We start from the raw sequence: 59204 nt of genomic DNA, 5'->3' as shown, positions 1-59204 counted from the left end.
GGCCTTTGCGCCATGACGAAGGACGATCTTGCGGATAGCCTGGCATACAATAGTCTGAAGGTACAAAAATTGTGAATTTTGAAGTTTATGAATTTTGAATTAGTTTTTTGCTCTTATGTTAACTCATTCATTCTTTTGACTAGGGCTTAATACTCAGCAATGCCTTAAGGGCTCAGAAGAATGCCGAAGATGAGAGCTGCACCATTGCTCTTAACAACCTCCGAACAGAGGTTATTAGGCTAAGAAACGAAGCCTTGGAGAAGGACAAAATTCTGCTTACATTAGTGGAAAAAATGAAGGAAGACGAAGCTAACTCTAAAACTCAAGCCGAAGCTCAGAAGCGTGAAATCGAAGATCTTCGTAAACAACTAGCCCGAGCCAAAGAAGAACGCATTCTTGAAGAAACAAAACGAGAATTAAGCGATCAATGGGCAGATCATTTGGAAGTAAATGTTAAAGAGCTTCGTGCTTCGAAGAAGAGGTGCTACGATAAATCCATATAATGTGTTAAGAAAATAAAATCCAGCTTCGCCAGCGTTGGCGCGCTCTCTAGTGAAGAAAATTTCACAAGAGGAAATCCAGAAGGTCCGATTGAATGGATTAGTCGCGAAGCTGATGTCTTCGACGAAATCTTGAATAGTCGCGGGGACATTTGTGCTTTTTCGGGCGCCAGGGAATTGTTACCATTTTAGAGAAGAAAGGGTGCGAGCATGTGAAATCTTTGGCGCAGTCTGAAGCTACTTTATCCTCTGAAGATATCAAAGACCCTTCAGCCGAAGCAAGCCAGGTTGGTGGAAAATTTTTCACTGACATTTGGGACAATGGCGGCCGAAAAATGGCTCAAGAGATCATTCAGAGAAGTGAAAAAGGCATCCATGATGCTAGGGAGGTAGCGAGAGCTGCTGAGAAAAACACAGGGCCCGAAGGGCAAATAGGTATTAATTAGTGATTTTTATTTTGTTGTAATTTTTTATTTTGAACTTTATTCGTAGTTTGTAATAGTAATATAGCCGTGTCCTCTCCTCCCTCAGAACCCGCTGAAGCATCTGCGGACCCTCCCCCGAAGGGAGACGACGAAATTAGACAAATGGCCGAAGCCATCATGGACGAAGTTGTCAATCAGCTGCTAAATGAAGTTGCAGAAGTAGTTCTTAGGGAAGATTAAATGTTATTGTAAAAATACTTGGAACATAACAAGTGTAAAACTTTGTAACTTTGAATGTAATATATAATCTATTTACGGTTCAATTCTTTACGATGCATGAAATTTTTTCATACATACCGCTTTTTGAGCCTTCGGCGAAAAAACACCTTCCCTTCTTTTCATGATTCGTAAAGAAAATCTTTTATGTGTCACAAGAATTGCCATATTTCTTTGATGAAGAATCTCCAAACTTCATGAAAACATTCTTTGAGTCCATAAAAAAGTCTTATGTTGCCTCTCAAATGAAGCTACACTTTTTCTCAATTTGTCTTGTGCCTTGGCACGATTTTCTCTTTTTCAAAACATTCTTCGAAGATCAATGTTGTGTCCCCTTCCTGTTCTCCATGCGAAATGATGGATGATGCTTATGTTATGCAAAATGATGTAATGATGTTATGTTATGCAAAATGACATTTTATGCTGAAAATACACATATCCCTGCCATAGAGCACACAATCTTTTTATCTCAGCGTTGACTTTTCGCTGTAAGCCTCCCTTAGGAGCTTCTTCGCTTTTTACTTTTAGCGGAATCAGCGTTTATTTTTCACTCTAAGCCTCCCTTAGGAGCTTCTTCGCATTTTTACTTTCAGCGGAATCAGCGTTTATTTTTCGCTGTAAACCTCCCTTAGGAGCTTCTTCGCCTTTTACTTTCAGCGGAATCAGCGTTTATTTTTCGCTGTAAGCTCTGCATTCCCTTTGGAACGACTTTCGAGCAGAAAACTTACACTGCGCTCCCTTAGGAACGACTTTTTATTACTTCAAAAAAGTTACGGTTCATTCCTTAGAACAAGTTTTCGATAATCCGAAGGTTCTTCGTGCCTCCATAAATTCCTGTGCTTCGGTAACTCAAGCCTTTGGAGGAGATATATTTCATTATGATATACGGTAAACTGTTACAAGGATTTGAAAAACAATAAAAAACACTTAAACTCCCCATAATTGTTCTTTACTACGAAGAAAATAAAACTGAACGTGAAAGCATAAAAAACTGCTGTGGGAGTAGGATATTTTGTCAGTAAATGTGCTTCGACTCTGGCACAGTGCTATTGACTGTGCAAGCTTCGGATTCTTCTCTGAAGTCCCTCTGGGGGTGAGAGTGCTGGCTCCCTTCTGGCTGCGGAGCTCGTTGTATTGGTGGTGGCGGTGGAAGCTGTTGCCAGGAAGCTTGGGGTTGGCTTGCCGAAGCAACAGAGGCTGCAGGGTGATTGCCTACATATTCTGGAATGTAAGGCGAATGATACGAAGCAGTATGCATAACCTGCTTCGGCTGGCTCTGTTGTGCTGCAGCCTCTGCTAGCTCCTTTTGTTTTTGAATGGTAACATGACACATTCTGGTGGTATGGCCCTTGCCTTCACCGCAGAATAAGCAGTAAATTTTTCTTGGTTGATCTCCAAATCTTCCCCCGAAGCCCCTGGCGCCTCTGCCTCTTGGCGCTGGCGGCCGAAAAGAGCTTTGCTGTTGCCCCGAAGCTTGCTGTTGCCCCGAAGCTTGCGAGGAATACTGTGATCTTTGCTGCTGACTCCCTTTGTCATCATTTTGAGTAGAATTGTGAATTGACCTGACATGCCTCGGATAAAACCTTTCTCCGAAGCCCCTGATCATTTCAGAAAACCTGAGAGCTTCCTCCCTTCTTTGGCGAAAATCATTGTCAGCTCGAATATACTCGTCCATCTTCTGGAGCAGCTTCTCCAAAGTTTGAGGAGGTTTCCTGGCAAAGTACTGAGCTGAAGGTCCTGGCCGAAGCCCCTTAATCATGGCCTCAATGACAATTTCATTGGGCACTGTTGGTGCATGTGCCCTTAGACGTAGAAACCTTCGGACATATGCCTGAAGGTACTCCTCGTGATCCTGGGTGCACTGGAACAAAGCCTGAGTAGTGACTAACTTCGTCTGAAAACCTTGGAAGCTGGTTATCAACATATCCTTCAGCTTTTGCCATGAGGTGATTGTCCCTGGCCTAAGGGAGGAGTACCAGGTTTGTGCAACGCTCCTGACAGCCATGACGAAGGACTTTGCCATGACCGTTGTGTTGCCACCATACGAAGATATAGTTGCCTCATAGCTCATCAAGAATTGCTTCGGGTCTGAATGACCGTCATACATAGGGAGCTGAGGTGGCTTATAAGACTGTGGCCAAGGTGTAGCCTGCAGTTCTGTTGACAGGGGAGAAGTGTCATCAAAAGCAAAATTTCCATGATGAAAATCTTCATACCAGTCATCCTCGTTGTAGAAACCCTCTTGATGAAGCTCTCTGCGCGGGGGCCTTTGATTCTGGTCATCTTAAGCGAGGTGTCGAAGCTCTTCAGAGGCTTCATCTATCTGCTTTTGAAGATCAGCTAGACGAGCCATCTTCTCCTTCTTCCGTTGAACCTGTTGATGGAGCATCTCCATTTTTTTATTTCCTGGTCCAAGTCGTCTTTCGGAGGCGTTGGACTGATGGCCTTCCTCTTCTGGCTTCGGGCCTCCCTAAGAGAGACGACATCCTGATTGGGGTCCAGCGGCTGCAGAGTGACAGCCCCTGTCGTTAAAGCTTTTTTCGGCGGCATGACGAAGGTGACGCTTGCCGAAGGTTTTCAAAACCCAAAAAGTGGAGGTGAGTTCACCGGAGGTGGGCGCCAATGTTGGGGGCTTGTTCTCAAATGCTATGAATTAAGAACAAGACAACATAAAAGTGTTAAATGTCGAACTCCTTCGTCCTTAGAAACAGTATATCCCTTCGGGTATAATGAATCTCGAACGAAGGTTATGAAAGAAAAGACCTTCGTTAGGTTGATAAATGGTTAAACAGAGTAACTATATATAATGAACGAGTAATGATACCAGCATTATCATCGATATATTTCCATTATTTAATTCATAAAAACGAATTACAAATGTACCTTCAGACTGATGTAAAGTAAAGGTACAAACGATGAAGCGAAAAAGCGTATGCCCAGTCAGCGTGAACAGTACGGGAGTACTGTTCACCTATTTATAGGCACGGGACGCAGCCCGTGTAAAATTACATTGATGCCCTTTACATTTATCAATAACTATAGTAATTCTTCAAGGTCCAATTTGGCTTTTCATCTTTAAGTCGGTTCCTCTTTTCTGTTATTGTGCCGAAGCCTTTCTACACATAGCTTCGTGATCGTCTTATCCTTCGTCATGATCGTTTTTCATTCCAGTCAAGCTCCGTCTTAACCATGCTCTTGTATATTCGCGACCTGACTCCGAAGGTGCCTGTTCACATATTACACTTGGAAAATATTGTCAAACTATGTTTTTGAGGACCTTCGGGAGCCGAAGGCCCCCAACAGACTCAAACTGGTATGTAGATACTGGAGCCACAGATCACATCACCGGAGATCTTGAGAGGCTAGCAGTACATGACCAATACAGAGGCCATGATCAGATCCACACGGCAAGTGGTGCAGGTATGAACATTAGTCGCATTGGTTATTCAACTGTTCCAACTCATAACCGTGATCTTAAACTCAATAACATTCTTTATGTTACTCAAGTTACAAAGAATCTTGTCTCAGTTCATAAACTAGCCATCGATAACTCAACCTTTCTTGAATTTCATCCCAATTTCTTTGTGATCAAGGATCAGGCCACGAAGAGACCTCTGCTTAAAGGACGCTGCCACAAAGGGCTCTATCCTTTGCCATTGACATCATCCAAGCAAGCATATGGAGCCACTAGACCATCTATTGAAAGATGGCATAGTTGTCTAGGTCATCCCTCTGTTCCTATAGTAGAAAAAGTTATTCGCATTTTTAATCTCCCTTGTTCTAGTGAGAAGAATAAACAGTCTATTTGTGACGCCTGTCAAAAGGCTAAGAGTCATCAGTTACCTTATCCCAAGTCAAGTCCATATAAAAAACTTCATTCCTTCTTTGCTAAAGTTGGAATTAGCCATCATATCTCTTGTCCTTATGCACATCAACAGAATGGGTCGGCGGAGAGAAAACGCAGCCATATTGTTGAAGTTGGTCTAGCCCTTCTTGCTCATGCTTCTATGCCCCTGAAATACTGGGATGACGCCTTCCTTGCAGCTGTTTATTTGATCAACTGTACTCCTAGCAAAATCATAAATTATGAAACACCTTTGGAGCGTCTTTTTCACCAAAAACCAAATTAATCCTTTTGCGCATTTTTGGTTGTGCTTGCTAGCCCCCTTGTTCTAGTGAGAAGAATAAACAGTCTGTTTGTGACGCCTGTCATAAGGCTAAGAGTCATCAGTTACCTTATCCCAAGTCAAGTCCATATAAAAAACTTCATTCCTTCTTTGCTAAAGTTGGAATTAGCCATCATATCTCCTGTCCTTATGCACATCAACAGAATGGGTCGGCGAAGAGAAAACACCGCCATATTGTTGAAGTTGGTCTAGCCCTTCTTGCTCATGCTTCTATGCCCCTGAAATACTGGGATGACGCCTTCCTTGCAGCTGTTTATTTGATCAACTGTACTCCTAGCAAAATCATAAATTATGAAACACCTTTGGAGCGTCTTTTTCACCAAAAACCAAATTACTCCTTTTGCGCATTTTTGGTTGTGCTTGCTAGCCTAACCTTCGTCCCTATAATTCTCATAAGCTTCAATTCCGCTCCCATCAATGTGTCTTTCTAGGATACAATAATTTTCACAAAGGTTTCAAATGTCTTGATCTTTCTTCAGGACGAGTCTATATTTCAAGGGATGTCATCTTTGATGAAACAGTTTTTCCCTTCTCCTCTCTCCGCCCCAATGCTGGACGTCGTCTCCAACAAGAAATTTCCCTTCTTCCTCCATCCCTTCAACATTCTGATATTATCACCAGTTATGGGGGCCAACACCTGGATAATCATGTGCCTACATGTTCTACTAACACTACTAATCCATGTGCTTTGAGCTCTCCACCTGTGCAGGACACAACCGGGTCAAATGATGCTTTCGGCCCAAGTACTGAGGCCGAGTCACCTATGCCAGCTCCTATTGACGATGCTGCCATGCCCACCATGCAGTTGGATGAGAGCGCCATACACGATCCGCCTGCAGCCACGGACGCCCCGCCTCTTGGATCCTCTGCGCCCGGGGGACCAACAACAGTCGCAGCATATGGAACAGCGGTGCCCGAGTACACGTCTCCAACATGGAATCCGTAAGCCCAAAGTTTATACTGATGGCACTATCAAGTACAGTTTTCTTACAGCTTCTGGTGAACCACGAAACATAGAAGACGCCTTGAGTGATAAAAACTGGAAAAATGCTATGGATGCTGAATTTATGGCACTAGAAAAGAATAGAACCTGTCACTTAGTTCCACCTCAAAAAGGTAGGAATATAATTGACTGTAAATGGGTTTATAAAATTAAAAGAAAACAAGATGGGAGCTTAGATAGATATAAAGCTTGCCAAGTTGCAAAAGGATTTAAACAAAGGTATGGTATTGATTATGAGGACACTTTTAGCCCTATGGTCAAGCCAACTACTATAAGGATTGTTCTCTCTATTGCTATCTCTAGGTGTGGTCTCTTCGTCAATTGGATGTGCAAAATGCTTTTCTTCATGGAATCCTTGAAGAGGAAGTGTACATGAAATAACCTCCTGGATATGAGGACAAAGAGAAGCCAAGTTATGTTTGCAAACTAGACAAAGCTCTTTATGGTCTAAAACAAGCTCCTCGGGCCTGGTATGCAAGGTTGAGTAAGAAACTTTTTGATCTTGGTTTTAGAAGTTCCAAGGCTGACACTTCCTTGTTTTTCTATAATAGCAAAGATGTGTCTATGTTTATCCTTATATATGTAGATGCCATAATTGTGGCAAGCTCAAAGCAAGAAGTTGTTTCAGCACTACTGAAAAATCTGCATGAAGAGTTTGCTCTAAAGGACTTAGGGAATCTTCACTACTTCCTTGGTATAGAGGTAAACAAGACACAAAACGGTATACTGTTAACACAGAAAAAATATGCAACTGATTTACTACGGAGTACAAACATGGGGAACTGTAAACCTGAGAGTACTCCGTTATCCACAAGTGAAAAATTACATCTTCATGAAGGTTATCTGTTTGGGCCAAATGATGCTACTCAGTATCGAAGTGTGGTTGGGGCCTGCAGTATTTGACCTTAACAAGACCAGATATTGCATTTCCAGTAAACAAAGTGTGCCAATTTCTACATGCTCCAACCACATCTCACTGGACAGCAGTAAAAAGAATTTTGAGATATGTTAAATCTAGTATTAGTCTTGGGCTAAGCTTGTGCAAATCTTCCTCCTTTCTAGTGAGCGGATTTTTAGATGCAGACTGGGTAGGATGCCTCGATGACAGGAGATCCACTGGAGGTTTTGCTATCTTTCTTGGAAATAATTTAGTGTCATGGAATGCAAAGAAGCAAGCTACAGTATCTCGATCCAGCACTGAAGCAGAATATAAAGCTCTAGCTAATGCCACAGTTGAGATCATGTGGATTCAAACTCTCTTGAATGAACTGAAAGTTTCAAGCCCCTCGGTCGCAAAACTTTGGGTAGATAATATGAGTGCCAAGTATTTATCATTTAATCATGTCTTTCATGCCAGAACAAAACACAATGAGGTGGATTATCATTTTGTCAGGGAGCGTGTCGCCAGGAAACTACTGGACATTGACTATGTTCCCACAGGAGATCAAATTGCAGATGGTTTTACCAAAGCTCTTACAGTGAAGAAATTAGAAAACTTCAAACACAATCTCAACTTGAGAAAGTTGTGATTGAGGGGGCGTGTAAAGCAAAGCGCGTGTAACAGATAACACAGAGTTGGTATATCAATCTTATCTCATATAGTCAGTTGTATTAGAGTTTATCTCGTGTAACCAACTCTGCGATTATCTGAAACACACTCATGATTATCCAAATGTAAACCACGGCAATGGCTGTTATTGCCCATATATAAACATGCAGCACACCGGCCAGGGGCATCACGGTGTTTTCCAATCTCTTCCGGCGCCTCTGATATTCTTTATTGCTGTCATAGGGACAGAGGGGACCAAATCGCGTAGAAGAACAATTTTTCTCACAAGGTCGCATATCTGCTAGTCCATGCTCGCTTCTCGCAGGGGAGATAGACCATCGAGGGAAACACTGAAGGCATCTCCAAGGTCGACCACTGCCAGACTTGTTGGTTTGGAGTTTCCTAGGATGTCGCCAGCATCGACAATGGCGGGACAGGTGTCTACGAATTAGGGCATGTACAGTGGAGAGACACCAAAACGGTTCTCTAAGCACAAGAGACAACTAAGAGACTCTATTATACAATGGAGTGTCTATAAATGTAGTCTACTAATAAATACAGAATTAAATGCATTTGTACAGCAGCAGATCGATAGAACAGACGACAAATTTGTACAGTAGAAAGTGAGACGTCTGTTACTACTTGGTTTACGAGCCAGAGGCGTCTCTTCACGAAGAGACGGTTCTAAGATTTTTTTGCAAATACACCCCTTAAACACCTTAAGAGCCTCCATATTAAACGTCACTGTACATGCCCTTAGAGAAATGGCTACGAACTGGAGAATGACGAGACAATGGGGAGGGACAGCATCGTCCACGCGTATAGCTTAATCACTCTCACGTACCCTATAAGCAGCACGATGACGTTGTGGGAAGGATGAGATATTGAAGATGCCATTAGTGTACGCTGAATACCATACCAGCAAGGTGGCGTGACGTGAGTGCCAATATTCCAAATTGGGAGTAGACTCTAAGAGCATCTCCAACAATGCCTCAAACTAGTGCCTCAAATTTAAATATGGGGCTCTACACAGGAAAAACTACTCCAACAGTGTCATATTTCATAAATTTTTGTCAAAAAACTATAAGGCACCCTCTCAAGTGACTCAAATATACTACACCGTAGTGAGCTGCCCTATAATCTAGATTTAGGGCTTTACTGTTGGAGCGAAGTGTTTTGTTGGTGCCCTAAATTCTATAAAATATACTTATTTTTAAATTATAGGACATTTTTATAGGTCACGTTGTTGGAGATGCTCTAAGATTGTCTCAGCAAGGACCGATAAAACGTCATGTACGCTAAATACAGCGCACGGAGACATTCGCTATGCGCCCAATAATAACCGCTAAACCAGCTGGTAAAATATACCGGGCCTTCTTCGCCTCTACATCTAGCGGACGAGCGACCGCTCGCTATGCACTGTTCGAACGTGTGCTCCGCCTCCTCCTGTTCCCTCCCGCGCTTGCTCGGAAGCTATAGCGACCGACCCTGACTCAGACGATCGGCGTCGTCGTGATCGTCGCGGCTACGACGGCAGAGAAGCGCGTCTGGCCCGATGTCGCGACTGGGGGTATAGATGGCCATTTGGCACTAACACGATGGGTCAGCCCAGGCACGGCACGAAAAAGCACGGTCCAGGCACGACCCGGTCCGGTTAGTATAGTGCCAGTGTCTGGCACGGCACGGCTATAGTGCCGTGCCTGGGCCACTATCTCGACCCGTAGTGCTGGCACAGGCACGACACGGTTACGTTTTTTTATTTTAAAAATAATAGTTTACATATATTAAGTATAAGAATTCAACATATAACACAATAAAACTGCAGCTGCATTGGTTAGATAGATACGTTTAAGCCTCTCATGCACTAGGTTGTGGGTTTGAGCCCCCACAACTACACATTTTTTGCTAAATTCTATAATATACTCAGATGGGCCATAGTGCCACCGGGCCGGCCCGGCACGACTAGCAGGCTCACGGGCCGTGCCTGGGCCGTGGCAGCGGCACGCCGGCCCATCTAGGCACGGCAGTTTTGTAGCCGGGCCTGGCGGGCACGCCAGCCCGTTTGGCCATATATAACTGGGGGCGACGACGGCAAGGCGAAAGTTGGAAGAGCCATGGCGGAGAAACCGAAGCTAGCGACGATGACGGCAGACGAGGAGCGCGCTTGGCCCAGTCTCACGGGCTCTTCCTAGCCGTCGTACAGTGCTTTCGGGAGCTTGTGTCGGCCACCTACAACTTCGATTTCTTGGACACGTTTGGAAAGAGGTGGCGTTGTGGTGGTTGCACCTCTCGTACATTGCAATGCACATGTTCGACAATATGTCTGAGACATGAACGATGTCTTTATGTGTCCAAAACGAATTTCTTTTACAAAACGTAAGTCAGATAGTTCTTTAGCAAAAACGATTAGTACTGTATATTACATAATATAATTATTTTATTTATTGCATAGTTCCATTTTGGTAACATAGGAACGTTTTTTTACAAGTGACTGATTTAAATACAATATATATTGTGGAATTTGGTAACACTCTAGTTATACAGGATCGAATTTAGAGAATGTTGCTGAAGATAAAAAAGATATAAATGACAGAATCTTTTATAGAAAACTATAAAAAAATAAAAAATATTTATTTAAAAATAAAATTTAAACGATATTGCTGGAGAACAAACCAACAGTCCAACGATAGTTAGACTTAGACTGAACTGCGGGCCTCTTTCCCGGACAATTTTCAATGTCATGGGCCGGATTCGAATCTGAATTGGGCCCATCAATTTAAGAGGCGAAACACGGGCCCGCACCGCCGCACGCCTTCGGAGTTTCCGCCTTTCCCCCAGTCGCTCGAAATTTTAAAATGGCGCTGCTCCCCTGTCATCCTCACGGCCACGCCCCCGAAACTTTTCGAAAATCCCCCACAGAATCCCATCCCCCCGGGCCCCGGCAACCGCTGGCGCTGCCTCCAGCCCTCCAACACCACGACCGCCGGGCGGCTCCTCCTCCTCTGCCGGAGAGCTCGGCGGGCGGCATGGGAACAGAGTATCCCACCTTCGCCGACGTATCCGGGGCCCGCGCGCTCCTCTTCCTCGCCGACTCCACACCCCGGCTGGCCCCGCCTTCGCGTCCTCCCGCTCTCAGGTACCTGCCTCGCGTCATCTGCTCATCGCGCTACGGAATTGCACTTCATCACCGCAATTTCACCCGACCCTCCGTTGCGGCGCGCTTCTCTGCATTGCAGCGAGGAGTTCTACTGCTACTCGGGCTCCTCGTCCTCCTACTCCGGCGCGTCGACGAGGTCATGCGTCTCCGACTCGGCACAGCGCGGTCGCCCCGTCGATCCCCTACGCGTGCTCTCCGTCGTCGCCTCCCTCCGCCGCATCGACCCTAAGGTGTGCAATCGGCGAGTTCATCGACTCGTGATCGTGATCAGCACGCGGTTGCGAGAATATCTCTTCTGCGATTACGCACTGATGGCTCTGCTCCTTGGCTCCAGGTGCTAGCCGAGGCCACAAGCGCGCTGTTCCATACCGACGCAGAGAAGAAGCGGAAGGGCGTGTGGATCGAGATCGACAGCGGTGGTGACGACGGCCAGAGCGAGAGGAGCAGCGCCGTGGCCAGCGAGGGGAGCACCGTCACGGCCGCCGCGTCCGCGGGCTCCACGGCCACGTCGGGGAGATGCCGCGGGGCTCCGCGGGTGGGTTGTGCTGCTGGTGGTAAGGGGCCGAGGAGGGCGGAGGTGATCATGCAGTGGTTTTCGCAGACGCAAGCTGGGCCAGCGACGGAGAACGACATCCGCGCCGCCGTCGGCGACAACTCCGGCACGAGCAAAGCGATACGATGGTGAGCTTGACTCTGCCTCCAACTTCCATTTGAAAAGGTTTTGCAATGGTTACCTGATTACTTCTGCCTGACCTGTGTATCCGCGTATCTGTGTGCTTCTGCTCATGCAAAACTTGCAGGCTGTTGAAGCAGGAGGGCGGCTTGCGGCGTGCAGGCAATGGTGGTGCCCTGGATCCGTATGTTTATATGGTATGTTAAACTTGAGCGGACTACTTGAATTAGGATGGTAGTTGGAATTGCATTTTTAATTCCGGAACATGTACTGCGCAGCTAAGAACTTCAAATCAGCGCAAAATGTAAGAATTCCTAGAACTGCAAATTAGGATTTAGGAACTTGCCACAAGCACGACTAAGCAATTTAACCATATCTTAGTTTTCCTGAAATGCATTATATAGTTAAATTTCTGAATAAATTTTCAGGTCGCAGACAGATCAGATGAAGTTAACTAAGCTTTGTTTATAGAAATAGCGATGGAGATGTTTACTGTAAGGCAATTGGACAGGCCAAGTTATCTTCTGAAGTGTATCTATAATAATTTCTACATGCTGTTGTCTTAATGACCTGGTTTCCCCCTACCACAGATAAGTATAGGATAGAAGTTAAGTTGTCATGTTAGCACGGTGAAGATAAGCTCTTGAACAGAAAAACGGCGAGATAGAATCTCAAGTATAAGTTCAGTATATAAAGTATAGCGATGAAGCTACCATGATTTCGTTGTTGATTTGAGCTATATACCGTGTGGTCAAATATATATGGTTTGGCTAAATGGATTATCGAATAAAATGAGTTCAATTTTCAGCTTGTTGAATGTAACGAAGTTTTAATTCGCCCCTTTTGTTTTTTTTATGCCGTTTATGTTGGTGAACTTGTGTGTCATTTGTCTGTGATCCCGTCATTGTGCTTCTACTTGTTCTATTATGGAGACTCAAGGTTTTCGAAGATACCAATTTATTGCCTTGCAACAATTAACGAAGCTAGAGATGTCGAGCCTTGAGACTCAATTGTCTGCACGGTTCCTTAAGCTAAATCTGACATACTAAGAGGATTTGCAGAGTGAACTTTTGTATGACACGTGAAGCCAGTGGTCCTCTTGTCTGCAATTCTCTAGCTCCTTTTCTTGGACAGCATATGCTTGAACCAGAAAGCTGAATCCTTGGGGTACCTCTTCAGAGTCTTGTAGTCCACGTACACCAAGCCAAACCGCGAAGTGTACCCAAGCCTCCACTCGAAGTTGTCAAGCAGCGACCACGCAAAGTACCCAATGACTCTGGCACCATCATCTATTGCCTTCTTGAGCTCAGTTATGTAGTCTCTGTAATAACGGATTCTTACTGTGTCATGCACACCCTGAGTAATACTGACATCACCAGGTTGGTCCATTCCTGCAAGAGCACACCACTTAATTAATTCAAAGCATATACCGTTCTACCTGGAAATTTGAATTTCGATTCATGAGTTACCGTTTTCAGCAAGGATCATTGTAGGATTTTTGTAAGTTTCCTTGACATAGCTGACAGCCTTGTTGATGCCCCACGGCACAATGTACAGCCAGTAGGAGTTTGCCTACAGAGCTCAAAGAAATTTACAGTACCATAATCAGAGGCAAACCAACTTTCCTGCTTTCGACGTCTGAAGACATCTAGCAGTACACTTACGTGAGCGCCAATAGGAACTCCATTTCGTTCGTCTGCAGAAACATGTGAGGATCAACATACGACTAGATGAGGTGACGGCAGCACAAGAAACTGCGGAATTCAAGAATTTGGTTCGTGGAGTCAGAAACTTACAGACAAAACCAACATGCCAATCATCCTGGTAGCTGACTGGTGTCAGGTTCCATGTCCCAGGGTCCTTCATGTAGAAAGAAGTGTAGTGGTTGATGCCAACATAGTCTATAGAGCCTTTCACCATCCTGGCTTCTTCATCGCTGAACAACGGTAGCCTGTCTTTGGCAATCTCTTGCATCGAGTACGGGTACCGTCCATGTACAATGGGGTCAAGGAACCTGTAAGGATGTTGCAGTATCAGTTTGTTCTTGGCAACGAGCTGTGTTGGTTTGTTTCCCCAAATATAAGATATCATCAGTTTGTGTCTAGTTGCCTAGTACACTATAGCTAATAATGTCACTGATACAAAGAACCTCTAATAAGATCAGCAATGACAATTGGGTCCTTGTATAATCAAGTGCATGTGCTTTCAGGCGTTTACCAGCCTAGGTGGAAGTCCCTGGCTCGCTGTGCTGCAGCCTGGTCCGCATTGCTGTCGCTGAAAGGTTCGTACCACACGAAATCCAGGAGAATTCCAATCTTCCCCTTCTGGTGAAGCTGTTCGTTTAGTGGAAAAGGAATACGGATCATTTTCTGGATGCCTGAACACTGACATTTTAATTACTGAACTAAATCTGCACCGTGCAATTCACACTTCTGGTTCTGGGTTCGGAGGCTTGAAATATATAGTTAGCAGGTCTGCATTTTATTTTTACCTGATACTTGTCGCGGTATCGCCTGACAGCAGCTGCATGAGAAAGGATGAGATGGTGTGCGACAAGGTACGGCTCCGTGGTGGAGTTGCCTCCGGCGGGGCACCCGGAACACCTTCCCGGTGCGTGCAAGCCATTGTCGTAGCCCAGAGCAGCGACGCACCTCGGCTCGTTGAAGGTAAACCAGTTCTTCACCCTGTCTCCGAACGCGTGGAAGCAGAACTCGGCGTAGTCTGCAAACGCCTCCCTTCGATTGGGCACGGCGTGCAGCTGGGTCAGACTGACTGACACATGGTTGAATCAATTTGAAATTTGGTTTCTAGATGTCGTCTAGTTTGCAATTCTTACACAATCTTTGGGCTAAGCCAGCCCAGGTACTGTTCATGGAGTGCCAATGGGAGGTCATAATGGTAGAGATTTGCATACGGCGCGATACCTGACTTGTATGTATACATATATATAAAGGTTAACCAGGAATCTGAATGTTTCCTGAAAGAATATATCTATATCTATATACATAAATAACTGCCTAACTGCCATATGGTGGAAACTTACCTTGCTGGAGCATGTAATCTATGAGCCTGTTGTAGTAATCCACTCCTTCCTGGTTTACCTTGCCAGTTCCATCTGCGTATATTATATATACACACAGAACTCTACCTCAGAAACTCCTTGGACCCAAGAAAATTCTACAGAATGGAGCACACCTACCTGGGAAAATCCTCGACCAAGAGATCGAAAATCGGTACGCATCAAAGCCCATGTTCTTCATTATGTTCACATCTTCCTGTTCCTCGAAGAACATCCGTCAGGCGTCACGAAACAACAAGGAGCACCCAAAAACAAGAAGAACCCAATGCATTCAGAGAACACACCTTGTACCGATGATACTCGTCGACCGTCACGTCAGCGGTGGCATTGTTAGGGATGGTCCCTTGTTTTTTTCATTCCCCGGATCAACAAGAAGACAATTTCAAACATCAGTGCCACCATCCCAACCAAGAATCGGAAGAAGAAGAAGGCGGCGGCCATGGTTGTGTTGCTGAACCTGGTCGGCCGGCTTACTTACCGGGAACCTCTATGAAGGCGTCCCAGATGCTGGGGCCCCGCCCGCCGTGCTTGGCCATCCCCTCGACCTGGTACGCCGACGCGGCCGTCCCGAAGACGAAGCCGTCCGGGAACGCGCGGCGGCTCAGCCCGCCGGCGTCGTAGATCTCCGGGTTGAGCCAGTAGCATCGCGCCGTCGGCAGCGGCAGCAGACCGTGGTGAGCTGCTGCCGCTAGCAGAAGAGCAAGCACCGCGAGCTTTACGGAGCTCTGCATGGCCCCGGACTCCCTGTGGAAGTGGCAAAGGCCGGAGACACAGGCCGCGCTTTCCGAAGGCTAGTAAAAGAGGGACGGCGAGCACCTGCCCTGTTCGAGTTCGAAACCGACACTTCGAGACAGTGACTTGTCTCTGTGTGTGTGCCGACTGCGTGGCTCTTGTTTGTGATGATGGAGATGGACACACATATCCAGTGATGGCTTCAATGATTGGCAGCGTTTGCCCAGTTTCCCGGTGGCTAGAATTTACAGGCTGCTTTCTGCTAGTCCTTGCTGGATCTGTTGCTCGAAATTACTAGCTGATCTGAGACTGAAGCAACGTTGCTTTGCGAATATGGAGCAGGACGCGGCTCCATTTGAACGGACAAGTCTCGCCTGCAGCAACTGCAGGGACAGTTGGTTTGGATGATCATTTTGCTTCTCATTGCCGTGTGTCAGGAACAAACATATCCGTACACGCGTGACGGACTGAGGGTGCTACTGCAAGTCTGCAACAACAAGAAACGGTTCTCGTGCACATAACCGTACCGAGCCTGGATTCCTTCGTTCCCTTTGGCCACGCTCGCGTACGCGTGCAAGCTTCAGTTGGGGAGGGTCGGGCGGCTACCCCCATCTCCTATGCCGCTGTTGGCCGGCGACCAGCGTCGGGTTCCAGCCGGCGACGTCTGTCCTGGCGTGCAACGGCAGCACGAGGTGTTGCGTTGTGGAACTTGTGGTGGACGCTCGTCTGCTTTGGTGGTGGGCGGTGGGACTAGGCCGATGCTACGACGGGTGACAAGGGAGCGAAGGGACACGTCCACGCTGAATCTTTGAGCTTCTTTTATTTTTGAATCCTGGACTTCTCAACTCTTTAAACACCAAAACATTTTGATTAACATTTTGATCCTAATGGTACGGGGTCCTTTTTATTTACTACACTTAATTTGGAGGTTCTTTCGAAATAGACTTCCGAAAAAAATAGACCTTATTGATATGAGTACACTATTAATTCTATTAATGCTTAGGACAGGATATCACAATCCACCCTCTCAGAAGATCGACATCCTCGTCGATCATCCTGAAGCCAGAAACCTCTCCTCTTAGCCATGTCTGTGTGTCTAGTGTCGTCATATGCCATGCCACGTGACCATACCAGGCCCAAATGTGTCATGTGCCATATACCTGAACCCCTAACCCACACACGCCCGTGAAACCGTGAGGGTCGGCTCTGATACCACTTGTAACACCCCGTCCACTCCCGGACAGGCGTTACTTACTCCTGGCAGCTCTCTAGGATCATACATTGTCCCCACAGACCAGCACGAGTCTTTTATGCATACTTTGTCGTCACTCATGCGCACCCGAGAAAACTTCATGTTCGATCACTCATTCCAAATTGCTTCAAGCCAAGCATGCTTAACTTGGAGGTTTTTCGAGATAAGCTTCCGAAAAAGAAGATGCATCTTATTGGTATGGTTACACTATTAATTCTATTAAGACTTGGGCCAGGATATCACCATTCTCTGGGGGCCATGATGTCACACTAGATGTTGCATGTCTCATCCGAAGTTGTTGAGAACAATCATCGAAGCGAGGGATTAGCGCCCGGTATTCGCAAACGTGCGTCATCGTAGACCGCGGTGTCATTGGTGGAGCAGGTATTAATATCAGTTGCATTTAATGCGCACGTCGTATCTATCACATCATTTAGATTTATTTATTCAGTTTTAAAACTCTTAGTTCCGTGGGTGTTTTATATGTTGTGAGAGTAGTTTCCTTCAAGCTTAGCACTTGGCTCTTGTGAATTATGTTTTTCTTTTTTTTTACTGGCGAGTTTAGTGGAAATCTGGATGTATGTTTCTCATAATAAAACATATATGCTAAAGATTTCCAACTTTTCAACTATTTTATGTTATCAAGCTTGACGATAATATGTGCCTTGTTCGTTTTCATGTAATTGTTATGTACTAAATTTTATCGAATAATTTATATGTTGTTATGTCGAGTACCACACAAGGCATAGTTTTGCTCGTTATGTCGAGTACCACAGGTATGACCACATACTTTGTGTAGCTTTAACGCTTTAGGGCTAGTTTGGGAACATCAATTTTCCAAGGGATTTCTATTTTCCCAAGGGAAATGGTGTTCCTAAACTAGCTCTTATAGTTTTTCCAGCATTTTGTCGAGTGTAGATTAATGGGCAGGGCAGTGACTATTATGTTGTTAGGAAAGGTGATCTGTTGGCAATTTACAAACTCTATTGCCAAGCTCAGATTTGCTCTTCGATATGTGAAACATCACATAACTACAGATATTATGATGATTGTATTTACATCTTATATTTTGCCGATGTCTGAAGGGATATATTAATTTTGTTATCACTTTATGGACGAAGCCAGCACCAAGGAAGTGGTGCGTGACTTCGGCACGAAGGAGACACAGGCTGAAGACGACGTCGACAACGAGTTTAGGCGCGAAAGGAAGATGAATAGGAAATTCCATGGGCCGATGTGGCCCGTGTAAAGTCCGTTAGCCTGTCCAGGTACTGTGGCGGCGGCGCCGCGGCGTTGAGATGCTTTATAAACAGGTCCGAGAAAATGAACAGGATATGAAGAAAATAAGCATCAAAATCTGTATCGCCTAATTCCTTCTTTCCCCAGTTCTTGCTTCTTATTCATCTGAACGCCGAGGGGCGTCAACATCTGGTATCAGAACTAGTTTCAAACCTAGAGGAGGTTCATCCCATACCGGGCATCGCACACGGTCATCGGTGGCCGCAGGAATGGAGACGGCGATGTAGAAGGTGTTAGACGAAATGTCTCACATGGAAGGGCGATTGAACGACACTATGGTGGGACGTTGAGGGGTGCTCGGGCAGCGAATCGAAGAGAATGAGCAGAAGATGGAAGCACGCTTCATCGCTCTCGAGATTGATCACACACAGATCGAAGGTTGGAAGCTAGATATTGAGAAGACGCTGGATAACCTGAATCTGGAGATGTGTCGCGCCAATCGCTTCATGGAAAGGGAGACGATGTGGAACGACGCATCCAGTCCGGGTAACCTGCATCCTTGGGGGTCGGCGACCAGGCGCGAACATGCTGCGACACTTTACACCGACGAGCTTGATGGCCATCACAAGAATCAGCACCACCGGGAGCGTGGGTTTGGTAGACATCAGCACCAAACTCGTGCCCCGGTCAAGGGTACGTATCAGTCGAATCCATAGCCTCGTGGTACTTCTGGCATGAGTCATAATTTTGATTGGGAGGATAATCAGGAAGCAAATAGAGGGGGTCAAGGTAATTTGCCTCTGATTAATTTCCCGCAGTTCGATGGTGATAATCCACAGCTGTGGAAATCACGATGTGAGAGTTACTTCGACATGTATTAAGTAGAGAGACGCAAATGGGTTAAAATTGCGTATATGCATTTTGGAGGACGAGCAGTTGGGTGGTTGCAGTCGATCGGGTGCCGAATTCGGTCCATGTCTTGGTCTGAATATTGCCTCCAAATACATGAGTGGTTTGGCTGTGATCAGCATGAATCTCTGATTCGTAAGATGTTCCAAATACGACAATTAGGATCGGTGGACGATTATGTAGAGCAATTTTGTACTCTTGTGGATCATCTTTCAGCTTACGAAGCCAATGTCGATCCATTGTATTACACCATGAGATTCGTGGACGGCTTACGTGATGATATTAGGTCTGTCGTAATGGTGCAAAGGCCTTCGACTCTCGATACTGCTTGCTCTCTCGCATTGGTGCAAGAGGAAGCGACATCTTCAAGTAAATGGCAACGTACATAACCACCATTTGGACGAACATCTTACAAAGCACCATCATCTCTTGGCAAGATGGAGAAGGAGGAAATCATGAAGAGCGGTGCACAACCAGATAAATGGTCTTCTTCGGACAAATTGGATTCTCTGCGTCGTTTCAGACGGACCAAGGGACTGTGTGGTAAGTGCGCGAAAAAGTGGAGTTATGGTCATAAATGTGTGGCCACAGCTCAATTGTACGCCATGGAAGAAGTATGGGAATTGTTGTCTGAAGAACCAGAAGAAGAGCCAGTGGTGGAGACAGTTGAGGAACCATCTGCACAACTGTTTCTATCAATTTCCAAAGCAGCATGGCTGGGTTCAGAAACTCCACATACTTTGAAATTACTGCCCTGTATTCAAGGAATACCACCATTGATTCTTATTGACGGTGGAAGTTCTCATTCATTCTTGAATGACAAGTGGAAGCAGTCCTTGCAAGGTGTATCACAGAAATCTTCTTGTCTGCATGTGCAAGTGGCTAATGGAGCAGTAGTACCTTGCCAGCACGCCATATTACAGGCCAAGTGTTAGATACAAGGATATGAGTTCGTGTCAGACTTAACATTTTTCAAACTACCCCACTGTGATATGATCGTCTGAATGGATTGGTTGGAGTCTTTTAGCCCAATGGAGGTCGATTGGGTGTAGAAATGGTTTTAATACGTGAACTAAGTTGAACGATCATTGCTTGTCTCGTGCTACTTGTATTTTACGTCTCCTTTAGAATTACCTTGTTTTTGAAAATTTAAAAAACATATCGTTAGAGTCCAAAATTTTAAAAGCACATGTTTCCTCTCAATTTTAGATCATGATCGAAGTAGCGCCCTCGCTATAAGATTTAAGGATAAAGGTATCCGCAGTGGTTTTCTTTAAATTTGTCTCCCTATAGCCTACTTTTGTGCCACCTTAGCTAGATTCTACCTTCTACTTTTCATCTCCCGCAACAGTTCCTCCTATATTCTCTCTATACCACACTACAATCATAAAATATCATTATTCAACCATATTCATCATATATTATCAAGTTTCTTCAACTATTAAAAAAACTGACGTACACGCGAACAAAGAAAGGGGAGCCAGTGTCCTCATGCTGTTTCTGGCGGAATTCTATTCACTTCCGCCGGCCGGGGCCTTATAGGGGACACCGCTGCAGCCGTGGGAGCTCCTGTAGCCACGAGATCGAGGGGAGGGGGCGGTCTGGCGGGAACCGATGCAGCTAGCCTAAACCATCGTTGCACCATGTTCCTTTTAAGAAACTGATTTTATAATACAACTAAGTGTGCTTTATAAACACTACTACCACTTTTGTGTTGAAATACAAGGAATCAAAATTTATCCTAAAACAAGCTATCATAAAATTTAAGCAGAAAGATACAAAATAATATTAATATTTATCACATCAAAGAGGTAAGTTATGAAACTACATTTCAAAATGATGTTAATTTGATACCATGTTTTTTTATAGTTAATATCATTAGAAAATAGATGTTTTTATTGTTTTTAGGATAGAGAGTATTATCTACTACTATAATCTATCTATCTACTACTATAAAACATCAGTTTCGATGGTCGTCATGCTTCACGCGCGAAATACGTATGCCTATTCACCTCCCTTACCAACTGTTATAGGCCGTGAAAGCTACCTAAGGATGTATTAGTGGGCCGCTACATCACGGATACACCGTGAAAAATCATACAAACCCAACACGACAGAAAAGCGACACACGGTGTATGTTCCTTTCTAACTCATATCTCTTTAGGTCTTTTAACCAAGATAAAATGTAATATCTGTTTTTGTGTGGCATCATAATACACAAGCATTGTATTATGTAACATTGATACGTCTTTGTTATGGTTATTACTCATCAAACATAATATACTCGAGCAACACACGGGTCATTAACTAGTAATATATAAAACGCTAACTAGTCTAGTATTATATAGAAAATTCCTCAAACCGGTCTTACCGGACGCAAGCTGGTTTGCCTGCCTGGCAAACAGCAACGCGAGTTCAGGTCATCAGGTTTCAGGTGTCCATCCAACCTTCTGTCGTCTCCGGGTGCTCCGGGCCAGTCGTCGACGGCGAGCCGTACGTATATTATTACCCCCAGGCGAAACCCAAAGAGAACCCGTACCAACCCAAACAAAACCACACACCACCTCCTCGCCGGCTCGTCATCGCCATCGCCATCGTCATCGCCATCGCCATCGTTTCATTGCGAGTCTCCGTTTCATCTCGCCCCCTCACCCCCACACACACTGGAATCCCCGCGTCTGAATCCGGCGCCCCCGCCCCGATCCGCGCCGAATCGCCGCCGCTCGGGGTGGAACCCTAGCCCGATCTCGATCCGTTTCTCCGCGATGGGCGCCGGCCGTGTCTGTCGCGGCGGCCCCTCCTCCGCCTCCCCCGCCGCAGGGCGGCCGTTCTCGACGCTCGCCGCGTCGTCCTCCGCCTCCCCTTCCTCGGCTCCTTCAGAGACGGCGTCCACGTCGGTCACCAAGACGGTGAACGGCTCCCACCACTTCAAAATCGCGGGCTACTCTCTCTCCAAGGGAATCGGGGTGGGGAAGTTCATCGCTTCCGAGTCCTTCAACGTGGGGGGATTCGACTGGGCGATCTACTTCTACCCCGACGGGAAGAGCGCCGAGGACGGCGCTGCCTACGTCTCGCTCTTCATAGCCCTCGCCAGCGAGGGCACCGATGTGCGCGCGCTGTTCGAGCTCACGCTCGTCGACCAGAGCGGCAAGGGTCAGGATAAGGTGCATACCCACTTCGGGAGGTCGCTCGAGAGCGGCCCATACACCCTCAAGTACCGCGGCAGCATGTGGTGAGTCTTCCTTACCCTATGTGTGTGAGACGGGTGTGCATGTCACAAAACTTTGTGGTGCCTGCCAAATTGAACTGACCTGCCCAATTGGAACTTGCTAAATTGATCATTATCTTGAGTAGGAAATGATGTATGTGCTCTAAGATTATGGGCAACGACTACTGTACAATCATGCCTTATGTGAAAGCGTGCAAACCAACATCCTGGTTCATCAGATCATTAGATCATGATCCAACTGTAGATATAACTGTGGTGTGTTAATAAATCTATGTGAGCTGGTGGTGGAAGTGTTTAAGTGTTAAATATGACATACGGTTGGATCATGATCTAACAGACTAGGACGCTCCCTTGCACGTTTGCACATAAGGTTTGATTGCACAATAGTCGTTTCCAAGATCATGTTGGTTAAACTTCAACTTTGTATATGTTGTAAAACTGAGAGATGCTGGTGTGCATGGTGGCTGGTTGCCCTGCCCCTTAAGTTCTTTTAGTCACTTTGTATTCACAAGTACTATTGTCTTGAGGTGAAGTGCATTCAGTTTTTGTATGTTCTTATTATTAGATAAGTCGTATAGGATCTGATCTCTACACCAACCGTCTTACAAGTAGATTAGGATATTCATATCTAAGTTGGAGTAAGTTGAATATATCATGTAATCTCTTTTGTCTTTATCTATTTGAAGAACATGCAGGCTCACATCTATTGATGTAGAGCACCTTTGTCTATTTGAAGAACATGCAGGCTCACATCTATTGATGTAGAGCACCACACATATGTCGTTGTCTTTGTTTGTTTTGTACGTTCATCGGAGCCTGACCGGCGAGACAACGCCAGGCTAGTAGCTCGACTTCATTGCCCATGCATGTGGTTCTTTAGCTGATCATCGAAAAGTTTTCCAAGAACAACCATGCAACCTGGCGAGCTCAGATTGGAGCTACCATCCAGGGAGCCCATCTAGAAGGCTACATCAACAGGAAGAAGTCGATGCCCCTAGTTGAGATGAAAGAGAAGAAAGGCGTCAAGACCGAGAAGGTTCCAAATCCCAAGTACGAAGATTGGTTGTCCTCAGATCAATAAGTGCTCAACTTCATCCTTATCTCTGTCACCAAAGAGAGCTTGGTTCACCTTGCAAGAACGAAGACTGTTGCAGAAGCCTGGGCCGCCATTGAAGGTTAGTTTGTCGTGCAGACTAGAGCTTGCGCGGTGACTACACACATGGCACTGGTGAACACCAAGAAGAACACTTCATACGTGATGGAGTACATCGCCAAGATGCAAAACCTTGGTGATGAGATGGTGTCAGCTGGCAAGCCCCTTGACGATGAAGACCTTGTTTAGTACATACTTGCTGGATTAGACGAAGACTTCGATTCTGTTGTTAATTTTTTCCTTGTTCGAGCAAAACCAATTACGGTTAGCGAATTACTGCACATATGTTATCTTTTGAGTCACGAGTCGATCTCTGCAGTTCTAGCTCCTCATCGTCTGTGAACTTCGCACATCGTGGTCGTGGAGGTTTTGGCTGTAGCTCCTGTCGAGGCCGTGGAAGTTGTGGCGATTGCTCTCCTGCTCCTTGGTGTAGTGTTGGCCCTCCACGACAAGGTGGGTATGGCAACAATAGCCTCTCTAATAGTCTACAGTGCTAGGTGTGTATAAAATATGGACACATGGCTAAAACATGCTGGTACAAATATGAAGAAGATTATTAGCCAGAACAGAAGCAAGTTGTTGCAACCACCACGAGCTCCTACAATGTAGATACAAACTGGTACAATGATACTGAGACTACAGATCATATTACGGGAGAGCTCGACAAGCTAACCACTTAGGTGAAGTATAATGGTGGAGGGAAGGTACATCGTGCCACCGACATAGGTAAGGAAATTAGTCATACTAGTAATTTGTTTATTCATACCCCTGCTCGAAAACTTGAATTATCTAAAATCTTGCATGTTCCTAAAGCCACAAAAAGTCTTATCTCGTTTTGCATTAGATAACAGTGTGTTTCTTGAATTTCACCCTTGGTTCTTTTTATAAAGGATTGGGACATGGGACATATCTTGCTTAGGGGGATGTTTCGTGATGGCCTATATCCGATTCCTACATCGCATATCGCCAAGTTCGCTTGTGGAGTCAATAAGCCGTCTCAAGATAGAAGACATGACCGTTTAGGACATCCTGCTTTTCGGATTGTTCAAAAAATCATTAGAAATTTTAATCTTCCTTGCCTTGAAGAGTCGAATTGTTATGTACGGCAAGACATATGTGAGGCGCCCGCGGCCCATTAGGGGCTGATAGCCGGTCGGCCAGGGTGGGGCCAAGGCCCATAGTTAGCTGAGAGGTTTATCTAGATAGTTAGACTTATCCAGAGCTATTAGATAGACTTGAGAAAGCTCTATATATATCTGTAAACGCTATGGGATGAGACAAGCAGAAACAAGATTGTTTCCGTCTTCCTTTAGGGGGCCGGGAGAACCCAACCCTAGCCGCCTCCTACTGAGCTGCGCCCTCAACCACGACGCCGGGTCGCCGACCCTCGCGACTAATCCCTCGACCACCGGTATCTCATCACTACAACCTCAGATCGGTCAACCTAGGGAACGCGGCTTCTACCAATCTGGTATCAGAGGTCTCGACGATCATGAGCTCTGCCGCTGCCCCCAGGCAGCAGCCGCCGCCAGCATCGGGCGCCCCCAGCAACGTCCAGCGCGTTGGTCGCAGCCCCTGCTTCGTCGGGAGCCATGATGCTCGCCGATACGGGCGCGCTGGCCTCCACCGTCTCGGGATCGGTCTCGACGTCGACGCTGGTCCTCACGTCCGCAGAAATCTCGGCAACACTGGTCGACCTGAGCCACTGCATGCGCAATGTCTAGGACACCTTGAGTGCACTGTTGTCGGGACAGATCAACCTCTCGACTCCCCTAAATTCCCAGCTGTCGCCACCAACCCTAACCGCGTGGCTGCCATCTGCGCCGCGGCTGGTCCTCACTCATCCATCCGCACCGCTGCAATCTGCACCACTACAAACCACCTCCTACCCCTACGACATGCCCATAGAGTCGGGCCCGTCGTCCACAGCGCCGTCGCAATCCTCCACCCCAATCCACCACATCAAGTTTCCGTTGTCGCCTTCACCAATCCTGTCGTGGGCCTATGGCACTACCATAGTGGCTGCCCCCGTGTACTCGTTGGCCTCGCCGCGGCCGACAATCACCCCCTCCTTGCCGGGCAGCGCCGCTGAGGGGGCATGGCGGTTTCGCAGAAAATGGTACGCAATACGTCGGGGTAGACGAGTTGCTCTCCTAAGAGGGCCGCAGCCTGCTGCCCCACGTCTCGGCCGCAGTGACCGCGTGGTCGCCCTACCATGCACACACCTATGATACTAGCATGGATGCTAGGGCTTACGAGGACATCGACGCTCGTCCCTCCCCACGTTTTCTAAGTTGGAGTTCGCCATTGAATTGGCTCAACCACTGTGAGCAATTCTTTAGGGGACAACGCACTCCGGCCTCCGATCGCACATGGCTGGCGTCATACCACCTCAAAGGGCCTGGATATTGATGGTGATATTGTTGGAGTCATGCGGTGGATTTTCAGTGAAGTTCAAGCGTTTTTAAAGGCATCCTCTCAACACAAGAGGATTACTGCGCATGGATAGGTGGCCGAAGCATTGCTTCTGTCTTATTAAAAGTTGGATGTGGACACATGAAGACTTGCACTGACCCCAACTTCGAAGTACCTGTGGATAGTGTTAGAAGGTCGACTGTCGAAGCTTCGGAGTGGGGGAAGAAATTTTTATCTAATATATGGTCGAAGGGTGGAAAAGAAATTGCTCTTGAAGAGTCAATGAAAAACAGGGAGATGGTTTGTGTTTACTAACTAATGTTTGGTTGTCTGCAAGACGTGCATACTTTCTAATGTCCGACTTACTGCAGGCGTGAAAAGCAGTTGAAAAGGCCGTGGCTATAAGAAAAAGACACCAGCCAGAGGGGGTCGAAGGTGCTTTTATTTTGTTTTGCTTCTTTGAACTACTTCGTACGTGTGTTGATGATTCTTGTCTTCTCCGGGTTTATACTGGGAAGTTTTCACTTCATAGGCCAAAATTGAAATTAAGCAAACCAAAGTTGAAGCGGTTGCCACTGAAGCAGCGAAAAAAGCTACGAATGATAGTTTTAAATTTTTGCGAAACATTTATGACGAAGTGATGCAAGAACACTAAATGCCCGAGAGAACTTTTATTGTGTTATTTGCGATGCAGAGAGGATGAACACTCGAAGCTCTCTGGCATCTGTATTGTAATATAACGTGCCTTTGCTTTGGTTTACTGATTTCTTTGTGATGTGTGAAACTTAAACCTTCCGCGTTTTTTGAGTTGAAGGCGAAAAACACATTCCATTCTAGTCACACGTAAGGCGACACTCTTCGTAGCTATGTCCTTCGACATATATTAGTTTTCTAATTGCATTCCCTTAGGAATGATACCTTCACGCTTTAGCTCATCGAAAACATGAGCTTTTTCATTTCCTTTAGAAACGAATTCGAAGTATTTTCAACTTTATTAGATGATTTGAATCGAGCTCTGCATTCCCTTAGAAATGACTTTAGAGCTTTTTCACCTTTACTAGGTGATCACACTTGAGCTCTGCATTCCCTTAAGAACGATTTCAGAGCTTTTTTCATCTTTACTAGGTGATCACACTTGAGCTCCACATTTTCTTAGAAACGACTTTAGAGCTTTTTCACCTTTACTAGGTGATCATACTTGAGTTCAACATCCCCTTAGGAATGACTTCAGAGCTTTTTCACATTTACTAGATGATCATACTTGAACTCTGCATTCTCTTAGGAACGACTTTGGAGCTTTTTGTTTTTGTTCAAAGTTGGACTGCAATACTGTGATATCCTGGCCCCTGGGATGGTGATATCCTGGCCCAAGGCTTAATAGAATTAATAGAGTATCTATACCAACAAGGTGTATCTTCTTTTTCGGAAGCCTATCTCGAAAGAACCTTCAAGTTAAGCGTGCTTGGCTTGGAGCAATTTGGGATGGGTGACCGATCGGGAAGTTTTCTCGGCACGCATGAGTGAGGACAAAGTGCTCACAAAAGTCTCGTGTTGGTCTGTGGGGACAATATATGATCGTAGAGAGCTGTCAGGAGTAAGTACCGCCGGTCCAGGGATTGGACGGGGTGTTACAAATACTTTCTGTAACTGCACTCGAAGGTGCCAACATATTATTACATGGAATTGCAAAATATGTAGAGGGTAAAGTTTGCAAGTAAACGTAAGAGTAAAAGTGTTTCTTGGTGGCTTCGGGTTTGCTTACCTAGCCCCTTGGGGTCTTAGTATTTATGCTTCGTCTCCGGCAGATCGTGTATATATGGTCGTGCAAAACATTGTTTTGCAATGTAGACTGCATTGCTTACAAATTGAAATTTGAAATAGGAGATCTGATAGGAGATATGATTGATAAGCTGCCGAAGACAGCCTAACCAACAATTTTGATGTTTCTGGCGCTAAGGTGCACCATTTGTAATGTCTTTATATGAGGGCTATGTTTTGAACAGCTTGTTGGATGATATTGCTTTGCCTTTCTGATTATGTATTTGCATATATTGCTTGCAACTTCTGTATAGGAGTTGTGGTCTTATTTTTTATGAAGTGCAAGTTAGTGCTACATATATCAGGCAATGATCATTTAACACAACATATACTTCTATTGATGTATATGTTGATTCATCGTTGTTCTCACTGTGCTTCCTTTATTACACATTATTTCATTTACTATCCAGTATGCAGTTTGACTGGCTGTGTAGTTGATTCTTGGATATAGCTGCATGATTTGATCTTTGACTATTCTTTCCGTGTATGCAGGGGCTACAAGCGTTTCTTCAAACGAACTGCCCTAGAAACATCAGACTATCTTAAAGATGATTGCCTTTTAGTGAACTGCACTGTTGGCGTTGTTCAATCACATACTGAAGGACCAAAGATATACACAATTCCAGTACCGCGGTCCAACATGGCTCTACATATTGGTCAGCTATTGACAAGTGGAAAGAGGACAGACATTGCATTCGAAGTTGATGGAGAGATGTTTCCTGCCCACAAGGTGATTCTTTCAGCCCGGTCTCCTGTTTTTAGGGCACAACTTTTTGGCCCAATGAAGGATAAGGACATGAAGTGTATAAAGATTGAAGACATGGAGGCTCCAGTATTCAAGGTGACCCTGTTTCCCTGTTTTACTTGGTTATGTCTTCTTTGGTTTTTGTACTGCCATGTCTTGGGGCAATCTCTCCCATGCTACTATCTGTATTATATTTAGTTAAAAATAAAATACAGGTAGCCATCAGCAGTATATACTACCTCCCATCACTAAAATATGGTGTTTCAGACACAAAAGATAGGTAAAAGACAGGTTGATTATATTGTCTGAAACGTACCTAATTGACTGTAGGTTGTATCAAGTATCAACACGCAGAACATAGACATGGTTCAATTATGTCCCAAGCCCCTACCTTGCAAAAATTGGGAAATCTGTACACAAGCAATTAAAATATTTCCTTTTTATTGCATTGGAAATGTCTAAGGAAGCAAATAAATCTGATCTCTGTTGATTTTCTGTTTGATAGTTGCTACTCCCTCATGTTCCAAATTATAAGTCTGTCTTGACTTTTCTAAGTACATAGTGCTATGCACCTAGACATACGCTATGTTTAAATACACCGCTATGTTTAAATACACGGTAAAAACTATGTGCCTAGAGAAGGCAAAACGAATTATAATTTGGAATGGAAGGAGTACTAACTAATGTTGCATGATGTGCACCGTTTTTAGGATATTCCAATGATTCAATGTGCTTCTAGCAAGCATTTCTGAGTTTCCCTAGTACTTATAGTTAGGGCCTGTTCGTTTTCATCTCAATCCAAGTGGATTGGGTGGGTTTGAAATTTGAATTCTTAACAAGTCAAAATTCTTTGTAATTATTTGTCATCACATCCAATCCATGTGGAATGGGAATAACCGAACAAGGCCGTAAGTGGTCAAGTTCATTCATCTAGTGTAACTTGCTCCATTACATGGTACTCCATCCATTTCTCATCATATAAGGCATACTGCCATACACACATTTCAAGATTCAAACCACATAATTTTTGGCCAATAATTAACATAACAGGATGTAGATTTTTTATTCAGAAGTGATATCACTAGATTCATAATTTCATGTTTGAAAGTACCATAGTCTATGGTTAAGCTTATGTTGCTACAAAGATTATATCATAAAATAAATTATAGACCCAAGTTAAATTTTGAGTGCATTCTTAATTGGTGAGATGTATGTTCACTAAAGTTTGCCTTTTCATTTCCTTTGCTGTCAGAAGCATGTTGCATCGATTTTCCTGCTTGTCAATGTCTAGCAGTTATTTGTTGACTTTGAGTTTATACATATTGGATTTTGCAGGCCTTGCTCCATTTCATGTATTGGGATGAGTTGCCGGATATTGAAGAGCTTACTGGTGTAAATACAACTTGGGTATCCACCTTGATGGCTCAACATTTACTAGCTGCTGCAGACCGTTATGCATTGGAGAGATTGAAATTGCTCTGTGAACTTAAGCTGTGTGAAGATGTTGCAATAAATACAGTGGCAAATACTTTGGCACTGGCTGAACAGCACCACTGTTATCAGCTAAAAACTGTTTGCTTGAAATTTGTAGCTCTGCCTGAAAATTTGAAAGGTAAGTGCAACATTTCTCTATGTTCACTTGATTTTAATATTGATTGCTCATGGAAGATGTTAGCTCTAGAAGGTCAAATTGAGTATGTATCTGCTCTAGTTGCTATTTAATTTTATGATCATATATTGGTCAGACTGATTCTAGGATCACCATTTTGCTGAAAATCTGCAAGTGTAGCAATACTTGTCTGCACTGGTCTTTGAAGGCTTTAAACTTAGGAGAGTTCAGAGGCCTGACACATAATTGACTGGTTAGATTCTGTGCACTGTAGCATAAGTTATGGGACACTTCCAATTTCTTCTTAATCTGATGCTGATGATGCAAAGATATGACAAGGGCGCATCACAGTTGTCATGAGTAGAGAAGTTCTGGCTACAATTTGTTGAGGGCTTAAATTCTGCCAACCATTTCTGGTTTAAATGTTCTTGTTTGCTCTATAACATTGTCCACAAGATCTTACTTTTTTTTGTGGGTGCATGGGTGGGGGTCCAGTGATTCTAAATTCCATGGTGTTTTTCTAAAATGTGAAACATGTGGGTTCTTTTGAAAAAAAAAATGAATGGACAGTTTGTCTTGAGACAATTTGAGTAATGAGTAAAGAGCTTGTCAGAAAACCTTTCGTTAGTCATACCTGTTTATCGCTTATTTGGCTGGGTAGTAGCTGATCATATCATTTGTTATGTGGAATGCTTGCTGCAAAAATATATTGCTTAGAACTGTTCATCTTGTATTGTGGTCAGTACCATTATTATGCCATGTATGGTTTACTGGCATATCAGTAGATGAAACATGCTTTCATATATATATGAGCATCTGCTTAACCATGTTCTTTTTCTTTCTTTGTAGCTGTCATGCAAACCGATGGGTTTGATTATTTGCAACAAAGCTGCCCATCCCTCCTGACCGAGCTTCTCGAGTATGTGGCCAAGGCAGGAGAGCACTCCGTGAGCCCCTGCTTGTATTCAACTGAAGTCCTTGACGGTGGTGATGCCAATGGGCGACGCGTGAAACCAAGGATCTAACGGTTGGAAGAGGAGTTCCTCGTGCCCATTTTAAGTTGTAAAGTGTTTCGAATGACGGGTGCTTATGTGGCCGTGCCATATCATGCATGTTGTAGCGTGTGGGTTTGTGTGTGTGTTGTGACTTCCATCCCTCTCCCCAGCCGTATTGATGGTACTGTAGAGGGTGTTATCGCTAATATATACCCTACTGACTTATGTATTGCATCGCTGTTTCAAAGCAGTCTGTCATCATAAGTGCACACAGGTGGAATAGGGCGAGGATGGTCTGGTGCAAAGGTGAAATAATGGCACAGACTGTGTATGTGTGTGTCCTGTTTTTCAGAAGTTTTACCTTGCGGTAGGCCAGATTTGTCGATTCTTAGTCGTCTGTATTTGGCTGTATTCAATTGAAATTGTGAAATGTATCAGTTGAAGTTATGCGTAGACATTCACTTCCATACCTCTCGAATACCCGTTTGGATTGCCTTTTTTACCTTTGTAAAATATTCGTTTGATTCGTGACAGGAAGTTAAATGATGATGAAACGGCAGGTGGCAGAACGATTTGCTCCTTTGGTACACGATGATTCGATATAAGGCCGTGTTTGGTTACTCACAAATTCTTATAATTAGATAAATTTTATCTGTTATGGATCCAAACACTTTAGATTCCCTATCTTGGATAATGATAATGTGATGTAAGAAAGAATCTCTATTATGAAAACTATGTTGAATTTTCTTGGGTATTGTGCACAATCTGGATTCTCAAAAACTGCCTGTTCCATATGGAACCCCTTCGTGGTTAGCCACTGGATACTTGATTTGTACCCCCTCTATATCTTTAAACGATGCAATCAACGAATCTAGTTCAGTTTGCACAGGAGAAAGAGGGAAAGGCATGTTTATTTCAGCTTTTTTTAGGAGCTTTTATGAGAATCTGACGAAGAGAATCGTTCCGTTTAGGAATGCTGATTTGTGCTCCGCTTACAAAATGTCCAAAATACTCCTATGTGTAAATTATTACGCTAATGTGATCATATTTTTACTGGCCTACTTATTCATAATCGCCATACAAAAAACTAGATTATTCCGTAATTCCTAAGATAACGATATATGCAACAAATATTGTACACTATGTGCTACATGTGGTTTAAAAAAACACCATCATAATTATTGACGGTAGTACAATGGACGATTATAATAATAATAGAAACGAAGGGGTTTGGGAGACCAATCATCGAGAAATCGGCTGAGTTCCTTTGGACGTGGTGGGATGACCATTTAACAGCAGATTCTGGGTCAAGCGCTTCTGGCGGACAAAAGCGGCCAAGAATCAGGTCGAGAAGCTGAACGTTTGGTATCCAAAATCAGCTTCTGGCGGACAAAATCATATTGACGGCCGCCGCCTGCACTTTTGCTGCTGGGTTTCTTGCTCAGGATCGCCGCAGCAGGGCGATCCCTTTTGCTTGGAACCTGATAACTGCTGGCTATGTCGAGCAAACAATTCCTTTATTCTGTGCGCCTTCCTCATATATGCATGCTTACTTTTATATGTAGTCAGCTACTGAAAGAAGCAGCAAACTCAAAACAAGTAATGAAATGGTTGGACTTCAGTATAGTGCACAGCTTGCTTGCTTGCTGGTGTCTGCTTGTTTGGATGTAACTTATGTCATGGAATCAATCACAATCACACAAAATGATGACTCGATTTAGCTTCTAGCTTTCTCTTATTACAGTTGTGGAAACATTAGCATGGTTCTTGTTAACCATTACTTAATTCTTCTAGATGTTTGTTGTACACTTGAATGTCACCTTAGACAATGGAAAATATTAGTGTTCTGTTTTATAGGTGTTTTGCCCTGGAGTGCTTGATCTGTGTTTGCGGTTTTTGTGCAAAATAAAATATAGCGTCACACCTGTTAATGCATTTGATTACTGGCCCTTTCGAGTATTACAAACATTTTGACAAAACGTCATGTTTATTAACATATGAGAGCTCCTTCAGCTCTACATGACCGATATTTCTGCAGGTGGTTGTCAGTATCATTGGTCTTTTTTTTATTTGGGAAGTTGTTGGAACCTTTATGGGGTTCAAAAGAGTTATCAAAATTCATCTTTATTGTCAACTTCTCAGCTTCTGCTTGTGTCTTCATGACCGCTATTAAAAAAACTCGACATGCGGGGATAAAACTGCCCCACAGTATTATATTAAGACTTCATGACCGCTATTGTGGTGCACTATATAATTCATTAAAAGACCTGCTATCTGTAAGTACTGTTTTTCTCTTATCTCTACAAATAAGTAGTTTGATATTTTGTTCTGGCTACACAATGGATTCCATCCCTTGTTGCATTGATCTCTGTTATTGTAAGCTTCTCTGGTAGTGATGACTTGATGTCTTACCTCCCAGCAGGGCCGTACCTGAGGGGGTGCGGAGGGTGGGGCCGCACCGGACCCCCAAAAACAGAGGGCCCCCTAGCCACTGGACGCTAGCATTTTTTCCTGTTAAACCTCTTTATTCTAAACACAAATACGCAAAGAGCGATGCACTATCGAGTTATCGACTAGTCTCGTTTATATTGTTAATGTCTCAATTACTTATTGAATACTCCATCAGTTTCAAAATAGTATTTGTTTTAGCTCTTGATTTTTATGTTTATATTGATGATGATGAATCCACTAAAGAGGCAAAACAAATTCTATTTTGATATAGAGAGAGTATTATAAACTATATATACGATGGTTGCTTCGGTAGAGAGAATCTTTTTAAAATTAAAATATTTCTGTGAACTATTTATGGTTAACAATAACTCAAGATAGGTTACATGGCTTGTCGATTCTATATATCGAAAAATTTGTTGGATGAGACTGATCTCAATGATATAAGCGATGACTTTGTATCAAAAAATGTTAGAAGATATTTTTAATAATATCAGATAACAAGTAAGTGTTTTGGCTATATTTTACATTTGTTATCTTATAAACTTCAAAACAGTGCATAATAATTTTTATACGTCAAATATTCGATAATATATGTATAATTATATATATTTGTGTGTGGATGAGACATCTATATCAGATTTTGCATTGTGCCCCTGAAAAGTCAAAAACAGCCCTGCCTCCCAATTCTGTTGTTTGGCGTTTGAGCGAGGAGGAGGCGCAGAGATTTATGGACAAGAAATTCATCGACGATGGATGGCTGTCAGACCAGCCATGGCCCATGGGTTGATTATTCATCTTCTGCATGCATTGCAAATTAAACGGGTCGTAATTGTAGATGTCTAAATGGGCGGGCCGTGTCGTCCCGGCCCGACACGGATTAGGACCGTGCCGGCCCGGCCTGGATTAGCTAGCGGGCCGTGCCGTGCCGGGCCGGGCTACGGCCCGACGGGTTTAACGGGCTCATAACAATATATGACGTTTAAATGATAAAAATATCATAAAAGTATGCATTTTTTTGGGTTTAAACCATATTTATTAGCTCTAAACATTTATTTACAGCCACATAACCATCAAAAACACATGTTTCTTGTGTTTTATAATCTATATTCAAGTATAATATATGTATTTATATGAAAAAAAATAAAATTGGGTCGTGCCGGATCTAGCCCGTCGTGCCACGCCTTCGGCCAGGCACGACCCGGTGACCGAGCCGGGCCGGCACGGGCCCGGTTCACTACGTGTCGTGCCGGGTTTCGGGTCGTCCGGCAAGCCCGGTCCGTTTGGACATCTATAGCTGTGATGTGAGTTGTCACAGCTCGTGGTTTCATAGGTTAAGTTCATTTGAAATTTATAAATAGGACAATTTTAAATTAATTTTGAAGACAAACCTACGTAAAACTATTTTCAAATTAAATCCACTCTAACTGTTTAAAAAGAGGTATGATTGCACGCCTATACATCTGAACCAAAATGACTCACGATCTAATTATTTAGAACATGTATGCTTGTCCGATGGGATAAAAATATGTATATTATTAAAAACTGTAAAATATATCTACCCTTAATAATATAACATGTTTTAGTGCTAAGATCCCTTTAAGCGAAAAGCAACAAATATACTCGTGCATTGCAACATGAGACGAAAAAAGATCCATATCCATATGCTAGGGAAATAGAGGACCATGCCTCTTTTATCCGCTATGCACTATGTGTTAGGGCATGCCCATTTAATATGTGGTTTCTTGGGGGTTTTAAGTGGCTAAATAAAAAAAGTATAAGAGAATATCTCTTCATACAAAGACCATCTCTACATGACTCTCCCCTATATCAATATGTATAGAGTAATGAAGAGACAATGATGAAGAAAATGAGGGTACAAGAGAAGATGAGTAGGGATGAAAACGGGACGGATACGGACGGATAATAGGTTATCCCGTATCCTACCCAAATAAATTTTAATCGGATACATGACCGGATACGGATAGTAAAATGTCGGGTAGGATATAGGATGGGATCGGATAATATCCGGACGGATAGTAAACAGATATCGGATATTATCCGGGCGGATATTTCTGTATACCGGATACTTACCGGGTAGTATATCAACCAAATGTAAAGCTAATTATTCTAAAAAAATAAGTGTAGCACATGAACTTTGTTTGTACACTTACAAAATATACATGGACCTTGATATCAACTTTCAACTTAATTGCAACGACATAGTCATTAGCCACACAAGTTCATTGCAAGTTTGCAACACAGTTACACAATATGCGTAATAACGCAAGCAGCATAGTCATATAGGTTCATTGCAAGTTTGCAACATAGCCACACAACATACATAGTTCAATACAAAAGCACGAACAAATCACACAAGTTCAACTGCATTGTTCATACATCATAGTTACACATGACTAGTTCACACAACTCACAAAATACAGTTCAACAAGTCCAACAGAACACATGGATATAGTGCCAATTTCATTTAAAATATTACACACAACTATATAAATACATAAGCACTAACTACACCACAAAAAAATAAGAGGATGGAGGAGCTCATGCGCTAATCTTTAGGCGAGGCGATGGCACCATCAGGGAGGTTCTGCCGGCTGCAGGGCCGCATGAAGCCGAGACGCCGGGAGCCCGGGACGGTGGGCACTGGGCAGCTGGCTGACAGTCCGCGGTCACTGGTTCGGATCTCAGTTCGAATCTCCGCGGTCACTGGCTGACAGCAGGACCATGCGCGTGGTGGCGACGCTGACTAGCGAGGCAGCAACAGCACTGCAGCCGAGCACCGCCGCCGCGACCGCCGATGAGCGTGTGGTCGACTGCAGCAGAGCACCGCCGCCGCAACCGCCGATGAGCGTTAGTCCGTCCTCCGTCGCGGCTGTGTTGACTAGGCTAGGTGGCTGTACCTGTACGCAGGGCCGGTCCTGAGGGCGGGCAACCGGAGCGACCGCACCGGGCCCCAAAATTCCAGGGGCCCCGCCCCAGGTATACATACAGTGTATATGTATATACGTATTATGGTTAGGTCCAAGTAAAACTAATCCAATTAGGTCTATATTGATTCAACTGCCTGGACACCACGGTAATTGGAATAAAAAAAATCCCTAATCACCGTCGGCCGCCGCAAACGCACGCGAAAGCCTTGCCCTTGCGCGATTGTGCCTTGCTCTTGCCGCCCTTGCCATCTGATCACCTCACATTGCAGTCTTGCCATCTTCTTGCCGGTCCCTAGGCCTGCTGTGCTGCCTGTTCACGGAATCACAGCACAGGTCACGACTTCAACTGCTTGAAACTAAGTTTACCTGAAAGTCCAATGTCTTCTATGGAGATCTTTGAGTATGTTCGGCAAATGGATTTGTATCCAAATATTCCAATCGCTTACCGGATATTATTTACTGTGCTTGTAACTGTTGCATCAACTGAGAGAAGCTTTTTAAAGTTGAAATTGTTGAAGAACTATTTAAGGTCAACAATGTCTCAAGAACGGCTCAACGGATTGGCCACTTTATGTATTGAGAAGAAATTATTTGACAAGGTTGATAGCAACACTATTATCAACGACTTCGCATCAAGAAATGTTAGAAGAAATTTTTGAGGTAATAGGTAAACATATTTGAATTTATTTTGATATATTTGAGTTTTTTATCATATAAAAAATTTGTCGATGTACTTAGAAGAAAGTAAAAAAAAATTATAGATGAAGCTTTAAAGGCCTCAATTTTTGGTTTCGCCCCGGGTCCCTGAAATCTCAGGACCGGCCCTGCCTGTACGGCTGTTACATTAGGGTTGAAAGTTGAAACTTGAATGCGCGTCGCTAACCTGACTGGCTGGCAGGCTGGCTGAACGCGAGTGGGCTGTGGGCAAGTGGGCACTGGGCTGACGTAGTGACGTTTTCACCATTTTTATGGGCCAAATGCAAATTTGTTTTGGGTCTCCTCCACTCCACACGTGAGATTTAAAACTTGGGCCATAAACCGGGTACCCGCATACCGGGTATCCGTATCCTACCCGGAAGTTGCGGGTAGTTACCGGGTATTAGCTATCACGTATCCTACCCGTATCCGGCTGAGCTCGATCCGGGTATTATCCGTATCCGACCCGCCTGAAAAATACCCGTATCCGGTATCCGAAAAAACGGGTAGTTTCAGTATCCGTATCCGGTACCCGGCGGGTAATCCTGTCCCGTTTTCATCCCTAAAGATGAGGACTCTTGTACCCTCATCTTTCTCTTGGCCTATATGGCCACTGCCTGCCACTGTTGTCACATCTCTCATGTCTTCCCCATCTTTGGTGGTCTATCCACCACTAGATCTTGCAGATATCTTCTCGTCCTCCTTACCTCTCATCATCTCATACTATAGGTTCAAAAGTCGGAGCCTAAAATTTTGGCTCCACACAGCTCCTATGTCGCGTCTCCGTTTGATGTTCGGTGTGTCCTTCTTCATTCATCTCTCTCCCACGTCAGTCCACCGTCGTGTTGCCGTCTCTTTTCTCTTTCCCATGCCTGTCCACTGTCGTGCCATTGTCTCTCTCCGTGCAGCAAGCACCAAGTAGTAGCAAGCAGTGCACTTGACACCAAGCAAGTAGCAGCAAGCGCCAAGTACCAGCAACAGCAAGCACCAAACAATTCAGTTTTGTTGAATGCAGTTTCAACAAGTAACTAGTAAGCAGTTCCAGCAATCAACAAGCAAGTAGGAAATATCAGTTTGCTGAATGCAGAAACTAGCAGTTTTGTTGAATGCAACAAGTAGAAAGTAGGAAAGTTCAGAAGGAACCGTTTTACCAAACGATTTACAAAAATACACTGGCTCCTATGGGAGCTGCTCCTTCAAGGAAGCCGAAGCCAGAGCCTTGCCAAATAGGGCCTTGCATGATCTCATATTGACCCCATCATTTTCAGCCTGACACGACCCAAAAAACGACTCGTAGTGTCATGGCTGACCTAGTGCCAGTGGGCAAGCTTGTTCGATTGCTCTACAACCGTAGTTGTTGCAGTTGTTCGGAGTACTAAAACTGCAATCTATAGAGATAAAATACTGTAGAAGCCGTAGCCGCAATCGGATTAAAGCCGCAGTCAGATTAAAGCCGCAGAAAGCCGTAGCGAACAAGCCCCCCCACAAGACCACAAGAGCTAGTTGACAACTGACAATGCCACCCCAACCACAATGTCACATAAAGATAGGTTAAGCAAGTCACACAAAGATGGTCCATAATAAAGTAGAGCTCATGCATCGTGCTCAGTGGGCAATTGCCGATGGAAGTGGAAGCATCACACGGTAAGCATGAGGCACCTACAACTCATCACCTTCTCCCCTACTACTCCCATTCCAGCAGCGCGAATCCAGCAACCATGCAAAGATAAACAACATCTAATCGCTGTCATGCATGTAATACATCTTGATCTATCTCACACACACATCGTTGAGAATGAGATCAATCCAACCCCATGTGTGGTATATATATATAAAGTCGTGCCACCCATCTACCCTGCATCGAACACCAATGGCATTCTTGCATTGAAGGAACCATCCCTCCACCTCCACCTCCCGAGAGCGAGCGGCCGGACAGGGTTTCGGTTCGGCATGGCTGCCCCGGCGGCGCTCCGAGTGGTGATCCTCGCCGCGGTACTCCTTCTCCCGTTCCTCAGCGTGCCGGGCGCCGAGGCACAGACCAAGAAGTTTTGCCTCACGCAGTTCGCCATCGCCAGCCAGGCCTGCGCCATCCTACCACCCACTAGTCCCGAGCACCACCACCACCATCACGACGACGAGGACAATGACGAGGACAACGACGAAGATGAGGACGAAGACGAGGACAATGATGAAGATGAAGACGAGGACGAGGACAATGACGACGATAGCGGCGGTGGTGGCGACCGCCGACGCCACCCCCGCGACCAAGACAAGAAGAGCGGCGTCGTCAGTAAACCCGCCATGTCATCCGTGAGCAAACCCGCCGCATCCTCCATGATCACCGTCGAGGCGGTTACCGACGATGACGACCGTAACGACACCACCAGTCACTCCTCCGTGGCCGTGGTGGGAAACGGAAACCACACCCACAGCGGCGGCAGCATACGACGCCACCGCTCCCGCAGCCGTAGGCGCCGCCGCCACAGACACCGCCGTGGTCGTCTGCGTGACGGCGACGAGAACAATGACGAGGACGAAGACGAGGATGAGGACAATGATGAAGACGAGGATGAGGACGACGACGATGAAGACGACGACGATGACGATGATGATGACGACGACGATGAAGACGACCACCGCGCCTATAGGGACTGCTGCCGGTGGCTGAAGGAGGTGGAGCCGGACTGCGTGTGCGAGGCGCTGCTCCGCCTGCCACCCTTCCTCGTCAAGCCGCAGCACAAGTACACCGTCAAGGTGGGCAACTCCTGCAAGTTCACCTACAGGTGCGGCGGCGTCTGATGATGAGCTGAAGGCCGCCGGGCCTGCATATGGCGCGAGAGCGACTAGCTTAATTGTGCTACTTCTGTACGTACCTGCTGTGCCCATACATGCGCATAAATACGGTAACGGTATATAGATACTGAGTGCTACGTGATTCGAGAGCGACGACGATCGAGGAGGATTCGAGGTCGTCTGGCCTTTTCCCAAAGTAATGCCATCCATCACAGTTATAACCATGAAGTCTGTGTTTCTCCGGTGAGCCTAGCAAAGGAAAAAAAAAGGAAACCAATTAGAGTTTGGCTTATATATGTAAACTGATCACCATATATAGGTAGCCACAAATTTGTAACAGTAATATTAATTGTAATAAATACGTGTCATGTATACACTGGCCAGTTGTCAGTGTCTGTCGTGTGTGTTTCCAGCTAGACACTGGTACGGTTGGTTTCAAATGCTACGTACATTGCCGGTAGAGACAATATATATATAGTGCTAGTTAGATGTCCGTACATTGTTACGGTTTTATATGTCATATGACTTTATTTTAATAAAACATAAAAATATATGTTCTGTTGGTTAGATAAGTTAATTGAATGAGTGTGAATATAAAACCAGCAACTAAAATCTGAACCATCACTTGTATATAATTTTATCTTATTTTTTATAACTGTGGAGACCGGTGAACGTTAAAGTTGATGTTTGATTTTTTTATGTAAAGAACGACAGTGGAAACCAGAAAAACTGATACTTTATAATGTACTTTATTTAAAAAAACAATAGATTGGTTTCGGTATTGTCAGTTTATCAGATTTGTGATCGATTAATCGATATTATCAGCCGATAAATTGGTTATGAACTGATTCAATTAAAAATTAGTTCGAATTTAAATTGGTCGGTTTCTACCAAATTTAACCCGGTTAATCGCAACAAACCGGTTCGGTTAACCCTTTCTCCACCGCCCGCAGTCAGACTCAGAGCAGAGGCGACCGGATCATGCGCGTCCACATCTGTCGGTGCTGGGCGCTCCCCGCCGAGGACGGACACGGACGGTAGGTGGGACTGGAACTGGAACTGGAAGCAAGGCGAGGCGAGGCGAGGCGAGGCGTGCGAGCAAGGTGAAGCGAACCCTCCCCCTGCTGTTTCCTCCCGTGCTCGGTGCTCCCCACCGGGAAAAGGGGCAACGAGAGTAGAGAAATCGAACCCACACGCAACGCGTCGCGACGGGACAGCTCCACCTCCACCCACTCGCCTGCCTCCAGATCCAGCGCCCGCATCTCTCTCTCTGTCGCTCGCGCGAGATAAGCCGCCGCGCCGGGCGGGCGTGCTAGCGGTAGCAGCGAGCGGTGCGCGAGGGCGGCGGAGGCGGGAGGGCGGATCCGGTGGGCGGCAAATCTGGCAGGCGCCGCGGTGGGGCTGCGGGCGCGGGGGAGGGCGGGGGGCTGGGCGGACGGCGCGGAGGGCGGGGAGGGAGGGGAGGACTGCGGCAGGCTCAGGCCCTGGCGCAGGAGGCTGCTCGCGTCCATGGCGCTCTCGTGGCCCTCGGCCGTCCGCCTCGCCGTCGCCGCCGTCCTGCTCGCCGCCGTCGTCGTCGCGCTCTTCACGCTCCCCGTCGAGAAGGTTCGGCCTTATCTGATCTCCATCCCGCTACCTAAATGGGCCCCTTCCGCGATCCCATGTTGCGATTATTCGAGGACACCCGTTTGGGATGATCTGTGCTGTGTTGTTAGGCATGTAAACAGCCATGATTGCTGCTGTTGTTGTTGAAATGTAGCTTCGTTTGCTCTCGTGATTGGTTTAGCTCCCCTGCCCTTCCCTCGGTACCCAAATCTGCCATGCTTATTTCTATATGGCCGGAAATGATGCTCTGTGCCAAATGTGCATGTGAATGTTTCAAGTCTTCAGAAATGTAGTATCGTTTTGGGTAGTCTGGGCCAATGCATTATGACATGACATGGTTGTAAGTAACACATATCATGAGTTCATGTGTTCGCAGGAAACTTTCCTGTCTAGCAGGAAACTTTTGAGGGGTACTCTGTTACTTCTCGCATGCACTGTTCCCTGCCATAGTAAGTCAAGATACATGAACCAGGGGGACTAGTTGTTGGCAAAGCTATTTATCTATGGAATCATTTTTTGTCATCTGACCATTCCATTGCTTAATTTGTCATCCGTTCATGCCTTGTTCTAGTACGGAATATATGGATATATCCTTGTGAATTGTGATCTTATTTAGTTATGGCTTTAGTAACTGTTATACCCTGTCATGGTACTCTGTTAGAATGCATACTGCTTTCCATTTTAATTTGCCTCAAGATGGTCATAACTTGATACCCGAAATATACCTCCCTCTTGTCTCAGCTGCTTGCATCCAGCTCACGGAATTACCCTGCTCTGCTAGTTTTCATCTTGATTGAGGAATTTTTGTCAGTTAGTTTTACTCTTTTTACTTAGTTTACATCATATTGTTGTGATACTTCAATTTACTAAGATAAGATAATCCAGATTCCAGAGTTAGAGAAATTCTTACTCCCCTTCTCCTTGCTTTCTTGTTTCCTATAAATCTAAGATTATGGAGCTTAAAATGTAGATTAACTTTACTTCTGCATCAGGTTCTTACTGGTTTAAGTTTGTATTCACAGATTTTAAAGGATTTTCTGCTTTGGATCAAGGAGAACTTGGGTGCATGGGGTCCTTTGGTGCTGTAAGTATTGAACTCTTTGTACATAAGTTGTAGTTTCTCACTTGTAGCCACACTTTTGGGGCGCACTTACTGCTATACTCCACTACACAGCTTTTCACAGAAAACATACGTCCTTCCCCTTAAATAAAACCCAAACCCACCTACAAGATATACGTAAGCCTTGCTTTGTTATACTATCTCCAGCAGCTTACCCATCCTATCTCCCATTTCATCTCCTATTTCAAACTCCACTCTACGAAAAGTGCAGTGTACAGTGCAAAACAATGTTTTAGGTAACCTGCTGGACACGGTCTTAGACTATCTCCAGCAGCTTACCCATCCAGTCCCATCTCATATTTCAAACTTCAATCTACAGTGCAAAACAATGTTTTGAGTGACCATATGGGTAACCTGCTTGACACAGTCTTATACCTGATATTTGGCTTGCACTTGCAGTGGCATGCCTTAAGGCTGAAGTATTGTTGTTCTATATTATGTTATATGCCCTTACCATTTTTTATTTCAAACTTAATTGTATTCTTGTTGTGTAATATTACAGGGCCCTAGCTTACATTCCTCTGACAGTCTTAGCTGTTCCAGCATCAATTCTTACAGTACGTGAGATTGCTGCCCCCCCCCTTACAAGCCTTGTCCTTTTCCTCTTTTAAGAGCCCTCGTGTTAAATCACCTTTTTATGTTGCTGCAATTCTTTTACCAGCTTGGAGGGGGCTATTTATTTGGACTGCCAGTAGGGTTCGTTGCTGATTCCATTGGAGCAACAATTGGTGCAACTGCTGCATTTCTGCTTGGCAGGACGGTATGTATACTTGTATAGACAGCTATGGCTATCTTTCATGTTACAAACTGTGTATTTTGTGGTGCATGCCTTTTATTATCTTTTGTTTTGACTGCAACTACATTAAAGATTTGTTACATAGTTTGCAGCTTGTTCCTGTGGATAATTATGTCTGCTAAGTGGATTTCAAGTACTATAAGTTCAATTATTTGAAGCATTATTACTTTCCTGACATCATAAGAGTTTTATAATATTGTTGCAGATTGGGAGGCCTTATGTTCTTTCGAAATGCAAAGATTACCCTAAGTTTCAAGCAGTAGCTATTGCCATCCAAAGATCTGGCTTCAAGGTAAATTTTTCCAGCCTGGAGGTTTTAGGCACACAACCAGCTTAAAATAACATTGGACTGATGTGGGATTGTCCAACTGTAACCATATTATGAATTTGTCTGATTCATATACTTGGTTTAACTAAGGCTTCTAACTTATGTGCAGATCGTGTTGCTACTAAGGCTTGTACCTTTACTTCCGTTCAACATGTTGAACTACCTGTTATCTGTCACTCCTGTTGGTGTTGGAGAATACATGCTGGCTTCTTGGTTTGGAATGATGGTATACTTCCGCTTGTTACCATTTTTACATTTTATGTCATATTTGTTGCTGGCTTCTTTGGGCTTCACATTAGACTACCCCAAATGGCTGGGGAGAAAAAAAAAGGCTCTGTTGTAGGAGTAGGGTCAGGACGGCACCAGGCTACTGGCACATACTATAGCTGGCTCATTGAAACTTTGCCTTTTAACTATCTGCTACATTGTTTGCATAATTGCAACCATTTGTTTCTTTGCATAATTTGCTGACTATGCATTTACAAGTAAATGCGCTGTTTTATTTGTCACTTGTTTGATACTAAATCTATTTTATTGATACTATATTTACACAGAAAACTTTGTGAGTTATGACTTTTAACAGCATACTCATGTCATTGGCTTACTAAGCTTTATATTACCTTTTCATTTATGAACTATTCTTAGCCCATGCCCATGAAGGCAATGCTATGTTTCATTCTTGCTAATCATCCTTGTTTTACAGCCAATCACTCTTGCTTTGGTGTACGTTGGAACAACACTGAAAGATCTATCAGATGTGACACATGGGTGGAGTGAGATCTCGACTACTCGATGGGTGAGTAATACTAATGACGCATTATCTCAATTGCTGGATTGTGCTTGTGATGTCATGTATTAGTTTGTGTTTTGTAACCATCAGTTCATATAAAATTTCTGAATACAGAGTAAATAATTTTTTCATAAGAAAGTAAAATGGATCATTAGGTTTTTTTCATTTAACTTTGGTTCATACATGAATATAAGTCATTAAATTTTTCTGTTTGCATAAGCTATTTGTTTTACAGAATTAAGATGATTGAGATCTTTTGATAAAATTTGTCCATCCACACTTCCAGTACATCCGTGTTAGTACTTACTAATAAGTTGTGTCATCACCGAACTTCTGCAAAACCTAGAAACTTTTGCAGTTATATTGTTCATTTTCACTTGTGCACTTGAATGAGTGATCTAATCATGGGATGCTTATTTTCTCTTAGTTTTTGGTATCTCATCACCAATGAATCAAATGTTTCCTTTAAGCTGTTCCTCATTTTTTTTTCTCGAAGGACGCAGGAGTTGTTCCTCATTTGTATGATGTAGATTTTAATTTTTACGTTGCTTCATAGTAACTTCTGCTGATACCTATGCATGTTTTTTTTTTCAGATTCTGATAATATCTGGCTTTGTATTATCTGGTATGTGCCATTATCTCCCCTTTAGAATTCTGATAGTTTCTGCCTTTTTTGGTGCTTAGTTACAGATATAATGCACCCAAAATCTCCATGCTTTAAAAATACCAAGCCAGCTGACTTAAGTCATATGTTTCTTACATCTTTTTAATACGTCAGGATCTTTTTTTCCTCGAATGTGCAGGAGAGCTGCACGTCATTATATTAAGGAGAGAAAAGGTCCAAAATGGACCAGAGTACAAAAGCCCTAGGGGGCAGAAACAGACACAGTAGCGAGCACTTGTTACACAGAGAAAACACGACCAGACACACCACTCTAGCCTGGCCAGATGGCCGCAAGTCCCTTGGCATCAGCCCTGCACCAAATTTCAGCCTCATCCTTTATGTTCTGAACAGCAACAGGAACACTTTTCAAATACACCAAGCTACTACGATAACTAAAGAGTTTATGCCCTTCCTTTGAATCTTTGGCACCCTACTCTCCACCTCTCGCCACCAATCCTGCAGCAGGTGATCCTCTGGCCCAGGACTCAATTGTGGGAGATGAATCAGGTTAAGCACTTCAAACCAGACCGTCCTTGAGAAGACACCTAATTAACAGATGGTTGATATCTTCCTCCTCCTGATCGCACAACACACAACATTCTGGATGATCCAATCCTCTACGGGCTAGTCTATCTGCAGTCTAACACCTTTCTAAAGCAGCCAACCACATGAAGAAACGACATCTCGGAGGGGCCCAGCTGTGCCAATTCGCTAGCCGGGTCAAAACTTATCGCCCCCATGAAAAAGGCCTGGTAGGCCGATCTAGAGGAATAAGACCCCGAAGCAGTCAGACTCCAGGAGTGGTGATCCGCCACTCCTGGTTGAAGTTAAAAGCCATGTAGCACATCCCAAAGCCAGAGAAAATCGCTTAAGACCGACAACTGTCCTTGGATGTCACCAATCCAAAGTGAATGTTGCAGAGCCTCCTGGACTGTTCTCTTTCTAACCAAACGTTTGGGAACTGCTCCAACCAGAGTAGGAGCAAGGATGGAGAGGGACTGTCCATGGCTCCATGCAGCCATAAGTATGTCCAGAAAAAAAGTATTAGCGCCATCTTCAATAGTTGTCACCACCGAGGCAGCAAAGAGAGCTGCTGCATTTGGATGAACATTAACTAGTCACTTGCGCTCGCCACCGCGCGCATAATATAATAGCAGTATTCTAGATATATTTTTAAGAGAAAATAAGCTGAATAGAATAGATGATAAACATGTACATTTTCTGCAGCATATGTTGTGGATTGACAGGAACATAAATCTATTTAATTTAAAGTTGTAACAGTTGGGGTTGATAAATTTTCTGTAGTAATTACCTGATACATGCATGTTTTTACTTTCTTTGTATACCTAGTTTGCAAATAAGCACACTGTAATAGAAAAGAGAAGAATATAATTACTAAGGAACAAAGGAACAACCAAAAAATTGATCTGGAGCACTTAAGGCAACGCCCGGACCAAGAAAGCCATCATCGTTTGGTGGCTTGTTGTGAAAGGGGAGGCAACATCAATTTGATCTGGAGCACTTAAGGCACGACCTCCCTCAATCCTTGTATATAACTAAGTACATATAGCTACACTACTTTCAGTTTTTCTCATGATTCCTAAACTTGCAGTTGGAGACGATGACGATCCACCATGCCAAAATCTTCCCCTCTCTGACCACGCACTGACGATGCAACAATAGTGGCCTCTCCATCATTTCTAGTCATAGATCTTTGACCAACATTCTTCCTCCTCATAGGTGACATCGTAGGGGATGGAAGAACGGATAGCAGAAGGAAGCTCATCCACGTCCCTAGGAATTTCGGTGCAGCTGTGTATCCTTATAGCTGACATCGTAGGGGATGGAAGAACGGATAGCAGAAGGAAGCTCATCCACGTCCCTAGGAATTTCGGTGCAGCTGCCTCCACGCATCTGCTAGTGAGTGCCTAGAAAATACCCCAACACAGCAGCGTCATCGCATTTGGCAGCTAGGGACGCTCGGACGGAGCAAGTGAATTCGCCTCGCGGATTGCTACGAAACGGTGAAGGAAACGTCGGCAGCCAAAGGGAGCATATTTCAAACTAACGTCTGGACGGAGCAGAAGAGGGTGGCTCGACGGCTTATTGAAAAAAGGGCGGACTAAGGGGGACGACGGCGTGACGGCGCAGGAGTAGTAAGAGAGAGAAGGATAGAGCGTAATGTAGAGAGAGGGAGGAATGAGTGTTACCTTCAACGCTCCAGGTAAAGCGATCATGATGCCAAGGCCACCTGCCGCCATCTGACTGTCTCCTCTCAAACTTACTGGCGCTTCTACCAGACTGGAGCACTTTTGAGAGACTCGGCCAACTCTACGGTAGGATATTCATCTAACGGCTCTTGAAATCTGCACTACGTGGCCACCTTGTCTGGGGAGCGACGAGCCCTGCTTTAATATATAGAAATCTGCAATTCTCTCCATGGTCCCTCCGTCCTTGTCTTGTACCATAACCAACGCATATTCAAAGACCAGCCTAGCGCTTCCAAATTATGAACACCAAGTCCACCGAGCTCCAAGGGCCTGCAGACTCGCTCCCAACTAACCCTGCAGTGCCCTCCTTGAACGCATTTCCGCCCCTTCCAAAGGAAAAAAAAACTCAGCCGGGGAGGGAAAGACCGCCCTCCCGGTATTATATTAAGAAGAGACCGAAACATGGTCCCGGCTGAGAAAATCCCCGAACCCTGGCCCCCCATCACTAGCGGGCCGTCACCGCCCACTCTGCAACGGCCCAGCCGGAGGGTGGCGCGCAGGACGTAACCCGGGAGCGGGCGGGGCACAGCGAGGGGATTTTTTTAACCAAGCCAGAAATTCGCCCCCGAGGGGGATCGAACCCAGGACCTGGAGGTGCTACTCGGAAGCCTTAACCATTACGCTAGAGGCCCTTTCGCGCCCCTTCCAAAGGAAGTCTCTGTGAATCTTGTCTATAGCTTTTAAAACCCATTTAGGACAGTGAACAGCAATAAATTGATAAACCGGGATGGCTGTCAGCACTGATTTAACAAGAGTAGCTCTTCCAGCTAGATGAATTAGCAAAACTTTCCATCCCGGGAGATGATCAGCCACCTTATGAATAAGAGGGACAAGGTCAGAACTACTGAGTCTCTTGACCGATAAGGGGAGACCCAAATATTTACAGGGAAATTCAGCCACCGAGCACGGAATGGCTTGCTGGACCAAATCCTTCTCCTGGTCCTGGCACTGAATGTGAGAAACTGAACATTTGCTTAGAGCCTTAGATTAGTTACCAGCCCTGAGGCCACACCAAAAATCCTCAACAACTCTTTAACCAGATTCATCTCAGCCAAACAAGGTTTCAAATAGAGCACCACATCAAGCAAAGGCGGAAGGAGTTGAGCACATCCATAACAAGAATGAACAGCATGGGTGACAAAGGATCTCCCTGTCTTAAACCCCGCTGATCTCAGATTAAGTCCCCTGGCTCATCATTTACCAGCACTCTTGAGGAAGATCTAAGCAATTTAGCAAGAAGATTACACCATACTGAACCGAAGTGCAAATGCCTCAAAACTTCCATGAGAAAGGGCCTGGAAACAGTATCAAAAGCCTTATTAATATCCAGTTTAGGCCTTGTTCGGTTAATCCCGTTACCTATGGATTGGACGGGATTGGAAAAAATTGTGAAGAAATTTGACTTACTTGGGATTTAAACCCACACAATCTCATTCAATCCACATGGATTGAGAGCTAACCGAACAAGCCCTTAAGGAGAACTCGAGATTCCTTTTGTGCATGAAGTGCCTTGGCTGTATGCTGAATCAAAATGAAACTAACATGGATGCTCCTTCCCTTGACAAAAGCAGTTTGCTTGGTGGAAATAAGGGAGGAAAGTTTTGGAGCCAGATGATTAGCTAACAGTTTAGTCACAATTTTGGCAAAACTATGAATTAGACTTATAGGACGAAAATCCTTGACAGCCACTGCATCACTAGATTTAGGAATAAGAGTCACGTAGGCAGAGTTCAAGTGGTAGAACTTGTTAACATCTTCTTGGAAGAGCCTCTCAACAGCCGCCATGAGTTGTCCTTTAATGACATTCCAAGCAACCTTGAAGAAACGACCCGTAAACCCATCAGGGCCCGGGGTCTTATCATAGGTTAGGGATTTAATTGTGGCCCAGACTTCCTCTTCCAAAATAGGCTGATCAAGATCATCTAAAATTCTAAATCAACCGAAGGAGTGTCGAAGGACTGCAGATCAAGGGTGAATTCCCTCTGGACAGCAGACCCAAATAGATTATTATAGAATTCCCAAACTGCATCCTCCTGCTCAAGAATCACCTGGTCCACCTTTGTCTTAAGTCAAATATTACTATATTTCAAAAAATCCTTATAATTTCACAACATATAAATTATATATTATGAATGTATTTATCATAGTGAATCTAAAAATATGAAATTGTGTCATATAATCTATATAAAATTTTGAAATCTATGGTCAAAGATACAAATGTTTGACTTAAGATAAAGCTAATACGACATGTAAAAACAAACGGAGGTTTTACATACAGAAGGAACATATGTTTATTTTTGGGCCATTCTCCTTATTTCCTGTCCTGAGTTATACACAAGCACCAGGAAATTCAAATCATCCTTGCTTTTGGTTTCTGAATCTACTCATTAAAGAACAGCAGGGCATTCTGATAGCTGAGACATGGAGATGATCCCTTTGAGGGCTTGTTTGGAAGTAAGGATACCGGAGGAGAGTGTAGAAGCTAAAATCCTCTTGCTATTCAAAATTGAATAGCAATGAGATTTTTGCCCCTTCATCCCCTCCGGTACTATCTTTGCTTCCAAACAAGCCCCGAAGTTTTTGCATGCCCTGGTTAGATGGCCAATGAAATGTCGTCTTGGTGTAGCTTAGGCCTTGAGGAGCAGATAAAACTGATTCAACTGGATTTTAATTGCAACTCTAGAAGGTCTATGGGATTTAGGAGAAATAAATTTACACTCTTTAGCAAACCTGTATTCTTATTTTTGGACATCCAGAAAGAAAACAGAACTGCATTCAACTGTAGGCCTTCTCCAATTCAGGTCCCGTTTGGATCCTTGGAATTGAATTCCATTCTAACAATAGTAATTTAGGCAAAGATCAATTAAGTTAATATGGTTTTATGCGAAACATATTTGTATACTATTATTAGCAATATGTGGTAGATATTTATGTGCTACATTTTTACTATATAAGAATAAGCCAAAGAGGGTCTTATAAGTTGTAGACTGGAAACATATTCCTTCACCACATGCATTTGAGATAGGCTTATATCTGAGCTTTGGAAAGCGGTGAAATGTCAAATTTCAAACTAAATAGACTATTTTATTAAATAAATTCAATTCCTCTAGAATGAATAGATCCAAACGACCCTAGGTGGATTTGCCACATTGAGAGGGCAATCCCTTTTCTAAAGGAAAAAATGAAGAATTTATCTTAAAGTTACATGTTAAATTATTCCTGTTGTATTATCTTAACAAGGCTCTTTGTGCTCATGTATATACTGGCTGTTTTCACTGTTGTCTTGCAGTGGTCTTGATCATCTGCGTCACAAAAATTGCAAAATCATCTCTGGAGAAAGCATTGGCCGAGAATGGAGAGCTGGATGTAGGAACATCGCAGCTTCCTGTGGTAGCCTCTCCCTCCGATCTGCAACAACCTCTTGTAATCAAGATTGACACGTCAAATGAAGATCACGAGAAGTAAAAGTGTTGTGTTCACAATCTCGGATGTACATTCTTTGTCTGTTGAGTCTGTAGACTATATATACCCATAGCTCTTGTGAGGCCGGTAAAAGGGTAAAAAAGCGCAAAAAGAGAGAAAAATGACGGTGAAGTTTGACTGATAGGTAATATCTTTGGTGAAAATGCAATTGTAGTATTTCAGTTGGGCCTAGCCGCTAGGGATGAAACGAGCGGAAAAATAACTCCTGTTTGTGTTTTTTTTTTGTGAAAATGGCGCCAGATTCGGAAAAAATGGGAATCGCCGAATCGGAGACGGGATTGTGATACGTGGGTGTACCGAACGAATCAATACGAACGGAATTCACCGAAAACAGATCGTCAAATATGGAAAATAGGACAGGTCGGGAAAGGATTACAACGGACGTGTACTATGGGGTGTATGTAACTCATGTCAGATTTAATAAAATTATCTAAGATATAATTTATTTATGTGTGTTGTACATTGTACTAGCAAAACTGTGTCTTAGAATACCAAGCCAGAGATATCTTCACGAAGATATAATGTCTTTGTTTTTCACATTAACATCTTTAGACATATCTCAAGGCAATGTACACTAGTCGGTTGCTCGTGCGTTGCAACATCTTACAACAATATCCACAAAAAAGATCTCAAGATTTTTTATTAATCGTCTCCATTCTCTATATGTGTCGGCGTTTCGAGACCGGGGGGTCCCTAAGCCGACGAGTGAGTGTGCCGCGTGCCCCAGCCCAGATGGGTCGAGCGCGTGGGCGAGCGCGAAGGGGGGAAAGCGAGGTGGCCGGAGACGGGCGTGAGAGAGGTGGAAATCCCGCGGCCTTCGTGTTCGTCCCGCGCCCAGGTCGGGTGCGCTTGCAGTAGGGGGTTACAAGAGTCCACGCGGGTGAGGGAAGCGAGCGGCCCCAAGAGAGCGCCTGTCCCGTCCTCGTCCCCGCGCGGCCAACCTTCTCTAAGAAGGTCCTGGTCCTTCCTTTTATAGGCGTAAGGAGAGGATCCAGGTGTACAATGGGGGTGTAGCAGAGTGCTACGTGTCTAGCGGGGGGAGAGCTAGCGCCCTAAGTACATGCCAATGTGGCAGCCGGAGAGATCTTGGCACCCTGCTGGTGTGATGTCGTGGCTGTCGGAGGAGCAACGGAGCCTGGCGGAGGGACAGTTGTCGGAGTGGTTGAGTCCTTGCTGACGTCCCCCTGCTTCCGTAAGAGAGCTGAGAGCCGCCGTCGTCACAGGGCTAGCGGGGCGCCATCATTGCCTATCTGGCGGAGCTAGCCAGATGGGACACCGGTCTTGTTCTCTCCGGCCCGAGTCGGCTCGGGGTAGGGTGATGATGGCGCTTCCTGTTGACGTGGCGGGCCCGTGCCCTAGGTCGGGCGACGTGGAGGCTCCTCCGAAGCCGAGGTCGAGTCTGTCTTCCATGGCCGAGGCCGAGCCCGAGCCCCTGGGTCGGGCGAGGCGGAGGTTGTTCGGCAGAGGCCAGGGCGGAGTCCGAGCCCTGGGGTCGGGCGAAGCGGAGTTCGTCGTCTTCCGGGGCTGAGCCCGAGTCCGAGCCCTGGGTCGGGCAGAGCGGAGTTCGCCGTCTTCCGGGGCTTAGCCCGAGTCCGAGCCCTGGGTCGGGCGGAGCGGAGTTCGCCGTCTTCCGGGGCTTAGCCCGAGTCCGAGCCCTGGGTCGGGCGGAGCGGAGTTCGCCGTCTTCCGGGGCTTAGCCCGAGTCCGAGCCCTAGGTCGGGCGGAGCGGAGTTCGCCGTCTTCCGGGGCTTAGCCCGAGTCCGAGCCCTGGGTCGGGCGGAGCGGAGTTCGCCGTCTTCCGGGGCTTAGCCCGAGTCCGAGCCCTGGGTCGGGCGGAGCGGAGTTTCCTATGGCGCCTTTGGCAGGGCCTGACTGCCTGTTAGTCTCACTCTGTCAAGTGGCACTGCAGTCGGAGTGGCGCAGGCGGCGGTGTCCTTCTGTCAGACCGGTCAGTGGAGCGGCGAAGTGACGACGGTCACTTCGGCTCTGCCGGGGGGCGCGCGTCAGGATAAAGGTGTCAGGCTACCTTTGCGATAAATGCTCCTGCGACTCGGTCGGTCGGTGCGGCGATTTAGTCATGGTTGCTTCTTAGCGAAGGCAAGGCCTCGGGCGAGCCGGAAATCCCTCGGGGTCGGTTGCCCTTGCCCGAGGCTAGGTTCGGGCGAGGCGTGATCGAGTCGCTCGTATGGACTGATCCCTGACTTAATCGCACCCATCAGGCCTCTGCAGCTTTATGCTGATGGGGGTTACCAGCTGAGAATTAGGCGTCTTGAGGGTACCCCTAATTATGGTCCCCGACAGTAGCCCCGAGCCTCGAAGGAGTGTTAGCACTCGCTTGGAGGCTTTCGTCGCACTTTTTTGCAAGGGGACCAGCCTTTCTCGGTTGCATTTTGTTCCGGTGGGTGCGCGCGAGCGCACCCGCCGGGTGTAGCCCCCGAGGCCTCGGAGGAGTGGTTTCACTCCCCCGAGGTCTTAATGCCTTGCGTAATGCTTTGGCTGGTCTGGTTGTTCCCTCATGCGAACTGGCCGTAGCCCGGGTGCACGGTCGGGGCCCAAGCTCTCGGGCTGGTATGTTGACGCTGTCAACGGTTCGGCCGGAGCCGGGTTTGCGAGAGCAGCCCCCGAGCCTCCGCACAGGGCGAGAGGGCGATCAGGGACAGACTCGGCTTTTTTACATACGCCCCTACGTCGCCTTTCCGCAAGGAGGAGGGGGGGAGAGCGCCATGTTACCCTCGATGGGCACCGGACATGGTGTCTCCGGTGAGCTGCAAGCGGGTAATCCGAGTGGACGTCCGTGCCCCGTTCGTTGGGGGTCGGCTAGGGGCCCAGAGGCACGCCCAAAAGTACCTGCGGGTGATCTGCCGGACCCGGTCCCCTGGCGACGGGGTCCGAGGGCTCGATGCCTCCCTCTGATGGGATTCCGTTACAAGATCGCTCCCGCTGGTCTCGGAAATGTCCTAGGGTACCTCGGGAGCGCAGCCCGAGCCTCGGTTATGTATCGAACGTACCCCTGGTCATCCCTCGCTCGGCGTCTGAGGCGACTGTGAACCCTTCGGGGGCCAGCCTTCGAACCCCTGATCAGTAATGGGCGCGGAGCCCGAGTAGCCTGAGGCGGCCGTGGAGCCCTTCGGGGGGCCGGCCTTCGAACCTCTGACCAGTAGTGGGTGTAGGGCCCACGCGATCTGAGGCGACTGTTGAACCCCTCGGAGGGCCAGCCTTCGAACCTCTGATCAGTAGGGGGGCTCGGAGCCCGGTTCCTTCACAGGGAAGGATCCTTTTCGGGGTATCCCCCTTTCCCGGTCCCTGTTGCAAGAGATAGAGAAAGAGGAAAAAAGGAAAAGGATGCGAAATCGAACGACGTGGCGTACCTTTTTTGGCGCGGTTATTACGGCGAAGGCGAAGCGTCGCCCGCTTCTCCTGCCAGAAGCGCCGCCTGTCCCGCCGCGGAGTTAATGCGGCGGGGCGAGTGGTTGGCGGGGCGGCCGTTGCGCGTGCGCGAGCCGTTCGAGGAACGGATCACGGGCGTCCTATCTTCACGCCGTGAGAGGGGGTTCTCTTGCTGCCCCTGGATGGGACGTGAGTCTGGCCGACGACGTGACCGCCGCTCCCGCCCGCCTTCCACCGTCATTACTGCCGGCCCACTTTCGGTTGCATTGACCGTCGCGCCAGGCTGGCGCTGCTGGGTCGTGCGCTGGGCCGCCTCGAGTCGCGGTATTGGTTCCGCAACCGAAGAGGCGCGGTGGTGGCGCAAGTGGCGGTGCAGTTGCTTGCACGCAACATCTGGCGCGCCGGTTGCGTGACGCGTGGGCCTGGGCCTCCATGCTGGCGTGTTGGGAGTCGGAGAAGCGCGTCCACCTGGCGCGGTTGCATGCCGCCTGCATGGCTGCCCGCCCCTTTCGCCCGTTGGTCTGGGCAAAAGTGGGGGGTCGCTTGTAACTGCTGGGCGGTTGTGTGCGCCACGCGCGGCGGTTTGGCTTCTTCTGCTCTGAGCCGGTTTGCATGACATGCGGGACCCAGCCCCCGCGTCGCAGGGGAGGGCCTTGGAGCATGTTGGAGAAGACTCAGCCCGTGACGTTTGGGGGCGCACGTAGGGAGAGTTGCCTTTAAAAGGAGGGTGACCCCTTTCGGAAGGCGACCATGTCTTCTTCCTCCCTTATGTGTCGTGTCTTTCCATCTTCCAAGCCCCCGGATGGGGGGTACCCGCCGTCTTTCCGCCTCATCGTTGGAGGAACGCAACTCCGTGGGAGTTGGTACCTTTCAGCCATCGTTCGGCTTCAAGGATTTTCATCATGCAGCCCGGCTGTATCCCCCCGCCGGTGGTCACCCAAGACGGTGACCTCCGGCTTGATGGTGGGGGAAAGCGAGCCGGGCTGCGGCCTCTGCCCCTCCCTCAGCCTCAAGGATTTTCATCACCAGGGCTGGGGAGGGGAGTGTGCCGAGTTGAGGTCGGCCCCCGCGTGGGCGGCGGCCCGCTCCTTCACTCAGTGATCGGAGGGGAGGGCGGTCGTCGTCCGTGGCGTTGGCAGCTGCACCGTGCCTGGCTCTCGGACGCGAGTGGCTTCGGAGCCGCTCGCGGCACCGGCATCCGCCACGGCAGCTTGAAGAGGTTCTTCTGCCGGCGAGATAGCCAAGGCCGGCCACGGACCGACCTTCAACTCTACGGCCTTCTGCCCGTCCTTGCCTCACAAGTTTGGGCATGGGCGGGGGCCTCCTGGCAGGAGCAGAAGTCGTCGTCGCCGCCGCTGCTGGAGCAGGTGGCGGCGCGCCGTTCGTCGGTCTTTTGTTGCTCCGCAGGCCCACCCCTGTCGAGTGGGGTTGTTCGTACCTGCGGAGGGGAACCGGAGTTCCGTTTGTAATGGCACTTTGAATGCCAGTGTCTTTGTTCATTGTGGCTGTCGAGGCCTGAACATGTATGTAATTTTGGCACGGAGCCGTGTTTTTTCCTCATTTTCGAGCACTAAGACTCGCCTGTTGATTATCTGAACCGCTTCACCAAGCATGAGTCGCCCTGTGTCAAGGTGACGAGTGAGGTATCCGTATCCCGGAGGCGTAGGAGTCCCTCGGCTCGATCGGCCTTGTTGTCTGAGGCTCCTCTAGCTTAGTTAAAGAGACCCCTTGGCTGCTTTTCGGTGAGCCGAGGCCAGGGGTAGCGATATCAGCACGAACAGAGGCGGAGTTGGCTCGAAAATGAAAAACCTGGTTGGCCGGAGCCTAGCCGGGTTGTCCGTCGGCGGGACCGACGCCGGAGTGGACCAGCCGAGGCCTCGGACCGGGCTGGCGCCCTTGGAAGATGGTTAGCCGAGGCCCCTGGGGTAACCGGCCGAGCCGCCTGCTCGGGCCGGATTCCCGGAGAAGTCCCTGGACCGCGTCGCCGTCCGAGGCTGGGTCGGACCTCGCGGAAGGTGTCGTCGATGCCGAGGGTGCTACAGCCCCCTTCCAGCGTGAAGACCCGAGCCTGCAGGATCATATTGTCTTGTAGCGTGTGCCTTCTGCGGCCGCTGAGGCCAGAAAACACACCCTCGCTGCGTTGTAAAGTTGCGTCTCCTTTCCTCCTATTTCGAGCATCTGGACCTTTTGTCGGTAACAGGGATGTTTGTGCGAGCGAGAGTTGCTTCTCGCGGAAGGTGATGAGTGAGGTATCCGTATCCCGGAGGCGTGGGAGTCCCTCGGCTCGGTCGGCCTTGCCGCTTACGCGTACTTTCACCCGTCCATGAGGCCCTGTCACCGATTCAGTCGAGAAGGCTTGAAGGACCGCTTCGGCAGAAGAGCTTCCGAACGTAAAGACTTGTTCGGTCCGCGGAATCACTTTATCCGAACGCGAGTTACTTATCGCAGAAGGTGATGAGTGAGGTATCCGTATCCCGGAGGCGTAGGAGTCCCTCGGCTCGGTCAGCCTTGGCTGCTTACGTGTACTCCGTCGTTTTCAGGATCCGCTTTTCGAAGTAGTCAAAAAGCACGAAAGATATTCTGCTAAAAGAGATCCTTTTTCGAGGAAAATTTCGACGCAGAGGGGGTCCCCCCCTTTTAGTCCCCGAGGGAGGGTCGGGCTTTGCCGAGGCGAGGCCGACCCTTCCTTGATGACTAAACTTTGCGTGGGTGCGAGGTATATGAACAACTTGAAAACATCTTAAGGGTAGAAGCGACGTAGCTGTTGGATGTTCCAAGCGTTGTCGTAGATCTCGCCTTGATTGTTGGCCAGCTTGTATGTTCCGGGCTTCAGAACTTTGGCGATGACGAATGGCCCCTCCCAGGGGGGCGTGAGCTTGTGCCTCCCTCGGGCGTCTTGCCGCAGTCGAAGCACCAGGTCGCCCACCTGGAGGTCTCGGGGCCGGACCCCTCGGGCGTGGTAGCGTCGCAGGGACTGCTGGTACCGCGCCGAGTGTAGTAAGGCCTTGTCCCGAGCCTCTTCCAGTTGGTCCAGCGATTCTTCTCGGCTAGCTTGGTTGCTTTGATCGTTGTAGGCCCTCGTCCTCGGGAAGCCGTATTCCAGGTCAGTGGGCAAGATGGCCTCGGCCCCGTAGACCAGGAAGAACGGCGTGAAACCCGTGGCTCGGCTCGGTGTTGTCCTCAGGCTCCAGACCACCGAGGGGAGTTCCTTCATCCATCGCTTGCCGAACTTGTTGAGGTCGTTGTAAATCCGGGGCTTGAGCCCTTGTAGAATCATGTCGTTGGCACGCTCTACTTGCCCATTCGACATGGGATGAGCCACGGCGGCCCAGTCCACCCGGATGTGGTGATCCTCGCAAAAATCCAAGAATTTTCTGCCGGTGAACTGGGTACCGTTGTCGGTGATGATGGAGTTTAGGACCCCAAAGCGATGGATGATGTTGGTGAAGAACGCCACCGCCTGCTCGGACCTGATGCTGTTCAGGGGTCGGACCTCGATCCACTTGGAGAATTTATCGATGGCGACCAGCAGGTGCGTGTAGCCCCCGGGCACCTTCTGCAAGGGACCGACGAGGTCCAGACCCCATACAACAAAGGGCCAGGTGATGGGTATCGTCTGCAGAGCCTGAGCGGGCAGGTGGGTCTGCTTCGCATAGAATTGGCACCCTTCGCAGGTGCGGACAATTCTAGTGGCGTCAGCCACCGCCGTTGGCCAGTAGAAGCCTTGCCGGAAAGCATTCCCGACAAGGGCTCGAGGTGCTGCATGATGGCCGCAAGCCCCCCGAGTGTATTTCTTGCAGGAGTTCTTGACCTTCGGCGATGGAGATGCATCGCTGGAGGATGCCCGAGGGGCTGCGGTGGTAGAGCTCCTCCTCATCGCCCAGCAAGACGAATGACTTGGCGCGTCGCGCTACCCGCCGGGCCTCGGCTCGGTCGAGGGGTAGCTCTCCTTGGCGGAGATATTGCAGGTACGGGGTCTGCCAATTTCGATCAGGCGTGGCTCCGTTCTGCTCCTCCTCGACGTACAGTGCCTCGCCCTCGGGGGCCGAGGGTACCTCGGGCTGAACCGAGGACGCCTCGGGCTGAGCCGAGGGTACCTCGGGCTGGACCGAGGGTGCCTCGGGCTCGGGCGTGTCGTTGATCTTGACGGAGGGTTGATGCAAATCCTGGGAGAAGACGTCCGGGGGAACCGTCGTTCGCCCCGAGGCTATTTTTGCCAGCTCGTCCGCAGTCTCGTTGTAGCGCCGAGCGATGTGGTTAAGCTCGAGCCCGTAGAACTTGTCTTCCAGGCACCGAACCTCATCGCAGTAGGCCTCCATCTTCGGGTCGCGGCAGTGGGAGTTCTTCATGACTTGGTCGATGACGAGTTGCGAGTCACCGCGGGCGTCGAGGCGTCTGACCCCTAGCTCGATGGCGATCCGCAACCCGTTGACCAGAGCCTCGTACTCAGCCACATTGTTGGACGCCGGGAAGTGGAGGCGTAGCACGTAGCGTAGGTGTTTCCCGAGGGGCGAGATGAAGAGCAGGCCCGCGCTGGCTCCCGTCTTCATCAGCGACCCGTCGAAAAACATGGTCTAGAGCTCCGGTTGGATCGGAGCCGTCGGCAGATGGGTGTCGACCCATTCGGCTACGAAGTCCGCCAATACCTGGGACTTGATGGCCTTCCGAGGGGCGAACAAGATTGTCTCGCCCATGATTTCCACCGCCCACTTTGCGATCCTGCCCGAGGCCTCTCGACACTGGATGATCTCCCCCAGGGGGAAGGATGACACCACAGTTACCGGATGAGACTCGAAGTAATGTCGCAACTTTCGCCTCGTCAGGACCACTGCATACAGCAGCTTCTGAACCTGTGGGTAGCGGATCTTGGTCTCGGACAGTACCTCGCTGACGAAGTAGACTGGCCTCTGAACGGGCAATGCATGCCC

At 46.6% G+C, this 59204-nt stretch overlaps 5 protein-coding genes and 1 non-coding gene across 7 annotated transcripts; 5 read left to right on the top strand and 1 right to left on the bottom strand.

Moving 5' to 3' along the window:
- The first annotated feature begins 10780 nt into the window (after positions 1 to 10780).
- Positions 10781 to 14757, top strand: LOC100279718 (uncharacterized). 2 transcript variants are annotated; one of them, NM_001152677.1, is made up of 6 exons: positions 10839 to 11076; positions 11177 to 11327; positions 11432 to 11778; positions 11898 to 11967; positions 13980 to 14051; positions 14294 to 14757. In NM_001152677.1, exons 1-5 carry the CDS (start codon positions 10967 to 10969, stop codon positions 14046 to 14048), a joined length of 747 nt encoding a protein of 248 aa, NP_001146149.1. In that variant the 5' UTR covers positions 10839 to 10966; the 3' UTR covers positions 14049 to 14051; positions 14294 to 14757. The 2 variants fall into 2 exon arrangements, with proteins under 2 accessions (XP_008651342.1, NP_001146149.1); XM_008653120.2 differs by lacking the exons at positions 13980 to 14051; positions 14294 to 14757 and adding an exon at positions 12199 to 12587 and having other exon boundaries at positions 10781 to 11076.
- LOC100282438 (uncharacterized) lies at positions 12716 to 15617 on the bottom strand. The gene is given in 11 exon segments (NM_001155349.1): positions 12716 to 13161; positions 13240 to 13342; positions 13435 to 13466; positions 13567 to 13784; positions 13988 to 14103; positions 14262 to 14505; positions 14607 to 14694; positions 14814 to 14885; positions 14970 to 15045; positions 15134 to 15192; positions 15328 to 15617. Coding segments are annotated over 11 exon segments (1539 nt in total). The 5' UTR covers positions 15581 to 15617; the 3' UTR covers positions 12716 to 12883.
- A 5754-nt stretch (positions 15618 to 21371) lies between these two features.
- On the top strand, positions 21372 to 31397 carry LOC100191618 (uncharacterized). The gene is made up of 4 exons (NM_001137047.1): positions 21372 to 22213; positions 28089 to 28437; positions 29677 to 29953; positions 30800 to 31397. Exons 1-4 carry the CDS (start codon positions 21747 to 21749, stop codon positions 30973 to 30975), a joined length of 1269 nt encoding a protein of 422 aa, NP_001130519.1. The 5' UTR covers positions 21372 to 21746; the 3' UTR covers positions 30976 to 31397.
- On the top strand, positions 23526 to 23663 carry LOC111589828 (small nucleolar RNA Z247). The gene has a single exon (XR_004851665.1). It is a non-coding gene; the product is annotated as a small nucleolar RNA Z247 (small nucleolar RNA).
- A 7521-nt stretch (positions 31398 to 38918) lies between the features above and the next one.
- On the top strand, positions 38919 to 40056 carry LOC100272793 (uncharacterized). Its single transcript, NM_001147246.1, has one exon. It carries the CDS (start codon positions 38991 to 38993, stop codon positions 39837 to 39839), a length of 849 nt encoding a protein of 282 aa, NP_001140718.1. The 5' UTR covers positions 38919 to 38990; the 3' UTR covers positions 39840 to 40056.
- Positions 40057 to 40814: 758 nt separating this feature from the next.
- LOC100502417 (SNARE associated Golgi protein family) lies at positions 40815 to 51135 on the top strand. The gene is made up of 9 exons (NM_001196895.1): positions 40815 to 41438; positions 42461 to 42522; positions 43061 to 43115; positions 43220 to 43318; positions 43560 to 43646; positions 43792 to 43908; positions 44386 to 44478; positions 45067 to 45097; positions 50696 to 51135. The coding sequence occupies exons 1-9, from the start codon at positions 41343 to 41345 to the stop codon at positions 50869 to 50871; spliced, it is 816 nt and encodes a 271-aa protein (NP_001183824.1). The 5' UTR covers positions 40815 to 41342; the 3' UTR covers positions 50872 to 51135.
- Positions 51136 to 59204: the final 8069 nt, after the last annotated feature.

The sequence above is a fragment of the Zea mays genome, chromosome 7 (assembly GCF_902167145.1).
Source record: "Zea mays cultivar B73 chromosome 7, Zm-B73-REFERENCE-NAM-5.0, whole genome shotgun sequence".
In the NCBI taxonomy this organism is placed as follows: domain Eukaryota; kingdom Viridiplantae; phylum Streptophyta; class Magnoliopsida; order Poales; family Poaceae; genus Zea; species Zea mays.
Note: the sequence above shows the minus strand (reverse complement) of the source record. Positions and strands in the feature narration are given on the sequence as shown.

Coding starts and splice junctions, on each gene's coding strand:
- LOC100272793 (NM_001147246.1), top strand. CDS start 38,991: ATGGCTGCCCCGGCGGCGCTCCGAGTGGTGATCCTCGCCGCGGTACTC.
- LOC100191618 (NM_001137047.1), top strand. CDS start 21,747: ATGGGCGCCGGCCGTGTCTGTCGCGGCGGCCCCTCCTCCGCCTCCCCC. Junction 22,214..28,088: donor AAGTACCGCGGCAGCATGTG/GTGAGTCTTCCT, acceptor CCGTGTATGCAG/GGGCTACAAGCGTTTCTTCA. Junction 29,954..30,799: donor TCTGCCTGAAAATTTGAAAG/GTAAGTGCAACA, acceptor CTTTCTTTGTAG/CTGTCATGCAAACCGATGGG.
- LOC100279718 (XM_008653120.2), top strand. CDS start 10,796: ATGGCGCTGCTCCCCTGTCATCCTCACGGCCACGCCCCCGAAACTTTT. Junction 11,077..11,176: donor TCGCGTCCTCCCGCTCTCAG/GTACCTGCCTCG, acceptor TCTGCATTGCAG/CGAGGAGTTCTACTGCTACT. Junction 11,968..12,198: donor TGGATCCGTATGTTTATATG/GTATGTTAAACT, acceptor ATAAATTTTCAG/GTCGCAGACAGATCAGATGA.
- LOC100502417 (NM_001196895.1), top strand. CDS start 41,343: ATGGCGCTCTCGTGGCCCTCGGCCGTCCGCCTCGCCGTCGCCGCCGTC. Junction 42,523..43,060: donor GCATGGGGTCCTTTGGTGCT/GTAAGTATTGAA, acceptor GTAATATTACAG/GGCCCTAGCTTACATTCCTC. Junction 43,647..43,791: donor TCCAAAGATCTGGCTTCAAG/GTAAATTTTTCC, acceptor ACTTATGTGCAG/ATCGTGTTGCTACTAAGGCT.